At 29.3% G+C, this 71,558-nt stretch overlaps 6 protein-coding genes and 2 long non-coding RNA genes across 16 annotated transcripts; 3 read left to right on the forward strand and 5 right to left on the reverse strand.

Annotated features, from left to right (window-relative positions):
• Window positions 1–3,037: 3,037 nt before the first annotated feature.
• LOC131181720 (uncharacterized) lies at window positions 3,038–4,169 on the reverse strand. The gene is made up of 2 exons (XR_009150198.1): window positions 4,016–4,169; window positions 3,038–3,571 (listed from the first exon to the last, which is right to left on the reverse strand). It is a non-coding gene; the product is annotated as an uncharacterized LOC131181720 (long non-coding RNA).
• A 9,783-nt stretch (window positions 4,170–13,952) lies between these two features.
• Window positions 13,953–15,375, reverse strand: LOC131181721 (uncharacterized). 2 transcript variants are annotated; one of them, XR_009150200.1, is made up of 4 exons: window positions 15,259–15,375; window positions 15,021–15,176; window positions 14,503–14,559; window positions 13,953–14,337 (listed from the first exon to the last, which is right to left on the reverse strand). It is a non-coding gene; the product is annotated as an uncharacterized LOC131181721 (long non-coding RNA). The 2 variants fall into 2 exon arrangements; XR_009150199.1 differs by lacking the exon at window positions 14,503–14,559 and having other exon boundaries at window positions 13,953–14,334.
• Window positions 15,376–21,192: 5,817 nt separating this feature from the next.
• LOC110650710 (uncharacterized) lies at window positions 21,193–24,840 on the forward strand. The gene is made up of 5 exons (XM_021805813.2): window positions 21,193–21,692; window positions 22,801–23,302; window positions 23,379–23,580; window positions 23,739–24,233; window positions 24,385–24,840. The coding sequence occupies exons 1-5, from the start codon at window positions 21,368–21,370 to the stop codon at window positions 24,763–24,765; spliced, it is 1,905 nt and encodes a 634-aa protein (XP_021661505.2). The 5' UTR covers window positions 21,193–21,367; the 3' UTR covers window positions 24,766–24,840.
• A 1,005-nt stretch (window positions 24,841–25,845) lies between these two features.
• LOC110650711 (O-fucosyltransferase 38) lies at window positions 25,846–33,403 on the reverse strand. 3 transcript variants are annotated; one of them, XM_058150436.1, is made up of 12 exons: window positions 33,263–33,397; window positions 33,089–33,164; window positions 31,745–31,823; window positions 31,336–31,403; window positions 30,317–30,405; window positions 30,001–30,178; window positions 29,011–29,139; window positions 28,583–28,719; window positions 27,764–27,977; window positions 27,485–27,669; window positions 26,746–26,841; window positions 25,846–26,378 (listed from the first exon to the last, which is right to left on the reverse strand). In XM_058150436.1, the coding sequence occupies exons 3-12, from the start codon at window positions 31,821–31,823 to the stop codon at window positions 26,243–26,245; spliced, it is 1,311 nt and encodes a 436-aa protein (XP_058006419.1). In that variant the 5' UTR covers window positions 33,089–33,164; window positions 33,263–33,397; the 3' UTR covers window positions 25,846–26,242. The 3 variants fall into 3 exon arrangements, 2 of the variants coding, with proteins under 2 accessions (XP_058006419.1, XP_058006418.1); XM_058150435.1 differs by having other exon boundaries at window positions 33,089–33,400; XR_009150136.1 differs by having other exon boundaries at window positions 26,236–26,378; window positions 26,746–26,836; window positions 33,089–33,403.
• Window positions 33,404–34,186: 783 nt separating this feature from the next.
• LOC110650709 (chitinase 2-like) lies at window positions 34,187–35,420 on the forward strand. Its single transcript, XM_021805812.2, has 2 exons — window positions 34,187–34,259; window positions 34,421–35,420. Exons 1-2 carry the CDS (start codon window positions 34,187–34,189, stop codon window positions 35,242–35,244), a joined length of 897 nt encoding a protein of 298 aa, XP_021661504.2. The 3' UTR covers window positions 35,245–35,420.
• A 106-nt stretch (window positions 35,421–35,526) lies between these two features.
• Window positions 35,527–53,559, reverse strand: LOC110650712 (phosphatidylinositol 4-kinase beta 1). Of its 3 annotated transcripts, XM_021805816.2 has the most exons (16): window positions 51,588–53,559; window positions 46,686–46,877; window positions 46,420–46,468; window positions 44,823–44,955; window positions 44,219–44,669; window positions 44,057–44,137; window positions 43,856–43,975; window positions 43,411–43,480; window positions 42,531–42,628; window positions 42,347–42,451; window positions 38,959–39,012; window positions 38,401–38,544; window positions 38,173–38,226; window positions 38,008–38,082; window positions 36,706–36,789; window positions 35,527–36,626 (listed from the first exon to the last, which is right to left on the reverse strand). In XM_021805816.2, exons 1-16 carry the CDS (start codon window positions 53,019–53,021, stop codon window positions 36,525–36,527), a joined length of 3,246 nt encoding a protein of 1,081 aa, XP_021661508.2. In that variant the 5' UTR covers window positions 53,022–53,559; the 3' UTR covers window positions 35,527–36,524. The 3 variants fall into 3 exon arrangements, with proteins under 3 accessions (XP_021661508.2, XP_058006420.1, XP_058006421.1); XM_058150437.1 differs by having other exon boundaries at window positions 35,527–36,789; window positions 51,588–53,553; XM_058150438.1 differs by lacking the exons at window positions 35,527–36,626; window positions 36,706–36,789 and adding an exon at window positions 36,798–36,919 and having other exon boundaries at window positions 51,588–53,553.
• Window positions 53,560–61,288: 7,729 nt separating this feature from the next.
• LOC110665141 (NAC domain-containing protein 82) lies at window positions 61,289–64,349 on the forward strand. Of its 3 annotated transcripts, none has more exons than XM_021825145.2 (3): window positions 61,289–61,442; window positions 62,039–63,344; window positions 63,700–64,349. In XM_021825145.2, the coding sequence occupies exons 2-3, from the start codon at window positions 62,370–62,372 to the stop codon at window positions 64,069–64,071; spliced, it is 1,347 nt and encodes a 448-aa protein (XP_021680837.2). In that variant the 5' UTR covers window positions 61,289–61,442; window positions 62,039–62,369; the 3' UTR covers window positions 64,072–64,349. The 3 variants fall into 3 exon arrangements, with proteins under 3 accessions (XP_021680837.2, XP_021680839.2, XP_021680838.2); XM_021825147.2 differs by having other exon boundaries at window positions 63,703–64,349; XM_021825146.2 differs by having other exon boundaries at window positions 61,322–61,469.
• Window positions 64,350–64,384: 35 nt separating this feature from the next.
• LOC131181604 (uncharacterized) lies at window positions 64,385–67,293 on the reverse strand. Of its 2 annotated transcripts, none has more exons than XM_058150440.1 (3): window positions 67,123–67,293; window positions 66,893–66,980; window positions 64,385–64,865 (listed from the first exon to the last, which is right to left on the reverse strand). In XM_058150440.1, exons 1-3 carry the CDS (start codon window positions 67,216–67,218, stop codon window positions 64,744–64,746), a joined length of 306 nt encoding a protein of 101 aa, XP_058006423.1. In that variant the 5' UTR covers window positions 67,219–67,293; the 3' UTR covers window positions 64,385–64,743. The 2 variants fall into 2 exon arrangements, with proteins under 2 accessions (XP_058006423.1, XP_058006424.1); XM_058150441.1 differs by lacking the exon at window positions 64,385–64,865 and adding an exon at window positions 64,967–65,245 and having other exon boundaries at window positions 66,893–66,955.
• Window positions 67,294–71,558: the final 4,265 nt, after the last annotated feature.

The following is a 71,558-nucleotide window of genomic DNA, read 5'->3' on the forward strand; positions in this document are numbered from 1 at the left end:
TATTAAATTAATTATTTGGATATTTGTTAAAATTCATATTACTTATTTTAATTGATTGCGTTTATATAATAATAAAAAGTTATGTATATAAATATATTCATAAATTTGAAAACCATCTATAATTAATAAATTATATGATTTAATAAAAAAAATATAAATTATATTATTTGATAAAAGTGCAATTTGTAAATTTTTATTAATTATAATAATTGTATAATTTTCAAGTTTTGACTCTTCAACATTTAATCCTGAGTCCAGTCATGCCTATAAAAATCTTAAATGCTTGGATCAACTCCATAAAAATTAAATTATTAATTTTGAAAAAATATAATATATATATATATTAAATTAAAAATTATCATAAATTTTGTAGTTGATAATAAAAGAAAGTATTTTACACTCTTGATATAAAAATATTATATATAAATTTATTAAAAAGTCCTTTAAAAAAGTCTTATCAATTCACATTATTGTTAAGCACATTTTATTTGCTTGTGAAATTTATTTGAAATAAAGTTAATGCTTCCCTTCTTAATTGATTAGTTGTCCATATATTATTTAATATAGCAATAATTTTAAATTTTAGATAATTTATATTTGGTATGAGACATGATAGAATTTAGTAATTCTATTTTTAGGAAAAAATAAATTAGTTCTCGTGTTATGTTTTCATTAATAAAATAGTCATTTCATTAAAATTTATTGATAACTACAAATTAAAGCAACAAAATCAATTAAATTTTATAAATATTAAAATTACAAAAAATAAAAATATTATAAAAAATGAAAAATGTAATGGCCTAAATTATTATAATTATCACCTCATTAATAATAAATTTTAATAAAATGAGTATTCTATTACAAAACAAGATAAATTATAATTTAACAAGATAAATTATAAAACACACTTCAAATAATATTCTTTCACTTACATAAGTATAAAAATTATTCCCTGGTGGGCCCACGTGTGTCTCAAATTTTCTTCTCTAAAATATGATAATAATAATTTTATCAAATTTAATATTTAAAATTAATTTTATTACTAATTATGAAAATAAATTAGATATTATAGCTAAAAAATTTAATTTTTTATGGCATAAAAATTTGATATTACTAATTATTTTTTTAACATTAAGTCTTAAGATTACATAGTATATTTATTAATAATAAAATTGTTTATGAATTAGAAAATTTATTAGTGTTTTTTGAAATAAAATAAAAAATTTAATATATCATTACTATTTATTATAAATTAAATATTATAAAAATAACTTGATTATTCGTATTTAATTATTAATTAATTAATTATTTGAAAAGAATACAAAATTATAAACCTAAAAATTAGTTAATGATATGAATTTTATAATTTATTATTATTATTATTATTATTATTATTATTATTATTATTATTATTATTATTATTATTCCATATAATATAAATCAATAAATCTAATAAATTGAAATTTTTATAATAAAAGTATATATTGTGAATATATTGATGGAAAATTAAGTTATATAATTTTAAAATACAATGTTATAATTCCATATTATATAATAAATTTATTCTTTAATATAATTTTAAATATTAATATATTTAAATAATTAAATAAAAATATTAAAATTATTTAAATAGATTAAATTTCAAATAAATAAACATTTAAATTTGATATTATGATATTTTATTATATTTAATATAAAATTAAAATTTATTTTTTATTTAAATAATTATCCAAATAAAATATAAATGATTTTTATAAATAGTATTTTTTTTTAATTTTTAATAAATTTACAAATTAAAATATTTTTTTAAAAAATAAAATTTATTTAAAAATAGAACTAATTTGTAAAAGCTCTAAGCACCTTTTCAACTTTCTTATTTAAAGTTTTATTTGATTAATTTTATCAAGATTGTAAAATTAATTTTAATTTTATTATGCTTAATTTCATGTCTATTTTATTATGGTTAATAAAATAGATGCCATTGAGTAAAACTAAAATTTCACACCGATTTGAAATAAATATAATTTTTATTTAATTGAATATTTAATTTTTAATAATAATTTTATCTTTATGTTAAGATGTATTTGTCTATCCTATTATTCCCTCTCATCTCCACATGCTTATATAATTATAAAATTATTATTAAAAATAAATAAATTTTTTTTATAAAAATTTTGTTAGTGACATTTTTATAAAAAATATAAACAATGAGAGATATTTTTAAATTAATAAACCCAATTACACAATAATATATTATGTATTATATAGATAATTAATTTATTAGTCTCTTAATATATTCTTATTTAATATATATCAAAAATTCATTTTTTTAAGAATAATTCAATAATATGAACTATTTGATTTTTAATGCATTAATAAACCAATTACTCAATTATAACCATTTAAAATTTGAATGATTAATGCAAGTGAATTTTTTTAGTAGAAAAATTATACATCCAATAAAAAATATTGTACCTTTAATTCACACTTATATATGTCACGACTCAACGTATGGGCCGGACCGGTACTAGTACCTGGGCCAACCTAAAGTCCCCGAGGCCCGTAGTATGCCTAACTATTCCTCAACCCATAACCAAGCCCACAATTTAGGCCCAATATGCATATAAAAATAATTTTAATTAAACTGTTATAATTTTATTTCGGACTAACTTAGCCCAGAAATTATCAGAAACTAAAATTAGGGGAGCTCAGCTCAACCCTGTTACATCATTTACAAACTATTTAAAACTCATAAAAAAATTTTCATTTATTAACACAAAAACTTAAATTCATGCAGTTCCTGACAGGATTAATGCTACTACTAGTACATGCGGAGTTCTAAATTACAAATTTAGACAATAATAATACCGTTAAGTAATTTCTCCTCATAACCTGCGAGGAAAGGAACATGTTATTTCGAAGAAGGTCTCTTGTAGCCTCGAAAAATAGGTAAACAGGAGTGAGCTTTCGACTCAGAGAGTAAAATATCAATTTTAACCATAATCTCTATAGTTATTTAAAGCTAATGCACCCTGTGAAGTGAAATGCAACATCATCATAAATTTCATACAAATCACATCAAAAAGGCAATTTGGAGCACTCACACACCCAACACTGTCAAACAATACATATATGGGAGTTGATCCCCTATACAGCCCTCTTAATCCAACCTGTGCCAGTGAAGAACTCAAGACGGACTTTCGCTTAATAAACCAAATCGGGGTCCTAGCGAAGAACTCAAGCCGTGTCTACCCCGAAGGACCAGGTCCTAGTGAAGATCTCAAGCCGTGTCTACCCGTCCTGTCCATAACCAACACCATACCACACGCACGCCAACTCACGCACATTGCTTCAAATTACCACAACAACATCCATGGCATTTTAACAATTATGAATGCAACATAAAAACGTGCCTAGTATTTAACTACATAAATACATATTTATAAGTGATGCATGGGCATGCTTGAACATATAATAATATCGAAATTACAATTAAAATTAATATTTTACTCACAGTACATCGATGATTATTATGGCTGTTGGATGCAGAAAAATAGTTGACATCGATCACCTAATAATTAAATTATAATTTATTAGTACTAAGTCAAAATAAAACTCTAAAGAGGCAACAGACAGCCTAATTCATGCCGAAAATCCGGTAGAATTTTCCCTATACCTAAGACCTACCCAACCTGCAAAAGACTTCAAAATACCCTTCTATATTTGCCAATCACACAATCACAACTCAATCATATCATAAGGATCCTCCTGAGCCCACCCCAAACAGTCAACAATCACAATTCAAAAAATTACAATTTAGTCCTTATAACTAGCCCTTTTGCAAAAACTATCCAAACGAGCTCTAAAAATTCTAAAATTTTGCCCCGCGGTCCTTAATAATATTATAAGGCTATTGCAAAAGCAATTATAATTTTTTGATCATCCACGAATATTTTATGAATTTTATTCTATGTCGATATTAGTTGAAAATGAGCAACTTAGAGTTCGGGTTTACCTATGTCAATTTTGACACCTGGAACGTGTCCAGAATGTCTGAAAATGCTAGGATTGACTATAATATCGATCACGTTCTGAGACGGGCCGTCAGGCAGCCGGATCTGGCTGAAAATACGGTCCCTACGCTGGTGAGCTATCATCAATCCGATTGCACCTAAATTAAGTCCAAATTGTGTTAATAATTATTATAAAATTATTTTTAAATTTTGGAAATCAAAAAAGTTTGAAAATCTCACCAAACGATTTAGACCGTCCGATTATCGCCATTTTCAAATGGTGTCCGATCGGAGCGGGACCGGTCCTATCTCGAAGATCTCATCGTCCTGAGTTCATCAGTGGCCTCGTATTTCCGATCCGATGGTGGGATCGCCAGAAAAGTGATCGGAACCGAGAAACTCATATGATTTTTTTCAACTTTCTCTTGCCGGTTCTCCTTCCTCCAGCCACCAAACGGGGTGCCACTAGTCTCATCTGAAAGTTCATCATCTTGGGAGTCCGTGGCACTTGAAATCACCAAGAATGGCCGTCAGAGTCAGTCGGGGTGACGCCGCAAAGTCGAGCCCCCGGTCGCACGTGCTCTCCCTCTCTCCTCTCTTTCCTCTCTCCTTCTCTCTCTTTCTGCTGTCTCCTGCTTGCTGCTACCACCGCCTGGTGATTGTTCCGGCATAAGGGAAGGCCGGCGGTACCTCACCGGCATTGATGCTGGCCGGCTGGACGAAAATGGGAGGGAGAAAGTAAGGGGGAAGAGTGGAGTCGGGGAGAGAAAAATTGGGGGGGAGGGAGGGGGGGGTGCGCTGCTGCGTTTTAAGTTTCTGCATTTTTTTTTTCTTTTAAGTTGTTACATTCTTCCCCCCATAAGAAAAATTTGTCCTCGAATTTTCGAATAAACTGGGAATAAAGAAAAGAAGGATATTGGGATAGATGCAGGCATTTACTCCTCTAGCTATGCATAAATGGTAGAAACATTTTATTCTTCAAACTCTTCGTATACTATAGATCACATTTCTTCTTATTTTCATCTTCAACATGTTTGATAAAATACTTCAATAAATTTATGCTTTTATATGCGTCAATTCATAAGCAATTAATTGACAATATTTTTTTATAATATATAGTAGGATATTGATCAATAAAGTATAATTAATCTAGTATTTAAATGATTATACTGCAAAAAATTTTTAATTTAAGATAAATGCACTCGTAAATTTAAGTGATAACTCTTAAATGCTTAGGTAATGATTTATTTATATGAATATTATTAAATTTATATTATTTAAATATTTTTATTAAATTAATTATTTGGATATTTGTTAAAATTCATATCACTTATTTTAATTGATTGCGTTTATATAATAATATAAAGTTATGTATATAAATATATTCATAAATTTGAAAACCATCTATAATTAATAAAGTATATGATTTATTAAGAAAATATAAATTATATTATTTGATAAAAGTGCAATTTGTAAATTTTTATTAATTATAATAATTGTATAATTTTTAAATTTTGACTCTTCAACATTTAATCCTGTCTCCGCTCCTGCCTATAAAAATCTTAAATGCTTGGATCAACTCCATAAAAATTAAATTATTAATTTTAAAACAATATAATATATATATTAAATAAAAAATTATCATAAATTTTGTAGTTGATAATAAAAGAAAGTAGGTTATTTTACACTCTTGATATAAAAATATTATATATAAATTTATTAAAAATTCCTTTTAAAAAGTCTTATCAATTCACATTATTTTTAAGCACATTTTATTTGCTTGTGAAATTTATTTGAAATAAAGTTAATGTTTCCCTTCTTAATTGATTAGTTGTCCATATATTATTTAATATAGCAATAATTTTAAATTTTAGATAATTTATATTTGGTATGAGACATGATAGAATTTAGTAATTCTATTTTTAGGAAAAAATAAATTAGTTCTCGTGTTATGTTTTCATTAATAAAATAGTCATTTCATTAAAATTTATTGATAACTACAAATTAAAGCAACAAAATCAATTAAATTTTATAAATATTAAAATTACAAAAAATAAAAATATTATAAAAAATGAAAAATGTAATGGCCTAAATTATTATAATTATCACCTCATTAATAATAAATTTTAATAAAATGAGTATTCTATTACAAAACAAGATAAATTATAATTTAACAAGATAAATTATAAAACACACTTCAAATAATATTCTTTCACTTACATAAGTATAAAAATTATTCCCTGGTGGGCCCACGTGTGTCTCAAATTTTCTTCTCTAAAATATGATAATAATAATTTTATCAAATTTAATATCTATATGCACACTTACACTTTTAAAGTCTATATTTAGTTTTTTTTTTTTATATATATATACTTTAGCTCTTTAATAATGTGTTTAACTCTCAATTTCTTAAATAATAAGTTCAATTATCATGCGATAAAATTATCTATTTTTATTTCAATTTTAGACCCAAAGTAAATGCATCATTCATAATTGATGACAATTGCCAAGTGAAAATAAAATTTTCTCTAACTGAAATTAAATTTTGGCCTAAATTTATTTTTTTAACATTAAGTCTTAAGATTACATAGTATATTTATTAATAATAAAATTGTTTATGAATTAGAAAATTTATTAGTGTTTTTTGAAATAAAATTAAAAATTTAATATATCATTACTATTTATTATAAATTAAATATTATAAAAATAACTTGATTATTCGTATTTAATTATTAATTAATTAATTATTTGAAAAAAATACAAAATTATAAACCTAAAAGTTAGTTAATGATATGAATTTTATAATTTATTATTATTATTATTATTATTATTATTATTATAATAAAAATCAATAAATCTAATAAATTGAAATTTTTATAATAAAAGTATATATTGTGAATATATTGATGGAAAATTAAGTTATATAATTTTAAAATACAATGTTATAATTCCATATTATATAATAAATTTATTCTTTAATATAATTTTAAATATTAATATATTTAAATAATTAAATAAAAATATTAAAGTTATTTAAATAGATTAAATTTCAAATAAATAAACATTTAAATTTGATATTATGATATTTTATTATATTTAATATAAAATTAAAATTTATTTTTTATTTAAATAATTATCCAAATAAAATATAAATGATTTTTATAAATAGTATTTTTTAATTTTAATAAATTTACAAATTAAAATATTTTATTAAAAAATAAAATTTATTTAAAAATAGAACTAATTTGTAAAAGCTCTAAGCACCTTTTCAACTTTCTTATTTAAAGTTTTATTTGATTAATTTTATCAAGATTGTAAAATTAATTTTAATTTTATTATGCTTAATTTCATGACTATTTTATTATGGTTAATAAAATAGATGCCATTGAGTAAAACTAAAATTTCACACCGATTTGAAATAAATATAATTTTTATTTAATTGAATATTTAATTTTTAATAATAATTTTATCTTTATGTTAAGATGTATTTGTCTATCCTATTATTCCCTCTCATCTCCACATGCTTATATAATTATAAAATTATTATTAAAAATAAATAAAAATTTTTTATAAAAATTTTGTTAGTGACATTTTTATAAAAAATATAAACAATGAGAGATATTTTTAAATTAATAAACCCAATTACACAATAATATATTATGTATTATATAGATAATTAATTTATTAGTCTCTTAATATATTCTTATTTAATATATATCAAAAATTCATTTTTTTAAGAATAATTCAATAATATGAACTATTTGATTTTTAATGCATTAATAAACCAATTACTCAATTATAACCATTTAAAATTTGAATGATTAATGCAAGTGAATTTTTTTAGTAGAAAAATTATACATCCAATAAAAAATATTGTACCTTTAATTCACACTTATATATGTCACGACCCAAAGTATGGGCCGGACCGGTACTAGTACCTGGGCCAGCCTAAAGCGCCCGAGGCTCATAGTAAGTCTAACTATTCTTCAACCCATAACCAAACCCACAATTTAGGCCCAATATGCATATAAAAATAATTTAAATTAAACTGTTATAATTTTATTTCGGACCAACTTAGCCCAGAAATTATCAGAAACTAAAATTAGGGAAGCCCAGCTCAACCCTGTTACATCATTTACAAACTATTTAAAACTCATAAAAAAAATTTCATTTATTAACACAAAAACTTAAATTCATGCAGTCCCTGACAGGATTAATGCTACTACTAGTACATGCGGAGTTCTAAATTATAAATTTAGACAATAATAATACCGTTAAGTAATTTTTCTCCATAACCTGCGAGGAAAGGAACATGTTATTTCGAAGAAGGTCTCCTGTAGCCTGGAAAAATAGGTGAACAGGAGTGAGCGTTCGACTCAGAGAGTAAAATATCAATTTTAACCATAATCTCTATAGCTATTTAAAGCTAATGCACCCTGTGAAGTGAAATGCAACATCGTCATAAATTTCATACAAATCACATCAAAAAGGCAATTTGGAGCACTCACACACCCAACACTGTCAAACAATACATATATGGGAGTTGATCCCCTATACAGCCCTCTTAATCCAACCTGTGCCAGCGAAGAACTCAAGCCGGACTTTCGCTTAATAAACCAAATCGGGGTCCCAGCGAAGAACTCAAGCCGTGTCTACCCCGAAGGACCGGGTCCCAGCGAAGATCTCAAGCCGTGTCTACCCGTCCTGTCCATAGCCAACACCATACCACACGCACGCCAACTCACGCACATTGCTCCAAATTACCACAACAACATCCATGGCATTTTAACAATTATGAATGCAACATAAAAACGTGCCTAGTATTTAACTACATAAATACATATTTATAAGTGATGCATGGGCATGCTTGAACATATAATAATATCGAAATTACAATTAAAATTAATATTTTACTCACAGTACACTGATGATTATTGTGGCTGTTGGATGCAGAAAAATAGCTGTCATCAATCACCTAATAATTAAATTATAATTTATTAGTACTAAGTCAAAATAAAACTCTAAAGAGGCAACAGACAGCCTAATTCATGCCGAAAATCCGACAAAATTTCCCCTGTATCTAGGACCTACCCAACCTGCAAAAGACTTCAAAATACCCTTCTATATTTGCCAATCACACAATCACAACTCAATCATATCATAAGGCCCCTCCTGGGCCCACCCCAAACAGTCAACAACCACAATTCAAAAAATTACAATTTAGCCCCTATAACTAGCCCTTTTGCAAAAACTATCCAAACGAGCTCTAAAAATTCTAAAATTTTGCCTCCGGTCCTTAATAATATTATAAGGCTATTGCAAAAGGAATTATAATTTTTTGATCATCCACGAATATTCTATGAATTTTATTCTAAATCGATATTAGCTGAAAATGAGCAACTTAGAGTTCGGGTTTACCTATGTCAATTTTGACACCTGGAACGTGTCCAGAATGTCTGAAAATGCTAGGATTGACTATAATATCGACCACGTTACTATAATATCGACCACGTTCTGAGACGGGCCGTCAGGCAGCCGGATCTAGCTGAAAATGCGGTCCCTACGCTGGTGAGCTATCATCGATCCGATTGCACCTAAATTAAGTCTAAATTGTGTTAATAATTATTGTAAAATTATTTTTAAATTTTGAAAATCGAAAATGTTTGAAAATCTCACCAAACGATTTGGACCGTCCGATTATCACCTTTTTCAAATGATGTCCGATCGGAGCGGGACCGGTCCTATCTCGAAGATCTCGTCGTCCTGAGTCCATCGATGGCTTCGGATTTCCGATCCGACTGTCGGATCGCCGGAAAAGTGATCGGAACCGAGAAACCCATATGATTTTCTTCAAACTTTCTCTTGCCGGTTCTCCTTCCTCCGGCCACCAAACGGGGTGCCACTAGTCTCATCTGAAAGTTCATCATCTTGGGAGTCCGTGGCACTTGAAATCACCAAGAATGGCCGTCAGAGTCGGTCGGGGTGACGCTGCAAAGTCGGGCCCCCGGTCGCGCGCGCTCTCCCTCTCTCCTCTCTTTCCTCTCTCCTTCTCTCTCTTTCTGCTGTCACCTGCTCGCTGCTGCCACCGCCTGGTGATTGTTCCGGCATGGGGTAAGGCCGGCGGTACCTCACCGACACTGATGTTGGCCGGCTGGACGAAAATGGGAGGGAGAAAGTGAGGGGGAAGAGTGGAGTCGGGGAGAGAGAAATTGGGGGGGGGGGTGCTGCGTTTTAAGTTTCTGCATTTTTTTGTCTTTTAAGTTGTTACATTCTTCCCCCCTTAAGAAAAATTCATCCTCGAATTTTCGAATAAACTAGGGATAAAGAAAAGAAGGATATTGGGATAGATGCAGGCATTTACTCCTCCAGCTATGCAGAGATGGTAGAAACATTTTATTATTCAAACTCTTCGTATACTATAGATCACATTTCTTCTTATTTTCATCTTCAACATGTTTTATAAAATACCTCAATAAATTTATGCTTTTATATGCTTCAGTTCATAAGCAATTAATTGACAATATTTTTTATAATATATAGTAGGATATTGATCAATAAAGTATAATTAATCAAGCATTCAAATGATTATACTGCGAAAAATTTTTAATTTAAGATAAATGCACCCGTAAATTTAAGTGATAACTCTTAAATGCTTAGGTAATGATTTATTTATATGAATATTATTAAATTTATATTATTTAAATATTTTTATTAAATTAATTATATGGATATTTGTTAAAATTCATATTACTTATTTTAATTGATTGCGTTTATATAATAATAAAAAGTTATGTATATAAATATATTCATAAATTTGAAAACCATCTATAATTAATAAAGTGTATGATTTATTAAAAAAAATATAAATTATATTATTTGATAAAAGTGCAATTTGCAAATTTTTATTAATTATAATAATTGTATAATTTTTAAATTTTGACGCTTCAACATTTAATCCTGCGTTCGGTCCTGCTTATAAAAATCTTAAATGCTTCGATCAACTCCATAAAAATTAAATTATTAATTTTGAAACAATACAATATATATATTAAATTAAAAATTATCATAAATTTTGTAGTTGATAATAAAAGAAAGTAGGTTATTTTACACTCTTGATATAAAAATATTATATATAAATTTATTAAAAATTCCTTTAAAAAAAGTCTTATCAATTCAAATTATTGTTAAGCACATTTTATTTGCTTGTGAAATTTATTTGAAATAAAGTTAATGTTTCCCTTCTTAATTGATTAGTTGTCCATATATTATTTAATATAGCAATAATTTAAAATTTTAGATAATTTATATTTGGTATGAGACATGATAGAATTTAGTAATTCTATTTTTAGGAAAAAATAAATTAGTTCTCGTGTCATGTTTTCATTAATAAAATAGTCATTCCATTAAAATTTATTGATAACTAAAAATTAAAGCAACAAAATCAATTAAATTTTATAAATATTAAAATTACAAAAAATAAAAATATTATAAAAAATGAAAAATGTAATGGCCTAAATTATTATAATTATCACCTCATTAATAATAAATTTTAATAAAATGAGTATTCTATTACAAAACAAGATAAATTATAATTTAACAAGATAAATTATAAAACACACTTCAAATAATATCCTGTCACTTACATAAGTATAAAAATTATTCCCTGGTGGGGCCACGTGTGTCTCAAATTTTCTTCTCTAAAATATGATAATAATAATTTTATCAAATTTAATATTTAAAATTAATTTTATTACTAATTATGAAAATAAATTAGATATTATAGCTAAAAAATTTAATTTTTTATGGCATAAAAATTTGTATCTATTTATTTAATTCCTATAGAGTTAAAATTTTTAATTATTATTTATTATAATAATTATAAATCATTATTTTAAAATAACAATTTATTTAAAAATATCTATATACACACTTACACTTTTAAAGTCTAAATTTAGTTTTTTTTTTTATTTTATACTTTAGCTCTTTAATAAAGCATCATTTTAAAATTGACATTTTTAATGTTGTATTCAATAATGTGTTTAACTCTCAATTTGTTAAATAATAAGTTCAATTATCATGCGATAAAATTATCTATTAATAATAAAATTGTTTATGAATTAGAAAATTTATTAGTGTTTTTTGAAATAAAATTAAAAATTTAATATATCATTACTATTTATTATCAATTAAATATTATAAAAATAACTTGATTATTCGTATTTAATTATTTATTAATTAATTATTTGAAAAGAATACAAAATTATAAACCTAAAAATTAGTTAATGATGTGAATTTTATAATTTATTATTATTATTATTATTATTATTATTATTATTATTATTATTATTATTATTACTATTCCATATAAAATAAATCAACAAATCTAATAAATTGAAATTTTTATAATAAAAGTATATATTGTGAATATATTGATGGAAACTTAAGTTATATAATTTTAAAATACAATGTTATAATTCCATGTTATATAATAAATTTATTCTTTAATATAATTTTAAATATTTATATATTTAAATAATTAAATAAAAATATTAAAATTATTTAAATAGATTAAATTTCAAATAAATAAACATTTAAATTTGATATTATGATATTTTATTATATTTAATATAAAATTAAAATTTATTTTTTATTTAAATAATTATCCAAATAAAATCTAAATGATTTTTATAAATAGTATTTTTTAATTTTTAATAAATTTACAAATTAAAATATTTTATTAAAAAATAAAATTTATTTAAAAATAGAACTAATTTGTAAAAGCTCTAAGCACCTTTTCAACTTTCTTATTTAAAGTTTTATTTGATTAATTTTATCAAGATTGTAAAATTAATTTTAATTTTATTATGTTTAATTTCATGTCTATTTTATTATGGTTAATAAAATAGATGCCATTGAGTAAAACTAAAATTTCACACCTATTTGAAATAAATATAATATTTATTTAATTGAATATTTAATTTTTAATAATAATTTTATAATTATATTACTTAAATAGTTAATTTTTTAATAATAATTTTATCTTTATGTTAAGATGTATTTGCCTATCCTATTATTCCCTCTCATCTCCACATGCTTATATAATTATAAAATTATTATTAAAAATAAATAAAAAATTTTTATAAAAATTTTGTTAGTGACATTTTTATAAATAATATAAACAATGAGAGATATTTTTAAATTAATAAACCCAATTACACAATAGTATATTATGTATTATATAGATAATTAATTTATTAGTCTCTTAATATATTCTTATTTAATATATATCAAAAATTCATATTTTTAAGAATAATTCAATAATATGAACTATTTGATTTTTAATGCATTAATAAACCAATTACTCAATTATAACCATTTAAAATTTGAATGATTAATGCGAGTAAATTTTTTTAGTAGAAAAATTATACATCCAATAAAAAATATTGTACTTTTAATTCACACTTATATATGTCACGATCCAACCTATGGGCCGGACAGGCACTAGTGCCTGGGCCAGCCTAAAGCCCCCGAGGCCCGTAATAAGCCTAATTATTCCTCAACCCATAACCAAGCTCACAATTTAGGCCTAATATACATATAAAAATAATTTAAATTAAACTGTTATAATTTTATTTCAGACCAACTTAGCCCAGAAATTATCAGAAATTAAAATTAGGGAAGCCCAGCTCAACCCTGTTACATCATTTATAAACTATTTAAAACTCATAAAAAAAAATTTTATTTATTAACACAAAAACTTAAATTCATGCAGTCCCTGACAGGATTAATGCTACTAATAGTACATGCGGAGTTCTAAATTTCAAATTTAGACAATAATAATACCGTTAAGTAATTTTTCTCCATAGCCTGCGAGGAAATGAACATGTTATTACGAAAAAGATTTCCTGTAGCCTGGAAAAATAGGTGAACAGGAGTGAGCGTTCGACTCAGAGAGTAAAATATCAATTTTAATCATAATCTCTATAGCTATCTAAAGCTAATGTACCCTGTGAAGTGAAATGCAACATCGTCATAAATTTTATACAAATCACATCAAAAAGGCAATTTGGAGCACTCACACACCCAACACTGTCAAACAATACATATATGGGAGCTGATCTCCTATACATCCCTCTTAATCTAACCTGTGCCAGCGAAGAACTCAAGCCGGACTTTCACTTAATAAACCAAATCGGGGTCCCAGCGAAGAACTCAAGCCGTGTCTACCCCGAAGGACCGGGTCCCAGCGAAGATCTCAAGCCGTGTCTACCCGTCCTGTCCATAGCCAACACCATACCACACGCACGCCAACTCACGCACACTGCTCCAAATTACCACAACAACATCCATGGCATTTTAACAATTATGAATGCAACATAAAAATGTGCTTAGTGTTTAACTACATAAATATATATTTATAAGTGATGCATGGGCATGCTTGAACATATAATAATATCGAAATTATAATTAAAATTAATATTTTACTCACAGTACACCGATGATTATTGTGGCTGCTGGATGCAGGAAAATAGCTAACATCGATCACCTAATAATTAAATTATAATTTATTAGTACTAATTTAAAATAAAACTCTAAAGAGGCAACAAACAGCCTAATTCATGCCAAAAATCCGGCAGAGTTTCCCCTATACCTAGGACCTACCCAACCTGCAAAAGACTTAAAAATACCCTTCTATATCTGCTAATCACACAATCACAACTCAATCATATCATAAGGCCTCTCTTGGGCCCACCCCAAACAGTCAACAACCACAATTCAAAAAATTACAATTTAGCCCCTATAAGTAGCCCTTTTGCAAAAACTATCCAAACGAGCTCTAAAAATTCTAAAATTTTACCCCGCGGTCCTTAATAATATTATAAGGCTATTGCAAAAGGAATTATAATGCAAAAGGAATTATAATTTTTCGATCATCCACGAATATTTTATGAATTTTATTCTAAATCGATATTAGCCGAAAATGATTAACTTGGAGTTCGGGTTTACCTATGTCAATTCTGACACCTGAAACACATCCAGAATGTCTGAAAATGCTAGGATTGACTATAATATCGACCACGTTCTGAGACGGGCCGTCGGGCAGTCGGATCTGGCTGAAAATGCGGTCCCTACGCTGGTGAGTTATCCTCGATCCGATTGCACCTAAATTAAGTCCAAATTGTGTTAATAATTATTATAAAATTATTTTTAAATTTTAGAAATCGAAAAAGTTTGAAAATCTCACAAAACGATTTGGCTCGTCTGATTATCGCCTTTTTCAAATGGTGTCCGATCAGAGCGAGACCGGTCCTATCTCGAAGATCTCGTCGTCCTGAGTCCATCAGTAGCCTTGGATTTCTGATTCGACAGTCGGATCACCGGAAAAGTGACCGGAACCGAGAAACCCATATGATTTTCTTCCAACTTTCTCTTGCCGGTTCTCCTTCCTCCGGTCGCCAAACGGGGTGCCACTAGTCTCATCTAAAAGTTCATCATTTTTGGAGTCCATGGCACTTGAAATCACTGGGAATGGCCGTCGGAGTCGGCCGAGGTGACGCTGCAAAGTCGGGCCCCCGGTCGCACGTGCTCTCCCTCTCTCCTCTTTTTCCTCTCTCCTTCTCTCTCTTTTTTGCTATCTCCTGCTCACTGCTGCCGCTGCTTGGTGATTGTTCCTGCACGGGGGAAGGCCAGCGGTACCTCACTGGCACTGATGCTGGGCAGCTGGACGAAAATGGGAGGGAGAAAGTGAGGGGGAAGAGTGGAGTCGAGGAGAGAGAAATTGGGGGGGGGGCGCTGCTGCATTTTTTTTTTTTTAAGTTGTTACAGTCTTCCTCCCTTAAGAAAAATTCGTCCTCGAATTTTCGAATAAACTGGGGATAAACAAAAGAAGGATATTGGGATAGATGCAGGCATTTTCTCCTCCAGCTATGTAGAGATGGTAGAAACATTTTATTCTTCAAACTCTTCATATACTATAGATCACATTTCTTGTTATTTTCATCTTCAACATGTTTGATAAAATACCTCAATAAATTTATGCTTTTATATGCGTCAATTCATAAGCAATTAATTGACAATATTTTTTATAATATATAGTAGGATATTGATCAATAAAGTATAATTAATCTAGTATTTAAATGATTATACTGCAAAAAATTTTTAATTTAAGATAAATGCACCTGTAAATTTAAGTGATAACTCTTAAATGCTTAGGTAATGATTTATTTATATGAATATTATTAAATTTATATTATTTAAATATTTTTATTAAATTAATTATTTGGATATTTGTTAAAATTCATATCACTTATTTTAATTGATTGCGTTTATATAATAATAAAAAGTTATGTATATAAATATATTCATAAATTTGAAAACCATCTATAACTAATAAAGTATATGATTTATTAAAAAAATATAAATTATATTATTTGATAAAATTGAAATTTGTAAATTTTTATTAATTATAATAATTGTATAATTTTTAAATTTTGACTCTTCAACATTTAATCCTGTGTCCGGTCCTGCCTATAAAAATCTTAAATGCTTGGATCAACTCCATAAAAATTAAATTATTAATTTTGAAACAATACAATATATATATTAAATTAAAAATTATCATAAATTTTGTAGTTGATAATAAAAGAAAGTAGGTTATTTTACACTCTTGGATATAAAAATATTATATATAAATTTATTAAAAATTCCTTTAAAAAAGTCTTATCAATTCACATTATTGTTAAGCACATTTTATTTGCTTGTGAAATTTATTTGAAATAAAGTTAATGCTTCCCTTCTTAATTGATTAGTTGTCCATATATTATTTAATATAGCAATAATTTTAAATTTTAGATAATTTATATTTGGTATGAGACATGATAGAATTTAGTAATTCTATTTTTAGGAAAAAATAAATTAGTTCTCGTGTTATGTTTTCATTAATAAAATAGTCATTTCATTAAAATTTATTGATAACTACAAATTAAAGCAACAAAATCAATTAAATTTTACAAATATTAAAATTACAAAAAATAAAAATATTATAAAAAATGAAAAATATAATGGCCTAAATTATTATAATTATCACCTCATTAATAATAAATTTTAATAAAATGAGTATTCTATTACAAAACAAGATAAATTATAATTTAACAAGATAAATTATAAAACACACTTCAAATAATATTCTTTCACTTACATGAGTATAAAAATTATTCCCTGGTGGGCCCACGTGTGTCTCAAATTTTCTTCTCTAAAATATGATAATAATAATTTTATCAAATTTAATATTTAAAATTAATTTTATTACTAATTATGAAAATAAATTAGATATTATAGCTAAAAAATTTTAATTTTTTATGGCATAAAAATTTGATATTACTAATTATTTTTTTAACATTAAGTCTTAAGATTACATAGTATATTTATTAATAATAAAATTGTTTATGAATTAGAAAATTTATTAGTGTTTTTTGAAATAAAATTAAAAATTTAATATATCATTACTATTTATTATAAATTAAATATTATAAAAATAACTTGATTATTCGTATTTAATTATTAATTAATTAATTTTTTTGAAAAAATTACAAAATTATAAACCTAAAAATTAGTTAATGATATGAATTTTATAATTTATTATTATTATTATTATTATTATTATTATTATTATTATTATTATTATTATTATCATCATCATCATCATCATCATCATTATTATTATTATTATTCCATATAATATAAATCAATAAATCTAATAAATTGAAATTTTTATAATAAAAGTATATATTGTGAATATATTGATGGAAACTTAAGTTATATAATTTTAAAATACAATATTATAATTCGATATTATTTAATAAATTTATTCTTTAATATAATTTTAAATATTTATATATTTAAATAATTAAATAAAAATATTAAAATTATTTAAATAGATTAAATTTCAAATAAATAAACATTTAAATTTGATATTATGATATTTTATTATATTTAATATAAAATTAAAATTTATTTTTTATTTAAATAATTATCCAAATAAAATCTAAATGATTTTTATAAATAGTATTTTTTAATTTTTAATAAATTTACAAATTAAAATATTTTATTAAAAAATAAAATTTATTTAAAAATAGAACTAATTTGTAAAAGCTCTAAGCACCTTTTCAACTTTCTTATTTAAAGTTTTATTTGATTAATTTTATCAAGATTGTAAAATTAATTTTAATTTTATTATGTTTAATTTCATGTCTATTTTATTATGGTTAATAAAATAGATGCCATTGAGTAAAACTAAAATTTCACACCTATTTGAAATAAATATAATATTTATTTAATTGAATATTTAATTTTTAATAATAATTTTATAATTATATTACTTAAATAGTTAATTTTTTAATAATAATTTTATCTTTATGTTAAGATGTATTTGTCTATCCTATTATTCCCTCTCATCTCCACATGCTTATATAATTATAAAATTATTATTAAAAATAAATAAAATTTTTTTATAAAAATTTTGTTAGTGACATTTTTATAAATAATATAAACAATGAGAGATATTTTTAAATTAATAAACCCAATTACACAATAATATATTATGTATTATATAGATAATTAATTTATTAGTCTATTAATATATTCTTTTTTAATATACATCAAAAATTCATATTTTTAAGAATAATTCACTAGTATGAACTATTTGATTTTTAATGCATTAATAAACCAATTACTCAATTATAACTATTTAAAATTTGAATGCTTAATGCAAGTAAATTTTTTTAGTAGAAAAATTATACATCCAATGAAAAATATTGTACCTTTAATTCACACTTATATACATTTAAAAGAATTTTATTTACATCTACATGGAGACTAAAATTTAAGATATTTCAATTAATACGATTAATCAAGCATAAATAAATATATCGTTATACTAAGAGCCTATTTGGATGAGGGCGAGGGAGGGGTAAATAAAGGTAAGAAAAGGTAAGTAATTATTTTACTCATATTTGGAGCGAGATGAGTTAATAGAGGATAAAAGTAAGTAAGAGTAAACCTTACTCTCTCTTACCCCTACGGGTGAGCATTTGGTTCAAACCAAATCAAACCGAACCGAATCAAATAATGAAAACTAAATTATATATTTTAGAAACCGAACAGAATGAAAATGGATGAAAAATAGAATCGAACCTAATCACTTTATTTCGATTTGATTCGGTTCAAACCAATGAATTTTAATTTTTTATTATTTTTTAATTTAGATTGGATTTTCAAGTTATTTGATCTGGATTTTACCTTTGTTTGAACCTAATAACTATTAATCAATGAAATTAAATAATCAATGAAACAAAGTTAATTGAAATTTCCAAATTGATTGTCAGTCTTCAAATTGATTGAAGTCTCTAAGTTAATTAAAGGTTGAAAACTTGAAATCTTCAAGTTGATTGTTAAAGCCAACAAGTTGATTGAAATTTACAAGACATGTTAAGAATCAATAAGGAAAAGGTGACATTAAAGAAATAATTAAAAAAGAAAAAAATTTATGAAAAAATAAAAATTGAAAAGAAAATAGAAAATTTTAAAAAAAGGAAAAAAAATCACCAAAGAAAATAAACGTGAGGAAATCACGTTAAAAAATGAAAAAATAACGAAATAAATAATCATTTGAGGAAGAGAGTCACTTAAATAAAATAATTGAAAGTTTAAAAAAATTAAATTAAGAAAAAAAAACAATGAAAACGTGAATGATAATCACGTTGAAGAAAAAGAATAAAATTAAAAAAATTAAAAAAAAGGGTTTCAATGTGGAAATTGAAAATTGATGTTCATCCGAGGATCTTTATTTTTTTTTTTTGTAATAAATTGATAAAAAAAATAAATTCTAAAAAGGAAAAGAAATACATTCATGTAAAAAGAAAAACACATAAATTAAAAAAAAAAATTATTACAATGATTGTTCAAATTTCAAAACATTGATTTAAGATAAGTCTGTTCGATCCTTGAATTGAATTGGTGTAAATTAAAAAAATATATATTTTGTAATATAAAAAGATTCAATATTACAGGGTGTGTTGGTTGAGCACAATAATGAGCTTGACGATCGTCACCTGTGCATGATCCGTATTATGGCCATGCAATTTCTATTAGAGAAAGAATTAATATTTTCACATAATTAGACTAAAAATTTATATTGAAAACTAAACTTCTAATGCCCTAGGGTTTAGAAGAACCTATAAATCTCATAATATAGCTGAAAATTCATAGCTATTATTGGGAGCTATTTTGGCCGTAGCTAGAAGCAAAATATTTGAGTGATTTATTAGTGCAAATTTGATTATAAGGTGATATCCTATCAAAGTATTATTTATTTTTTTTACTATTTCCTTAAAAATTCACCACAAGTAAAGTATATTAGACAATAAAATATGTATTTAATTCGTGAATAAAATATAAACTAAGTGATACAATGTTAGTCATGAGTTATATAAATTAGGACCATATTAATATTGAAATTTTAAATATAATATATCTATAAGTTTTATTAAATATAAATCTATACACTATTTTTATCTTTTGGGGGCACGAAATTTGTATGTACACACGATGATACATTCTATCAAAGCATATATTGTTAAAGGTTATTATAAATATAGAGAGTTGATGAGAATTAAGAATAAGAGCTTTTTTTTTAATCAAACATTGTTTAATTTTGTAAACAATAAAAGCCAATAGAATGTCTTGTAATCAGCAGGTGGAAAAGGGCTAGTGTTGCAGACTTGCCGTTGTTGACGTTGTTGCACGAATCTTACAACATTAGCAACGCAAGCCAGTTGAATTCCTTATTAATTTGTTGGGTTTTTTTTGTAATTTTATTTTTTAAACTATAATAAAAGTCAGATTTTTTTTTTTAAAAAAAAAAAAAGTAATTTTATGTATATTTACGTTAACAAAATAATTTTTTTTTTAAAAATTAATTATTATAATCAATCATAATTGAAATAATCAATTTAAAATTAATTTATTAAATAATTATAAATATTAAAATTATAAAAATTAAAATATTAAAAAAATAAAATACCATGAATTAAATGTCAATAGAAATATATCTCAAACGGTAACTTATTTTTTTATAAAAAGAATAGAGCCTAAAATATAATTTTGGTAATACTTTAAAATCTAAATCGTAAATTACCCTAATTATTCTCAACAAGCTACTGCTTGGCTGTTACGTTCGCCGCCCTTCCAGTCAACTCGGACCACATAAACTCCTTTAAATACACACGGCAGTCTCATCCATTTCCTCACCTCTCCTCCTCTCTGAACTGAAAGTACCCGTTTACGGAATTGTAAGAATGGAGTTAGAAAAATCCATCCCAAGAGAAGAAACCCCAGTTACATCAGTTGCAGGAAGCTCAAGCTCTCCATCCTTATCATCTTCATCCAACTATGATCTTTGTCATCGCGCCAAATCTTTTCCTACCCTGGAGATGGGTGTGCTGAAGAGTAGTTCTTCTGAAAACAGACTCGCTTGGTTGCGCTCTCAAATCATTGGTGACGATGTAGAATTTGATTCTCCCTTTGGAAAACGAAGACTCACCTATGCTGATCATACTGCCTCCGGCCAGTCTCTTCGCTTTGTTGAAAATTTCATCATTAACAATGTTCTTCCCTCTTATGGTAATTTTCTTTTTACTTTTTTTTTTTAATTTTTTATTTTCCAATAAAATTTTAAAATATAATTATTGTAAAATGATTAGATATAATCCATTTAAAAAATTCAGCCCACATAGAATTTAATACACTCCCTCACATCAAAGTTAAAATTTTAGCCTAGTCTACTTCAACTTACTCAATAATGAGAGTATTTATTTTAACCATTGACAATAACTGATAGAGATTTGAATAGCTGAATTAAGTTATTTGAATAAATTTTTTAAAAAGACAATTGATAATTAATTCAAGACATTGATAATTGATCGAATATTTATTAACTATTTTTTTATCGGCTTTACAATATAAATTATTTATGAATTGCAGCATTTATTTTATTATTTTGATAAAAATAACTATAAACACAATATTCTCTTTTATTTCCTTTCTTCGAAACAACAATATTATAAAAATGTTGAAACAATGCAAAGTTCTATGATCTTTCAATAACTCTTAAATAAAACATATATATATATATATATATATATATATATATATATATATATATATATATATATAATTACATTCTTTAACATTCCTTTAATTTTCAATTTCTTACAAAATTTTATATTTGATATTATTAAAATTTATTCTTCCTATTTTTTAATTTATTACTCTAATTTTACTTTTTTTTCAATATTCATTTTTTTATTTTCTTTTAAGTTATTAAATTTATATTCTTTAGAGTATTTATTTTTTATTTACTATTTTAATAATAAAAAATAATATAATAAATTAATAATTATATATTAATTTATTTTATTAATAAAATAAATTATAAAATATACTTTATACGTTAATAACAGTGGCCTTAATATTAAAATGGTGAGTTTCAAGTTATATATTTAATTGTAAGAATTTTATTTTTAATATAATCGGCTCTAATTGAGAATCAAAATTTAGACTTCACAACTTTTTGAGACCGAATGCAGTATCAATGAAGCTAAAGCTAATTGGTTGAATTGTAAGAGTTGATTGACAGTAAATACACGGTTGCGTATTCAAAAACCTGACATCAGCTGTCTTCCCCAAAAGGAAAAGAAAATTTTCGACTAACAAAAGTGTGCTTAAATAGGGAACACTCACACTTGCGACAGTTACGTGGGGCAGAGAACAACCAAAATGGTACAAGAAGCAACTCAATACATAAAGAAGAGCTTAGGTGGTGGACAAGAGGATGCAATCATGTTCTGTGGCTCAGGCACCACAGCAGCTATTAAACGTCTACAAGAGGTAATGGCCATAGCTGTGCCCTCCACTCTGAGAGAGAGGATAATTAAATGCATTACAAATGAGGAAAGATGGGTAGTTTTCGTTGGACCTTATGAGCACCACTCCAACCTCCTTTCATGGAGACAAAGCTTAGCTGAAGTTATAGAAATTGGCATGGATAATGATGGCTTGATAGACATGGAAGCTCTGGAAAAACTTCTGGACACTTACAGAAAGGCCAATCGTCCAATATTAGGGTCATTTTCAGCTTGTAGTAATGTGACTGGGATTTATTCGGATACTCGAGGAATTGCTCAGCTTCTTCATCGCTATGGAGGTTTTGTTTGTTTTGATTTTGCAGCCAGGTATGAACTCATATAACCTTATGGCTTTAGGGTTCTTTCGTGTTTAACATTTGTTGCGGATTATTTATGTATGCAGTGGACCCTACGTGGAGATTGACATGAGATCTGGGGTAATTGATGGGTATGATGCAATTTTTCTTAGCCCACATAAGTTTCTTGGTGGGCCTGGATCTCCTGGAATTCTTCTGATGAGTAAAGCTCTGTATCAGCTGAGATCTTCTCCACCATCTACTTGCGGAGGTGGAACTGTTTGTTATGTCAGTGGCTTCAATGAAAAGGTAGGTCTATTCGAAATAATTGTATAATTTTAGCATTGGTTGGATAGTGAAAAATATAATAATAATTTTTTTTTTATTGATTTAGCTTTGAGAAATTCAAATTCGAGACTTTACAATTATTGATAAAGAAGAGAAAATGCAATAAATTTTTTTTGCAGGATACATTATATTTGGAAGAGATAGAAGAGAGAGAAAATGGAGGGACTCCACAAATAATCCAAACAATTAGAGCAGCATTGGCTTTCTGGGTTAAAGAATACATTGGCTACCAAATGATAGAAAAACAAGAAACCTATTACATAAACAATGCATTAAAGAGGCTTATGTCCAACGAGAACATATGGGTATTAGGAAACACAAGTGTAAAGAGAAAAGCTATATTGTCCTTCCTTGTATATTCTACTACCAACTCTTCCTCAAATGGAATTGAAGATAGTGAACGTAGAGAGGGAAAGGAAGGAGATCTTTACATGTGGACAGAGAGAGGGAACAAGAGAGATAAGCCTCTACATGGACCTTTCGTTGCAGCTTTGCTGAATGACTTGTTTGGGATTCAATCTAGGGGTGGGTGTGCTTGTGCTGGACCTTATGGTCATGTTTTGCTTAACATCAATGAGACTTTCTCCCTTGATTTTAGATCTGCCATACAACAGGTAAATTTATATATAGCCCTTCCATGTTTTTGTTTTATAATATTTGATCTAATGGTTATAAAATTCCTTCTCATGTGGGGGTCAAGTTTATATAGATTTTTTATGACTAGAAAATCTTTCGTACGATATAACAGACTATGATAATATGCAGGGATATCATGGAGTAAAGCCAGGATGGACAAGAATTAGCTTCCCATACTACACGTCCAATGAGGAATTTGAGTTCATTCTTGCAGCTCTGGAATTTATAGCTATTTATGGCCAGAGATTTCTTCCATTGTATGGCTTCGATTTCAAAACTGGAAGCTGGTCTTTGAAGAAAAAGGCATTTAAGGACTTAGTTGTAGGAAACCAGAAACATGACAACGACTCGCCGTTTGCTGGTTTTAATGATGATGGGAATGGGATTATCAATAAGCATAAATTATATTTAGAAACTGCTAAGCAAATTGCTAATTTGCTTCCCAAATTCCCTTGTCACCGTAAGCTTCCGGAACATTTAGATTATAATCTCCTATATTTTCGAGTTTAATTCTTAATCTATTCATTTCTTTGTATTATTTTTCATCTCTATTTTATAAAAAATTATGTGAAATTCTCCTATCAATTTATATTCAAAAGAATGAAATCAGAATAAGAATGATAGATAGACATGAATTTATTAGATCTAATTATATATTTCATGATTTAAATTTATTATGGATTGAATTTATAAAAAATTATTCGTAAAATGAAATTTTCTTGCATTATAAATTAAAAATAAGTAAATAAATTTTATATTTAGAATTATTAGTTACACTCAATGTTTATATATTTTCTCTCACATAACACATGAGACTCACCTTCTAAAATAAATAAATAAATATATATATATATATATATATATATATATATATATATATATTTCTTTTCTATGAATTAATGCTGTCGGTGTATTTTAGAATCTTACTTATATCTATGACCAAGTTATTACAACGTTTCCAATATATGGGTGGGTTTATGACTACTAGGTGCCTAATTAATGTGTTACGCGTCTAGCCGAAGATTAGGTTTTTTCGTTGAATAAGATCCCAAGAGTAGTTGGACTAAGCTAAACAGAAAATGTTTGGTATATGATGCCCAATGGTACATGATATGGACAACCAATGAGTAACAATAAAAGCTACCTAGCGTGCTATTAAACAATTACCACCACCCATGTGGTGTGGTGGCAAGGGGCCTCATCCATCGGCTTCATTTCAACTCACTCTCTCACTTATTTGGTGAATTTCATCAAGTTTATGGGCCATATATATATCACGAACGAACTGAGTTTAAACTTGAATATTAAAAATTGAATTGAGCTCAAATCAAAAAATAAAATATAACAAGTCAAGTTTAAACTATTTAAAACTTGACTTTTTACACTCTTATTTACGATAAGTTGGGCACAATTATGAGGGTTGAAAAATTGTTTGAGGGAGAGGTAATAATGAAAAAGTAGTGAATTTTATTAATAAAATTCAGAAAATATTACGCTTAAACAAAACCCAAATCCGCAAATTCGCCGGCTTCTTCAATATATCAACTTAGAATTCAAAATGTTAAATGAAAAAATCTGAAACAATATTAATAATCCAAAACAAATAAATAATTTTTTCTAAATTACTTTTCTTTAACATATAAAATAATACTTTTTGAAAAGGCAACTGTTTGACCTCCTAAAGTCCTAACCACAATCCCATTTGAACTCCCTGAATCCTCAAATGTTCTCATCATTTCATGAGAAATAATACTCTAGCAATCCAGATGAATTTAATATTGACTAATATTACATTATTTTCCTCCTATTCCTCTCTCCTGGCCACTTGAGTACCACCTAACTAATCTACTAACTGGGTTGCTGCTGCTTTGGCTCACTCAGTTTTGGCTTATGTAACCTGCAAGCTCGTGTTAATGTTGGTCATCATAGCACACAAAAGGGACCCCTCACATCAGATAATTCTTCAAATTGCAAGCCAGTGTAATGATCATTTCAAATTTGCTCTTTTTGATCTGCAGATACACTCAGGATATGGATTTTCATAAAAAGATTCTTCAGTCCTGAAACGCGCTCGGCCTTTTACTCCTGGCAATGGACCCCTTCTTTTCCTTGGAGCTCCTTGCCTGTAATTTTGATCAAAACTCAAAGTCAGTTCTAACTCTTGTTCGTCTAAGTTTATACAGGACTGTATTGTTCGTTAAACAGAATCCAGGTAAATGAGTTGCCTCAATTTCTCATTATTTTTAGTAACAAAAAGTCAACAACCCGCATGTCACAATCAATTCATACAAGTCAATGTAAAACAAAATGGAAAAATTTCAATCCTTCAAATAAATACCAAAATTTCTATTAAAGTAAATGGGAAGAAAGAATTTACTATAAGCTCAAAAAGGATTGCAACTCTAGTACAAAGGAAGAACACAAGAAATACACCAAAAATTAAGAATGAAAGCTATTGGATAAACTATAGGAACCTGCAACAAAAATTACCTGTTCTTGTGCATCTCCTGGACAATATGTGAAAATGAAGACCCTCCCTTGAGCTGTCCACTTTGTAGCTTATCAAATAGCTTGACAAGTTCTTTTCTACATCAATAATAATAATAAAATTATGGAAGACAAAAAGAGGCAAGGGGAAAGAAAAACTAATCAATCCCTCCCTCCACTTTCCCAAAGTCACCATTTATGCAGTAGGAATGGCTTCAAAGAAGACAACCAAATCATGTACTTCCCAAAATACTGCACTATAAGTGATGAAACTATAACACTGAAAATTGAATATACTAATCTCATAACCTTGCATTGTAAGGCAATAGTTCCCAATAAAACAGGCAGCCATTATAGGGATCTAATCACCAACATTAAAAGATTGAATAGCAGAACTGTTTGCCATAAAATGATTTCAATGAAAAAACCAGAGCCCAAGAAATCCATCCATCAAAGTAACTTCCAAGGTAGCAAAACTCAATTATTACCAATATCACAAATTATCAACCAAGGGCCTTGGGCTTCCATAAATTAAAAAAAAAAACGCTGCAGATCTTTAGGCTGAATGCAGAAAGCCAATGATGCTTGGTAGTTAGTACAATTCCATATTTGGATTTCATGCAGATAGTTGCCAAGGCCCAAGGTGGCCATCTCCCACTAAAGTGGTCTATAATTGGTGGTCTTGTCTTCAGTTCTTATGCTAATCAGTAAATCTTATAAAATCTTGATTGGATCTATATACCTGTCTGGGGTGATAGTCTTGCGATGCCCTAAGAATCTCCGGTGGCCCTCAACAGCTCTGGCCATATTACCTGAATATGATGGAATAAAGACATCACTCTCTGTAGAAATAATGTAATCAATTGCTGCTGTCTGAGAAGCATGCTTAGAAAATGCTTTTAACTCCTCTGGTGTAGCCAATGTTTCCTGAAATTAATTCAACAAATTTGCATTAACTCTATTGGCAGCTGACATCACCAAATCATTTGCCAAATAAATTATGCTCCAATTATAGGCCAACCTTGAAAACAATATTTGGGAACCGAGATGTCAGCTCTACAAGGTGAGATTTACCACCATAAATTTCGCCAGCTGCAATGTAAATCACTGTTGATGGAGAATAACCAAGAGCTTGAAGAAATATCGCAGCCTCTTTAGGAGTTAGAGGACAAAATCCTTCCTCCCTCTGCTCTGTTGAATTTATCTTTTTAACCTTCCAATGGTTGGTATTCTCCCTGAAAACAAAATGAATAAACAAGTTGATAAATATTAGCTGTTGAAAAACAAAATTATCTCACCTAACCTTGAAATGCTGATTTAAGATGACAGAATAAAAATGAATAATATGCTAAACCTAATCTACTGAACCTGTCTGCAGTCTGCACCAAAGATAATCCTAATTATCAGGCCATAGGCATTTCTGGCCAACCAAATCAAACATGTTAAAAACCCAAGATTAGTTTTCTAAATTTCAGATATTTAGACAATTAGTTTTCTAGTCCAACATTTCAACAAATTTAATAAATTAAAGGTCTTATTAATATCTTATACAGGATCAACAATTGACCCAACAAAGAGTAACCTAAAATGGCATTAAGAATGGGTCAACAAGAGAGATCACAGTATCACACATTGACCCCAAACATATTCCTAACAGCATAGCAGTAGAGGAAAACCACAAAATAGTAGGTATTAGGCATGCAGTAGCAAGGTCACCCTTCTCATCTGAACAACCAGTCAAGTACATATGAACCGTATGTGTCTGTAATACTCATACATCGCCGATGCACACAATGCATTCAGGCAAGAGGGGGAGAGAGAGATGCCCATCTATGCTCACCTCATTAGCCGCAGCTCTTCAGATTCTGCCTGAGTCAGACCATAAGTGCAGCCAGTAAAAGAAAGCATGTCCTTCTCATATCTTAGATGAAGAGCAATGTATCCTCCCCCACGTGATCTCAGCCGCTCCACCAGCTTCTGTGGTGTCATCGTCATGCATTCTCAGAACCTAATTTAACAGGAATCCCCATAGGAGACCTCAATGCATTGATACTGAAAATGAGTGTAAATCTGGGATCATGCACGTTGTTTTACATAATAATACATGTATTATGAGGTTCTAAACAAATAAATTTTGAATTTTTCACTGATTTCAACCAAAGTTTAATTAGATACTCTATTAGTCAATTACAAACTTGAGGCCAAAACCAGTTTTACTTTTGGACAATTGCTGCTTGGAATGTCAACAAAAGGACACGAATTCCAGACCTTCCCTAGGCTTTCAATTAGGGGAGAGAAGCGAAGAGCATGATACAGTGTACGGCATCTTAACCTCTGGATATCAAGAGGCAAATCATTGTTTGCAAGACGAGAATCTGACTTTGCAACATGAATCACCTACAGAGATCAATTGATAAGTAGACATCACAAATTATAACATAAAAAGGGACCCAGGGACTAATGAACAGCAATCACACAAATACAAAGAATTAACCCGAAAGGCCAAGTGGGTTGAATCCATGAAGATAATAAGAGGAAGTATCTATAAAGAAATAATAATAGTTAAAAAAAAGAATATGCCAAAGTTTTTATTCATAGATTCAAAAGGCTCAACCAATTTCGTTGAAAGGTAACAAATCAATAAATGTTTAGGACACATCTAATTGTTGAAAAATGAAAATAGAAGTTTTATGTTTAAATGCAACGTCTTTCCAGTTTTCAGGAAACAGTTTTCCAAATCTAAACCAATGTTAGAAAATAGAACAGTCTCCTATTCTCCTTTATCAAACTCCACTACTCTTCTATTAGTTTTCCAATGATCAACCAATAATCACCATTAACCATCTCCAAAACCATTGCCACCCTAGTCATTGTCCACCTTAGCTACATAATCACTGCTTCCAAAAACCATCATCTCACTACGACCACCAGTACTACATTAAGTGAATCATTAACTGGATACATCTTTCAATACAGCTACAATATGTTGTTAAGTAATAAAAAGTATTGAAGCATAGAGAAGAAAAATAAACACATTTTTCAAGTTTACTATGGAAAATAGAAAAATATTTTTTGCAAGTAACCAACTCCTTCAACTCTTGGGTGACCCAACCCTCAGACTTACCATACCAAACTTCTTAAGCAACTAATAAGTGTCACTCAACAACTTCTACCAAATCAAGCCCCAAGAAAACACACAAAAACAGTATATTTGAGAACTGGGGCAACATTCGAACTAAGCAAAATTGTTTACAGTACCTGAAATTCCTCCCATAACCGTTTCATATCTTCATAGTAACCCATGCCAGACCAGGAGGTGAAGTGTTTCCTGGCCCGAGGAAGAGATTCCAATTCTCTGGGTAGCTCCTTGATAATTCTCACATCATTTTGTAAGCTTGTGATGAAATGAAGCTCATCAAATATATCTGAAAATGTACTGCACATGGAAACCATGAAAAGTGACCAATAGCAACTTAAGGATTATGAATATGAAAAGAGAAGTTAAAAAGAAACTACATATAGGATGCAAATAATCCAAAAACACTATATATGAGGTGGAAATGCTCTAGAATACCTTGTGTCTTGCCAAAATGAACGTTTATCTAATTGGGGAATCACTAATGTTGCATTCATGATGTGTGCAACAGCCACCATGTCCGAAATCTGCAGCAAAAGCACATTTATTGAGTTTGCATAGACAAATTTTTGTAGCAAATTGAGATGCAACCCAGAAGAAATGCAGAAGTCCCATTCACATGACAATCAATTACCAGACATACATAGCACTTCCTTCCAGATTCAGTTATATGTTCATCTTTATACTGATCAAAGACGTCCTGGATGCATAGAACAGTTTGTGCACTTCATGCATCATGTACAACACTTTTATCAAGTTAGCTATTCATAAAAATTCTCTTCTTAAGGTACTTATCATTAAGATAACTGCAATAAGAACATGAGAGCCAAGTAACTGCATAAGAGCTATTTCAAAAGTTCATGAAAGCCACCAATGCAGATTTTTTTAATCATTTAAAATAATGGCTGAATTTATTGTAATAAACAGAAGCTAAAGACAACAAAGAAAATACAATATGGATCAAATTGATGTTAAGGCCTTATTTATGAGAACAAAAGCATGTCAATAAAATTAGCATGGAATGGATGAGAACTCAAAAACAAATGTAAAATAAAAGACATTGAACATATAAGGAAAAAGTGCCTTGATAAAAAGGTGTAAGTGGCAATCATTGAAAATAAGTTGAGTGGGCTGAATGAGATTTTCTTGGCACGTCCAAACTAGATCAGTAAATGCACTTGTACAATAGTTAGAGATATCCAAATTTCATGAGTAAGAAAGACAACAGGTAGAGTTAGGTGACTTAGTGATAAAAGATTTAACAACATCTTTCTATAAATGTAATGTGAAAGTGAGCAGAGTGGAGCAAAATGCTCTATACAGCCATCCCTAAATAGGTAGGGATTAAAACTATGTTGACGTGGCCCTTATCTGAAAAAATAGATCACAACATAGAGATAGCATAGACCATCAAGTCAAAAAAGGCAAAAGCCAGTAAACATGCATTGTTAACTTACACCAGTGCGCATTTGATTTAGTCCTCCATTGCTTTTCACAGTTATATAGCGGTCCCATCCTTGGGCAGCTGAGATTTCAAAGTGGAATTAGGTATAGGGTAAATATACATACATATGAGTGCAGGAACAACTGTTTGTCTATTACATATTCATATTGAGAGAGAGAGAGAGAGAGAGAGAGAGTGTGTGTGTGTGTGTGTGTGTGTGAGAGAGAGAGAGAGAGAGAGCTGTCCCCTTAAACTAGATTATGCTTGATGATACTTAACAAAACAAACTACTACAAAAAATAAAAAATAAAAAAATAAATCAAATTGATCCAGAGCTCCGACATTCTGTAGTCAATTCAGTTCCTAGTACTTTAAAAGACAAGTGGATAAAAAGAACCTATATAGATGTATATTATTTTAACCTTTATATTTAGCAGTAGGGCTGGCACAAGCGCGTAAACCATAGTTGAGAGGAGTATCCCACAGTTTTTCATTGGACATCTGCAAAATTAGAAGCACAGCAGCCTTATATCCTTTTTTCTATATTAAAATCTTTTTAAATTTGCAAAAGAATAATTCATAAAGCTTATAGAGAATAGAAAAATGATAGCTTGTATTGCATTCCAGAAATTTAAGGGAAATAAGAAGCTTGAGATATGGTTAGACAAATCACTACACAAGAAACACTCTTCAGTGTCTAATATGCAAGCGTAAACCAGAACCCATAAATTTTAACATTGGCATGATGTAGGTCAATCATATAGTAATCATCTCACTTGAATACCTTTCAATAATTCTCCAAAACGGTGCAACAATTGATTATAATTTATAGCGTTCTGCCTGGCCCCAATAATACAACTAAAATGAAAATAAAAGGATGCCCCCTCTATGTTTCTAATTTGACATTCTATGGTGTACTGCTTTTTCAAACACAGTTCTTGCTCATTATCTCCAATTTCAACAAGTCCATGACTTTATGTTCATGAGTGTGTTTGTGTGTTTCTTTCAGCTAGCAGCCTAAAATTGAAGAATAAAGTGAAATTTGAGTCGCATCAAAGAAATTCTCAGGGGAAGAACATGTAACTTCCTGTCAGGTGAGCCAAAAAGGTTTAGGCAGATAGGTGCAGTGTCCAAATAACTTCTTTAATAGAACTGTAAATGATTTGTGTTTACATACGAAACAACGCTTGCACGCTTCCTGCTTCCCCAAGATCTAATCAGCAAAATCAGTAATGCAAAATCCAAAACACATACCATGACCCTACCGTAAAATACTACCAACAAACACTGCACCAAAAGCAATACTCAACTCTCCCAGTACCAAAAACTGAAGATCCCTCACTTCAATTATTGAACTGAACTCATCTGAGCCACAGTCCCATAAACTGAATATTCCTTCAACACAGGCAACTCACGAATTCACACAAAATAACTAACACAATATTCAAAGACACAAACCCGGATCAGAAAGTTGCAAAAATAAAGCAATATATGATCACATTCTCTCCTGAAAAAAACACCAATCAAAAACTCAACCACTCAAAAGAGTTACCCAAATCACCAAATTACAAAACTTGAATATCCCTGAAATCATTAAATCAAAGAGAAATAAATGGCCTACTTGCCCAACCCACCCAAATCAGCAAATCTCTTCTACAAAAAAAAAAAATAATAATAATAATAATAAATAAATAAATAAAATAAAAGAATCTCAAACTTATCTAACAAACATAAATTAAAATCTTAAAATAGAAAAAGTAACAAACCTGCACAGATTGAGATTGATTCTGAGAAAGAGACTCTTCAGAGAAGCGAGATTTATGCTCATTATCCAATATGTCTCTTGCGTTAAAAACAAATATGAAGAGTGAAAAGGCAAAGAGAAGGATCATGTAAACAGTAATAGCTGAAGGAGACGGTCTTCTTGAGAGAAATCTGACCACTGATGATCTTTTCACCTGTGAATACCCTCTGCTGTTTACCATTTCTCGTACCGTTGTCTTCTTCCTCACTGTATTCCAGCTGCTGCAGCTGGCGATTCTTATATACCGTTGCCTGGTCGTGGGAACTGGGAAGAAGTAGTACTTCGCCCACTTTTCAGCTGGGATCGAGCCTAATCAAGGCTCGTAGTTTTTTTTATCACAGCCCATCCCAGGCCCAGGTCCACATTTACCATTAATTTATGAATATTTTATTTTTATAAAAATATTAATATTGAATTTTTATAATGTAAAATATTTTAGATATTATTAATATTTTATTTTTATATTTATAATATAATTTTTACTTAAATAGTAATATTTTAAAAATAAATATTTTAATATCTTTAATTTTTTTAATAAACTACTAATATCTTTTCACCTACTGAATTAGCCTTAATTTGCTAGCACAGAGAGATCAGAAAAGCGATCCACTCGCGGATTTAGTGTCATTAATTTTAATTATATAAAAATATATAATAAATATTTTTAATTAATAAAAGAAATTTTTATCTTAATTTTAAATATTATTGATTGGGCACTAGTTGAAATTTAAAATCACAATCTATTGACTCAAATGCCATTAACATTGAATACAAATATAAAAATTTTACTTTGCCATGAGAAAGAAAAAGAAAATAATTTCGGCCATGAAAGATTCTTGATTTTTTTCTCGAGGAAATGTGAATCTTTGATAGTATCACAGAAGGACTCGTTAATGACGATATGAACTGTGAAGTTACTCTTTTCGGCTAATTGGAATCTAGTAAGTGATTTTAAGAGGCTTAGGCCGACTTTGGTTTTCTGCTAATCAATTGGAATTATCTATAAATTAATATTTCTTCTCTGGTCCTGTCATTAAATCATACAAATTAACCCTACAAAATGATGAGATTCATCGACTGTCATCTCTTTCTCCTCTTCTATGCTGCAGTCCTTCCTCAGCATTTCACAGCGGGTATGTAAAATTAATGGACCTATGAATTTATTTTCATTTGTTAGTTATTAAAGACAGAAAAATAGTGGTATTGTTTAGTTCTTATTGACATTGGAATCCATATTCTCAAAATTTTAAAGATGATTTCTACAATAATTAAGGTATTTTAATGATATATTCAGATGGGAAGGTGATGATGGAGTACATTGGAGCCACAGGAATTCCTGTAACATTCGATCCTGTTCCAGTTGAAGACAAAATCGACTTTCATTTCATACTTGGTTTTGCAATTGATGCAGACCCATCAGGCAATGCTCAAAATGGTATATTTTCACCATATTGGGCTAATACATTAACTCCAGAATCTGTTTTAGCCATGAAGAATAATCATCCAAATGCAAAAGCCTTAGCTAGTCTTTCTGGCTGGAGTTTAGCGAACAAAGTCCTTCGCTGGTACAACCCAAAAGACCCTAAACTTTGGATATCAAATGCCTTCTCTTCCCTCAAATCCATAGCCCAAAACTATCATCTTGATGGTATAGATATTGACTATGAGAATTTCCCAAAGAATAGTAATGCTAGTTTTGCTTACTGCATTGGGGAACTCACTTCCCTTCTGAAGAATCAAAGTGTGATCTCAGTAGCCACAATTGCACCCTTTCATACCACTGTTTTACCTTATATTGAGCTCTTTAATGGCTATGGAAATGTCATTGATTATGTTAATCACCAATTCTATACTGATAAGGTTAGGACCCCAGAAGCTTTTTTGAGAGCATTTCAGCTTAGAGCCATGCAATTCAACAAAGATAAATTGTTGCCTAGCTATGAAGTCAATGGAAGAGGTATTCAAGGGGATGCATTTTTTGATGCTTTAGCTTTGCTGGAGAATAATGGATTCGATGTTAATGGAGTTATGATATTCTCCGCTGATGCTTCTTCCTCCAATGACTACTACTATGAGAGGAAATCTCAAGCTTTCTTGCTCAATTGTACAAAAGTATGAAGATACCTTTATTTTATTATGCATCTTAGGCAATAAATTATAATAAATTGGTTATTTTTATGCAAATGTTAATTGTACCTAAAGCTAACGTATTCATTATCATATGGAATTAGTAGATTAACAGATGATGAACCATTAGCCAGAAAATTAACTTCTCCATTGTAATCTTATTAAATTATCCATGGTCATATGCAACTTTATCATGAAATAAATCATATAATTTCATATTATAAAAATGAAAATAGAAGGGAAGCCAGAGTGAATTCATAGGTGCAGAACATATGAATAAACAAATCACATCTCATCACAGGAATTGCTCAGTAAAATTTCCAACTGTACCAGGAGATAAAAACCAAGCCTTTACAGAAAGTTGCTTTATCATATTTTACATGAATGATCCTATAGTTGACGAATCAAGACAGGAGTAAACAGCCTAAAAAATTTCTATTACTGACCCACAAAACCTACCATGCCCATGTCCATCAAATACACAAATTGGAACAGAATTCTATGCCCCACCAAAGACTATGATATATGACTAAGATTTCAATAAACAAATTTTTTCACTTTCAAAGAAAACAGGACTGATCTCACATGATGTATTCATTTATTGCTTTAAAGAATTTTGTAAGCACAACTTTTCTGGGAAACAAACATTGAGAAATTATACCCGCGAAGACTCACCATCAAATATTTGACATCAGAACTGACAGACAGACACCAATATGATGTTGTCTGACATGCTTCTATCTGAAGAATATAGCAACTTCTAATGGCAAAATGGCAGGTAATCAGGAGTTTGGTACTTGTGTTGCTTCTGATGACTACCAAGTGTGAAATTCGATCAGCAATTGTGCCCTTGCAGCCTTTTCATATCTGGCCAGTCATCTTCATAGAAATGAATCTATACATGCTGTATGAAGAGGGTGAAAATGCATGCCTCCTTTTTGAATAATTAAATTCCCCGAACACAAGCAGACTTCCATATTAAATGACAAGGGGAAACAGTGAAAAGAAGACGACTCCACAGAAGAAAATTTAGCCTGCTGGACTTCCTAAAAGTATTTCAGCCGATACAATTACAAATTCCTCTCACCGAGAGAAAACAGGCCACAATCTGTTATTAGTATTTGATACATCTTCAACAAAATCTCCGGAGTCACACAATGCAGCAAACCAATTGCCCTTGTACAGTGATTTACATCAAACTCATCAAAATGCTTCACTGGACTGGCAATTGTCAAAGGGAGCAAAGAATGTTGTACCGTGCAAACCTAACCTCACAATATTCCATTCAAAACTCTCTGATAATAGTCATACTGCCGTGTCCGCCAAGCATCTAGACTGCTACTGATAAGAGAAAGCACCAAGGAGACACATTGCTGCTAGAAAGCAACAGATTATGTCACGTAAAATCTTGTGCAGAATGGCATGGATACAGATAAAGAAACTATATCTTACCTCTTCAGTCAAACTTAGATGGAATCGTTTTCTTAGGTTCTGTATTGTCCGTGGACCACCTTTAAAGCAAGGGAAACCAGAGTCCTGATTCAAGAGATTTCACAAGTACAGTTAGCAATACAGAAAGCACATTTGGCAATGCTTAAAGCTTCAAATTCAACTGAAGGGCACTTAATTGCTACAGCTCGGTATTTCACAACCAGCGGCTCCATGACTCCAAGTACAATTAACATACAAAAAAGAGTATGCATATCAAAAAGAAAGTTTTCAAATTGATTTTCAAGTCTTAAGATTTCAGCATTTAGTAGGATAAAAATGAGCAAATCTAATCAGCCTTTTCATGTAAAAAGAAGAAAAGGAACTATCATATTCAAGCAAGTCATACAAATAAGCAAATTATTCTAATGTTTGTCAAAAAGAGGATTTAATAATTAAATTTAAGAGGGGTCAGTTCGAACAAGTGCGTGTTTGTGTGTGGAACTTCTTACATGGTTTTAAATAATGGCCATTACATTATGTTACGTAATGGCTGTTATTTAAAGGAAAATAAGCTCAACGTTACCATTACAACCGTTATATAACGAAATTTTATAACGGCCCTCACCAGCCATTATGTAAAGGCCCTTTTTTTTCTTTGGCGGAGAACCCTTGGCATTTTTTTTTATTAATACTAATGATGTCAAAGCTTGGTGGATTTAATGTCTTTACTTGATACATTTATACTTATTATTTAGTTGTATATCTTAGTTTTAATTATATCTTCAAATATCTATTTATTTAATGAACTTTGCAAATTTTTCAAAAAAATTGCGTAACGATAGGCCATTACCGTTATGTTATGACTATTTCAGGCCTGTTTTACTTGTGACCACGGCCACGATTTAAAACCATGTTTCTTAATAAAACCAATGCTGCTTAAGCTTTTGCGATAAAGTAAAAAGAAAAAGGGTTAGATCAAGATTTCCCATTTGCACCACTTTCCATCCAATCTAAGAGGTAACCAATTACAGTAAGGTCAATGCCATTCCTAAAGAAAACCATAGGCCATTTACTGTCACCAAATCATTTATATGCCACGTATTTGATTTTTCAAGTAACTAAAGATGATAATCCATGGCATAGCATTGAAAGTTCCCATCAAAGAACTTCAACAGCTCATGATGTTAACCCTCAGGGCCAGAAACAGGTTCACAACAAATGCAAGGAAATATTACATATTATTAATGCGAGAGGAAGAAAGGAAATGCACACTCCATGAGTGTGTTTGTGTATGCAGTTAAAGCTGAGTTGTAGTAGTGTTACCAGCAACATCTCGACAAGAAGAATAATACGCTCTGCATGCTTACGACACGTTAAGAAGCCTTGAATGCATAAAACCTAGATTTTAGAGACAAAAACCATAAGAAATGATAATTCCCCAAACAATGAAGACAAAAAAGATTCAATAAAATAGAATATTATAAGTACTTTAAAATAGTCAAAGAACTCGCTTGGAACTCCCTCAGCGTCAGAATCCATAACCTAGAACAATCACCAGTGTTCCCATTACTATACAATCCAAAGCAAAATAGAATATCAACTCAAAATACTTGAATATCAACACATGATGAGGTTGTAGAATGACACTGGAAGTGGAAAAAATTCAAAGGAAAAAAAAACCTGCACAATAAACATAGCACAAATCGTAAACATTACCTCAAGAAGCTCTCGGGTTAATTTGAAGGGTGCACTCTCAAAATTAACACCACCAGGTGAATTGGAGAGCATGAATCCGAAATCAATATGTATAATGTGACCATCTTCATCCAATAACAGGTTTCCATTGTGCCTATCCTTCACCTAAATAACAGGTTAATAAAATTTTCATGAGTTTGCCCAGCTGGCTGGAAGTATCAAATAGAAGACTAGAGGCTATTAAACAACATGTGTCATTTTAAAGAAGACAAATGTGTAAAACAGAAGCTGAAGTTAATATCTTTCCCGTCACACAAGTTGTTACTTGAGTTTAGCGGCACAACTTTATAAATGGATAAAGCCATATTTATGCAGTTAATTGACGTTATATCTGAGAAACAAATAGTTGAAATGCTGCTGCTTTTTAAATGAAAGGTAATTCTTACAGGACATACACAACGCAGACCAATTTACAAGCAAATCTGAAATGACTCTTCTCATGTCTTGACTAGGTATTAATTGAGGTTTATTCCCAGTAACTAAATTAAATGAAAGAGTGAGAAAGAGAGAGCGCCACACCTGTAGCAGATAGCACACTAGAGAATATCCGGCCATACTTTCAACAAAGTTCCTCTGAAGAAAAACAAATAAATCAAATAATTAATAAAGCACCTACTCTGAATCAGAAAGAAAATCTTCACGTGGAAAGCAAAACATAGACAAAAAATTAGAATCAAACTTACATCACTTTTTTCCTTATAAATAATATTTTGAAAAAGCAGATAAAGATAAATGCAAAAATACTGTCATAGACCATTTATTTGACCTTTTCAAGGATAAGCAAAGAAACCAGCCATAAGCAGTTTATGGAAAAGAATACACAACCCAACCATGCATTCTGTAGAAACTAAGCTGTATATATTCAATGTTCTCTTTTAATATATTCCTATTTTATATTACTACTAGACTATATCTTCTGATATTTGTAATGATTCAGTAAATTTTTCAATATATACACTAACATCTACTTTTTTAAATTCCACATTAATCATTTATTCCATTCAAGAGATTTAGACCAAGTCATGGAAAATTTACTTCTGTTTCTCATAACTTAATAATATAAATGGCATCATTTGTGCTATTTCTTTAGTGCACGATTATGATTCACAAATTTATTGGACTTAAACAAATAGCCGTAACTAAGACAATTTAATTAAAGAGAGGGGGAAAAAGGCTTAAGGAGGAAGGGAAGGGGGGAAGAACAAAAGAAATGGGAAATGTGCACTAGCCCCAACTTGACCCAAAGCTGATAATGAAATTTGAGCTACGCTAGGGCTGAAGATCCTAATTTTCAATCAGGCTGAGCCAGCAGGCACTTAAGCCAAATAAACCTGACTCATTGATAGTCCTAGTCTCCTAGACATTAGGTACTGAACCAATTAACAACTAAACTGACCAACCACCCCCCACCACCAAAAGAGGATCCTCCAAGATGAGATTACATTAATTAAGTCATCACTCGATACCTTCCCAATAAAGAAGAAAAATATGACGATTCACACAACAGAAAATGCTGCAGAGATAGATGTCCCATTACTATACAACATTCGTCAACTTCTTATCTTACAGTCCTTTAGTTAAAGTCCATATCATGGAATTTGGCTGAGGTTCTCTATGAGCAAAAACGTGTATAGGATGGTTTCAACTTTCAAAAAGGAACAATTCTTAAAAACACTTCAGAACTTAAGAATAAGTGACCTTACCTACCATCCTTGCTCCAGTGTAAAGGACATTTTCATTTCAGCCCACGACAGGGATTCAAACTTAATGTTGAACAAAAGCACAATAATGCACTTCAATTCCAAAGCTTTTTGGGGTACTCATATAAAGCATCAACTCCAAAGAAGGAAAACAACAATAAAACCAGATAATACAAATACCAACAGCTACCTTAAACAAGCAAGGAAAGTTAAATTCAAAGCCCTTTCCCTCCCCCATTCACCAGATATCATCTTAGAACACCTAGTAACTTATATAACAAGTAAAAGATACTATTAAAAAGAAAAATTATCAGTGAAGTCAAAGGCTTTTATGTCATATGTAATTCCTGCCCAAGTGAGACTACAGAATTTTCAGACTCAAGCACAGAGCAAAAGCTTCATTGACATATTCTAATCTCTAAGTGATTGATGCAAGACCACATCACTATTACTTATCACCTCAACTGGATACACGCACAAGCAGTTATTAAAGGCGCATTATGGCACAACGTGGTAAGCCCAGGCCTAACATGCAGGCATGCGCTTGGGTAGGTGAGGTGAAAAAAAAAATCCTATATAAGACAACTAAACATGGTAATAACACAAAACATATGGATTTCTAGCAATAATGTTATTGAAATCCAAGAGACAGGAGATGAGTATATAAAAGTTCATCACAGACAGATTTTTTTTTAAATGCAGGCCATAATACCATTCATATTAAAAACAAAGGGACTGACACTAGGAAACTAGGAATAAAGAAAAGGAGGAAGGAGAAGGGCAAGGTGCTGGAACTAAAGGAGGGGAAAAAGGATAGAAGCAGGAATAAAATTTTAAAAATAAAAACATTTAAAAAAAAAAAAACAGATAGGAAAAATTTTTGAGGCATGCCTTTTATGCACCTTGTGCCAGGCCTAAGGTTTGTGTTTGAGTGATATCACCTGCCTTTAGCAGGTGAAGGAGCTCAGGGTTGCACCTTAGGCGCCCGGCGCCCCTTTGTAATAACCATGTAGATGTATAAAACAGATCCAGCTACTAAATATTTCATCATGCTTCTCACATAGAACCAGTACTTGGGAACAAAAGTTTAATGACATGAATAAACCAACACAAAAGAGAAATTAAAGCAAACTTTAAAAACTATCAAACAAAAGAAGCTTTTCATATTTATCTAATTTTATAGACTCCTTAATCATATCGCGAGTGAGCCAACATTATTTCCCTTTTTTAAGAATTAATATTGTTAATTTAACATCATGAATAGAACTTCAAACTAGGAAGTGTACATATATATATGTGTGTGTGTGTGTGTGTGTGTGTGTGTGTGTTAACTAGGGTTGTGCACGATTTCTAGGGTTCCGAACTGCACCGAAACCGAAAAAGAACTATTACTACAAGAACCGAACCAAACTTATATTTATTATTTTGGTTTAGTTTTGGTTCTTCAACAAGAACCGAACCAAAACTGTGCTTAAAAACTGATTTTATACATAAGTTTTTTTTATGTTTTTTAGATATATTTTATAATTTGAATGAAATTATGTATATTTATATGTAATTAAGATTGTAATATATATATATATATATATATATATATATATATATAAGTGCATATAATTTATTATTATCTTTTATTTTTCTAACTTTTTAAAATAAGTTTAGTCTTAAATACATTAAATCATTTTATAATCCTTAATTATATGACTAAATCACATGTTAGCCATATAATGTACTTTTCAATTCTTAATTATATATATATTTTTTTGTTAAAGGCCACATAATTAAGAAATATATAAAAGATAATATAATATTCTTATTAAGGAATATATTTTTGATATTAATATTATTATTCTAATGTTAGTATTGTTATTTTTATTGTTGTTTTCATGTTAAAAATTTAAGATTGTATGTTTTATTTTAAAATAAACACAAGAATTTTGTAGTTTTCGGTGTAAAAATTAAGATTTGAAATAAAATTAGAGACAAATTTGAAACGAAATTAAAATCAAAACTAGAACTGGAACAGTATCAAAATTACTTAAAACCAAATCGAAACTAGAACCGAAGTTTGGTTCCTAAAAGTCAAAGAACCGAAGGTATGGTTTTGGGCTAGAACCGTACCAAAACCGGAACCAAACACCCTTACTGTTAACTATAAAACCAATGATCTGGTGACATTTCACACCAGTAATACTGCAGTCCATTACCTGTGCAAGCTTAAAACTTGGGGAGTTCTCCTCATACTTAGCAACAAAGAAGTCACGCAAACTTGGGATGTTGGGATATCTACTCTTGATAGAATGAAGTGAGGCCTGTAAAAAGGATCACTATCACTGAGATAACCACAAAGTTTTAATTGTTGATTAACTCAAAGAGCACTACTACACATACAGTATCAGGAATCGTCTCAATGAGAGCTGTATAAGATGAAGTGACCAGAACTTCAAAAGGACGTAACCAGAGAGGGAGACCAGCTTCTTGGAATATATCTGGCATTGAAAAAAAATTATCATAAGCTTTCATGTCCTGTTAAGAAAGGAAACAAAATGCAACTTCGCAAAATAATCCATCATAAAGTTTTAACATTATGAGATTCAATTGAATGTGCCACAACATATTGATTCAACAATTACCGACCGTGGCCAGCTTGTTGATTACATTAGTAGAAGAGAATTTGAGCCTCCTTTTTCTCAAAATAAAAAGTGATGAATTTAATTATACAAGAAAAAAAAAATCTTTTAGACAGATCCTGCCACAAACAAAAGTGATGCAGTATAATAAGATAGAATTTAGGAATTTTATTTATTGTAGAATTAGGAAATTTAAAGAGTTTCATTAGGTTTAGAATTCTATCACTATTAGGTTTATGATTTCCTAGTTTTCTTTTTTATTTAGTATTCCTAATTAGATATGAATTAGGGTTTCTAAAAATTCTACTAATAGTTCCAGGTTTTTTATTATCAGTAACTTGATTATGATTACAATTGAGATTCAATAAAGTTTATTTGAGAATTAGTTTCTCCTTATTCCTGAGAATTTGTTTCTCATTGTTCTCTAGAGAATTTGTTTCTCTTTTTCAAGGAATTTGTTTCCTTTGATATCTAATTTCCTGGTTCTACATCAACAAGTTCCTCGCATTTCCCCAAGAACACACAATATTGCAATTCTTGCACAATTTAGCAGTAAAGGATGCAGCAAAACAATGGCAACTTTCAGACTGAAAGTATTGATCAATTAGCCATGAAGACCAATATTATCTACAAGCACCTACCATAAAAATGAGAAATAAGTTGCACAGCAAGATGCTCCTGCCTGCAATCATCACCACTCTTCACAATAACCTACATGAGAAACAAGCAAAAAAATAGATAGATAAATTCATCAGTATTAGAATCACAATCATGTGCAAATACAAAAGATAACAGAATATTTAAGAAAAAAAAAACTTAGTTGCCTAGATACTAAATCAAACCCGCTAGCATTTTTGGAATCTTAGGAATATAACCACAAGCCAGATTAAGAATCTACCATATTCATTGACCAAATCATCAATAAGTTAATCGTGTTTCAATTTTCAAGAAACATCAGATTTATGAGCATATCCTTCTAATTATCAGAATAAACTTTTGAAGGAAAAAAACACCATTTGACTTGCAGTTCTTTTTTTTTTTTTTTTTTTCTTTTTTTTTTCATGCAGTTCAATATGCAGAACTTACTGAGCGCAAGTCCCAACCAGGTACTTTTCCATATACTGAAGCTTTACGAATCCTCTCTTTCTTTGCTTCCCATAGTTCACCAGATAGAGCATCACTGGCCTTAGGGATGCCACCATTAACCTATTGGAAAGTTAAAATTTTTTTTTGTTCAGCATTCTTCACTAAGAACAACTTGAAATTCTGTATTTATGAATGTTTTACCTGTGGTTGTGCATCTGATGAATCTTGGCCAGCCCCCTTTAGAGGAAGTCCAGGAGGTGCTTCACCTTTGGCTGCAGCAGCCTGCATAAACAGTTAAAATGATATAACACCATTAAAAACCAAAAACTAATATCTTTAACCTTACTCCATTTAGAGGCCAACCTTCACTTCTTCTATGGCTATTGTACTGGGAACACGACGATGCTCCCTGCGACGAGGTGGTCCTCGATCCCCAATGTCTTCCATTCGGACTCCAGGATCTGCTGTGAGCACCACCCTCACCCATTCAAATTCCCCACCATTAGTTGCTCTTTGATGCAGACCACTGCGATTAATGCCAGGGTGGATATCATGTGTCTGGCGAGGCAATTGCTTCACCACAGAGAGGCTCACATTAACAAATTTCAATCTTGCCTCCAAACTATGGGACATTGCCTGGTCAATGGCTTGAGCTGTAGATCTTGACATCCTATCACTACTATTCCGATACACTTCCTGGGCAGTCCACAAAGGATAGGCCCATGGAGGAGGCTTTGGCAAAAATGCATCTCCATTTGCTAGAGGAATGCCTCCTCTGGAAAGTTTTTGATCACCAAATGTACCCTTGGTATTGCTGAAAAGGTTTTCAAAAAAGAGTTTTTTTTTAAAAGAAAAAAACAAAATTCATATATATGCGGCAGTTAAATCACTTTCAGAAACAAATGTTCTATAACATGGTCAGATTGGGATCTTTGATATTCGTAACCACAATTAACTCCATAATTACCTTGGCATTTCACATTTCAAAACTTCAACACAAATCAGATATGGTGCCTTTTCCCTAGAATTCAAAAGAACGGCTTCATCTTCAGGTATATGAACTACACGGTACATTCCCTTTCCCATTGGAAAGCAAACTCCTAACAATATAAACAGCAATATTCAGATTAGCGCATGCAGATAAACATGCAAGAAACAGCAGAATGCATATGACCAAAAGATTTGCAGTCTAACTAAACATGATCCTTTTCAGCACCTCAAATTGCTAATCAGTAAAAGAATCTTCATTTCTTGATACTGAACTTCCATATCTAAAACTCAAAACCTGACAGACAAGATCAATGAACCTTGAACATTACTTACTAAAGCCAGATCCTTTATTATTAAGCCTTCGTTCATAACAAATTGGCATCATTGGCCCAGTTAAAAAAGCATTGACAACACTATTCACATTGGTACTTAAATCTGAAGCATTTGATTTTTGAGTTATAAAAGTATAGTCAGTATATGTAGATTCTGCATCTGTCAAAACTTGAGGTGTTTTTTAAAAAAGAGACCAGCAGAACTGTTGGAAAGGATGGGAAATGGAGAAAACAATGGAAGGCATTAATAGCAAAAATAATTAACCCAAAAAACTGCAAAGCAAACCACACCCAGCACCAAATATCATCCCAAGAATGAATCATTACTTTTCAAAAGACAGCATATTTACAAAATGATATTTATAGAACACCTTAAAAATAACCACCCTAAAAATCTACAGAGTTGCATAAATTCAGTCTCAACATCTTTGAAATAAACATGATAGGTCAAAAAGAAATTAAAAAAAAAAAAAGAAAGAAAAATGAGCCAAAAATATCCAAATCTTTGCACATTTTTTTCAATTTTTACAATCATTTAATTTTATGAATTAATACCTAAATTTCTAAAGTTGATTTCAGATTTAGCAATCAAACTTAAAGTAATAAAAATATTATTGTATCCTTTAATGAAATTAAATATCATTATTTTAATTATTTAAAATAACTCTCTCTCTCTCTCTCTCTCTCTCTCTCTCTCCCCCCCCCCCCTTTCCCCCCCTTCTTACAGGTCCAAAAAAGTCTTTTCCCCCTCTCCCTGTCCATCCCATCACAGACTTCAAGCCTATGGAAGAATCCACCAATTCATGTAAAAGAATGGATGTGATTGAAATTACTTTTTTTCTTTATAATAAAAAAGGTAACACGCCCTCTTAGTCATTGCAAAAAAACAATTGGGAACTGCCTTTTAGCTATTCTGGAGTTTTATGACCAGAATATGTCACACGTAACTCAAAAGCCACCTCATCTTAATCTTGCCTTACATTTCAATGCCTACACTCTATATTGACTTGCCTTCAAATGGGCTTTCCTCAAAAGCAACTATAATAGCAATACTATATAGACCTTAACTTTTCTATGTTAAAACTTGAAGTCTTATAAGAATTAGCATTATTTTGTCACCTTTTGAGACCACTTTAGACAATAAATGGATGCTCTAAATACCTACATAACAGAATAATTAAACACATACTGACTTTAGAGGGCAATCTTTCAACTAAAATATACAATAAATATAGTAAGTACCTCCACTATTTTGAGCTTCAGCTAAATGCAAATTGATCTCTGCAAGTGACTGAAGAAGTAACAAACGTGTCAGAAAAAAATTCAAGTAAAATGTTTTGTTCAGTTACATAACATCTACATCCACAGATAAACATATGGGTGGAGGTCTGTGCACATCATTGTGAGCAAGCAAGTTTACATGCATATGCACTTTTATAACCAACAGATGGCGCCAAAAAAAAAAAAGAATAAGACAAGACAGAAAGCATAAAAAAGCATTGGACAACCTCACGAAGAGCACTTTTGCGATCTTCAACAGGAAATACGTCTACTAAGCCATAAGAAGTCTCACATAGTGACATCACAAATTCCAGTGATTCATGATAAGCCCCTTTTCTGAAATGTGATGCAGTATTATTAGGAAGTGGAGGCTTCATGTTTGACTTGTCATTCTGTTGCTTTGGTGAACCTGGACGCTTCTGTCGAATAAAGAGTGCAGGAAAATTAAATTAGGGAATTATAAGACTTATGCAGCTATATACCTCTAGTAAAAGGATTTTCCAACACAATGCAAATACAAGATAGGCAATACAGCATGTTAAACAACCTTGGTTAGTATACTAGTTCATCCTCCAAGAAAAGGAAATGAGTACTATGCATCTATCAGTGATGTCACCAAGCACCCAAGCAATGCCTAGGCGCTCAGACGAGGCGAACTCCAGGCACATCGCTTGGGAAGCCTCCAGGCAAGGCGACTTCAACTAGGGACTGCCTGGGTGCCCAAGCGAGGAAAGGCAAGAAAAGGCAAGAAAAATGCAAGAAACTTCAAAAAAAAAAAAAAAAAGCTGATCATGGCCACCTCTCCTCTTTGTTTCTTTTTTTCATTTTTGGTTAAACATGTCCATTATTTTTCATCATTCTTCTCTTCTATCCCTTCTCAGAATCTGAAATTCTTTTTTAACTCTCACTTTTTTCCTAAACCAGTATATTATTTGAAATTTTGCATGTATTTATATTTTTTTTGTCTAAAATTTTGTCACATTTTTGTTATTTCAGCTGAGTATGTTTATTATTCCTTTTCTTGTTCTCATTACTCATTATTAGAAGTGTTCTGGAGTTCTTTGGATTTCATTGTTCTTATACTCAGTCAGTGGAAATAAAAGAATATTTTCATTCTTCTCCTTCATTGATCTATGATTTAAATTTCTAACTCCATCAAATACACTATCCATCCCGAATATTTTTATCCCTCTTGAATATTATTCTTTAAGAAAATATTCAATACATGCAATGAATATTATTTTTCTAAAATTCTATTGCGTTACACTCTACAATTTATTTAAGTACTTTATTACAATAATTTAGTCTATTCTTTTTTACTCTCACTTTTTTATTAAACCAGTATATTATTTGAAATTCTACATGTATTTAAATTTTTTTGTCTAAAATTTTGTCACATTTTTGTTATTTCAGCTGAGTATGTTTATTGTTCCTTTTCTTGTTCTTATTACTCCTTATTAGAAGTGTTGTGGAGTTCTTTGGATTTCATTATTCTTATACTCGGTCAGTGGAAATAAAAGAATATTTTAATTCTTCTCCTTCATTGATCTATGATTTAAATTTCTAACTCCATCAAATACACTGCCCATCCCAAATATTTTTATCCCTCTTGAATATTATTCTTTAAGAAAATATTGAATACATGCAATGAATATTATTTTTCTAAAATTCTATTGCGTTACACACTACAATCTAAGTACTTTATTACAATAATTTAGTCTATTCTATTATTTACATGTTAATATTCTAATATATTCTAGTGTTCTTAATTCTTATGATGGAAAATTTTTTATTTTTTATTTGGTTAGGATCAAAACAAATGACTGAAAAATTTATAGCATCATCACACAAACAATAAAAAGGATCTAGCATGAAGACATAGAAGAATGCTTTTGATCTTGAAGCTTAAAACATATAATATATTATGAAACATGAATATGAAATTTGACAATTTATTGATTGTGTAATATATTAGAGTTTTTTACATTATATATTTAATTATTTATTATTTTAAAATAAATTAGCGCCTCACTTCACTCGGACGAACACCTAGGCAAGTGCCTAGCGCCTCCGGCGATGGAGGACCTTCTCGCCTTAAGGGCACCCAGCGCTTTTGACAACACTGGCGTCTATGCCCATTAATTAATTTCTACTTATGCTAGATACCTTTTTCCCCAGCTATGCACTAAGTTTAAACATATGTCCATTAACTAATTTAATTTCAAAAGAAACAAATGCTTTATGAGCAAAATTTCACAATCAACTTTCTATTAATTGAGAATTGATGTAGCCGCATGTTCAATAGAAATTGCCATTTTAAAAGGTTTATCTGTCAAAATGCTCACTGCTGGAATATCCCGGTTTTATTCTAAACCATGTGGAACAAATAAATTTATTTACAAGTTCACGATCAAATTTTGATAAAATATAAGTTAGTACTTAAAGTGCTTCCACATGCCCTCCAATCATAGCTTCGCAAACAGGTTTCTTCATTATATTTCCCATTAACAAAAGTGTTCCTATTCTTAATCATGCACTTCTATTCATCATTTTATAACAAATGATAATGCATGCTTGATGCTTCAATTTTATTGGTAGTTGCAAAGTTCTAATCAGTCTGGGCTCCCTAAACCATGAATTGTTTACAACAATGACCTGTTAATTGAACTTCAGGAAAAAGTAGCAAATGACCTTAATGCAAAGGGCACACCAACTATCCACAACAAACCAACCCAATCATCATCTCTGCTGCCCATTGCAACCACCAGATAACCAATTTAGCCACAACAATCACGCCAATATGAAAATCAATCCAAGCCACCACAAGACATTATCATAAGCAGAGCACATTGAAGCCCATCCTCATAGCCAAATCTGACATTCCAAATTTTGGAGTTATTTGAATTGAAAAATTTTACTTGGCCCATTTGTGCTGCAATTAAACAAATCCTTTTGGTTTAATCCTCTACTGGATAAATGACTGCTGAAATGGATTGGTTATGTAATGCCAGTTCATTTTTCAAATTTAACATGTTGATTTGACGGTTTTAAAGAAGTGGAATTTGTGACCAGGATGTTGGTAGGAAAAAGACTGCTGGTGGTGATAGTAACTATTGTGGTTTGAGCCATTTTTTCGCATGTTGATTTGAGAAGTAGATGAATTTGGTGGTTGTGATAGGAAGCACCGAGGGGTTGAGGCAAATTAACATTAAGGTAAGTAATGAAGGGCAGGGAAAAAGGAAATAAATGGTTAAAGAGGGATGGACCATGCAGCAATATTGCCTTTGTCGGCAAGAGTTAATAAATCCTTAGCCATATCACTGCTTAGCCAGTCAATTTGGACTCAATTCAAGGAAAACTAAACAGTTGAGGTTCAATTAAAATAAAAAGGCCATGAGGGCTCAGCATTTCATGATAGTTTGAGGGCTTATTGATGCATTTGGCAAGTTGGAACAATGCTATACCTTAAACATTTTCAAAACCAGACATACATGAATTCATCTTAACTAACACATGTTGGAACAATCATCACCATGTTCTAACTTGATATGCAAAGTTTTTTAACGCTCAAGATTTCATTTATCCCCTCCCCCCCCCCCCAAAAACCAACCCAAAAAAGAAAAGAAAAGAAAGAACAGAATATTGAAAATAAACATAATAAAAGAATAGGTTCATTGTTATCTACCTTAAAAATAAGAAGGTAGCCCCCAAAATATGATAGATTGGAGCATCAATAAACTACAGGAATAAAGAAGCTGAATAAATTGATGAGACTCACAAATTAATGAGAAAAGCTTCTTTAAACACTGATTGCTATCCATTATGCTATTGCTATCTACGCATAAAGTGGGACTGCCCAGTCAGGATTTTAGGACTACATACTTTAGCAAATAGTTTATTTTGGTTACTTTGGGTATTTTAATCATTTAGGGTATCTTTGGTATTTGACAATGTTTTTAGGATTAAGGTCTATTTCTGGTAGCTATACAAGTATTCTTAATAACAATTTCACATTAAGTTGTTTTCCATCATTAAAGATTGAAATTGAAATACAGATCATCATTTCTTTACCTTTTTATTTTCATTATGTGTGTTGTGGTTCTACATCAATCAATGTGAGAACAAAAATTTTGAGACTGAAGCTGTGCATTAGACGATGAATTCGTTGCCTCACCTAAACTTAGTTTTCAAAGATACCTTGCAAAGTGGTGTGGTCATCCTGATTTCAAAGCTACAAGGATATCTAGAGAAGAGTTTCACACTTTGGATTCTATTCACTTGAATTATTAATCGCAGCTGAACTCTCCAAAGTCAGCTTCTGTTAATCAAGGGAAATGATGTGGAAACCCTGATAGGAGTTTTAATACTACGTTTTTAGAAAGAAATATAGAAAATAGTACATTTTCGTTAGTCTGGATATTATAATTATTTAGGACATAGCATTAAGCATTGTGGTTCTACATCAAAAAGATTAACACCACATAGCCAATGATCTAATTTAGACTACCTGAAAAAAAAAGGGCAAAGAATAGTAGTAGAATACAAAACTATAGTACTCTAGAATCATAATGAGATGTTAAGAGAAACAAAAGCTTCAACGCTTCAACCCTATCAAATCTTTTACTCAATCTATGCAGAGGCATCGCACTGCCCATAATTGCAATAGCTTAAATTTTCCAAATTCCATACCAACAATTCCCCCCTCCCCACCCCACCCAAAACATCATAATATCATGCTAGAAGAATATTTACGACCCTCATCACCATTCAATGTTGAAAGCAATACATTTTGAGGAAAACCCTAACCTCTGATCCATTTCCAAAAACTCATCCCGTGAGCTAAAATTCATTGACCAACTTCAATGAATATTAATCTTCCAAATATTTCACAACACACTTGGTAAAATTACCTTACCAATTAAAATAAATACTAATATGAGGTCAACCTACGTAACAGAAAATTTCGTCAAATGTTTACATCACAGTTTGACAACTTGGAGAATCCTTTCATGCTCATCAAGGGAACATCCATCACTTTAAAGTGATACTATGCATAAACATATATGTACTGCAAAGTGAATCTATTTTCAATGCTTCCAAGCATGACATAAAATTGATTATCATCGTACCTCTTTGTTCTTCTTTGAACCAAACAACTCTGATTCTTCAACTGAACGATCACGATCTCTAAATAATTTGCGGAAAAAATTCTCAGTTCCAGGACTGCTCTCAAACAAACCACCATTGTTGCTATTCTCTTTCAATGCAGTACTCTTGGCATCCTCAGGATGCACCCGAAACAATCTTCGAAACAATGAAAATTCAGAAGTTTCTTCTTCCTCAACATTGGCATTTCCCTCATCAATTTTACCATTTCCATCTTTCTTGTCCTCAAACTTTTCCTTAAATAATTTGCGGAAGAACCCCTCTTTTTCTTCATCCTCTGCAGATTTTGAACATTTCTCTTCAGAGCTCACCCTTTCTTCATGCTCATCCTTCTTGTCCTTAAAAAATTTCCTAAAGAAACCCTCCTTTTCATCATCTTCCACTGATTTAGAAACAGATTTGTCGTCGTCATCACTCTTGCTATCACGAAACAACCTCTTGAAAAATCCTTCCGAGCTAGACGTCAACTCCTCATCCTCACCTTTACTACTATCCCTCAAAAGCCTCTTAAAAAAGCCATCTGAGGTTGATGTCAACTCCTCATCGTCTCCTCTACTGCTATCTCTCAAAAGCCTCTTGAAAAACCCATCTGAATTCGATGCCGCCTCCTCAGCCTCACCTCTACTACTATCTCGCAAAAGTCTCTTAAAAAATCCATCTTTCTCACTCTCTTCCTCCTCTTTCTCCACTGACTTCCTAAACAACAATGCATCTCTAACTTTTGGACCTGGAATAAGCTTCTTAAAAATGTTGTTCTCATCTGGTGATAACAAATTTCCATCCTCAAGTAAACTATTCCCCGATGGGGGTGAAAAAGACAGAGACTTATTAGCAGGTGGTGAAGATGTCAGTGACAAAAACTTCTGTTTTGATGACAAGATTTTATTCAGGACTGGGTTCTTACCCCCGGGGCTGGAAGACCCACTTGGTGGCCGCACAAGTGGGGGCCATTCTCCCATCAAAGTGGCTGCAATCTGACACTTCTCCTGAATCCTACTAATCCCTTCATTATCATCAGAATCCTCAATCTCAGCCAACAAAAACCAATGCACCTTCAGAGCTATCAATAGTGACTTAGAGCATATATCAATGACAAACTTATCCAAAGATGGGCTCGGCTTGTGTATTAACATGTAACAAATTTGGAACAAGTAACTTTCGATACCTGATAAAGGCAACGTATACATTCTGTTACATAGATAGTCACGTACACCAGCATGATCATGCTTGTATAGGTAGCTCACTGCGATCCACTCACAGAAAAAGGCCGAGTCGAAGAACCTGATTAGCCACCCGCTTTCCCCTGACTCACTTATTAGATTAGTTCGCGAGGTTATTTCCCTGGGTGACTCGTCTGATTCTCCACGACTCAGTCCCAGAAGCCGCACCATTGTCATTCTACCATCATAAACCCTAACTTCGCGTTCCAAAATCAGATCGACAGAATCTTGATTACAATCGAATTGGATTTAGAAGACCAAATCAGAACTCTCCTCTTGGATATTAAACCCTAAAACCCCTAAAACATTTATGGAAACCCTGATTCTGACACCAGGACCAACTTCCAATCTTCTCAGTTAGTCAATTCAAATGATCACAAACAAGCACATTAAATCTGCATATACACCAGAAACCCTAATTCTCTCGAAAGGTAGACCAGAGATTGCAATCTTCTGTTTGTTTCTTGGTAAAATTAGAAGATGAATAAGAAGAAGATACTGTAGGGAAATGATCGAGAGATATTCTGAAGTCAAACGGAGAGCTCTTTTCAGTTGATGAGATGAGAGAATCCGGAATTTACTTGCAGAGAGAAAGTTCGAATTTTAAATATTTGAGAAATACTAAGACTTGTGAGCAGATCTCGTGAATCTGCTACGTACAGAACGACGCCGTAGGCGGTGGCGAGGAGTCGCGGTGGCGGTGGCGGTGGTGTTGTCTTCTATGCTGTGAGAGAGAGAGAGAGAGAGAGGGGGAGAGAGAGAGAGAGAGAGAGAGGAGGATGAGGTAATTATTGTTTACATTAGAAATTTATTTTTATTTATTTAATATAATTATTAAATGAGCTAAAAAATGTTGGGTTTTGCTCATGTGCGCAACAGAGTATGCGCAGCTTTGGGAGAGGAATCTCATCTCCTTTTTCCCTCCAAGTTAATTCAAGCATTTATTTATTTTTTATTTTTGAAATTAGCATTGAATTTTTATTAATTGATCATTTTAAAATGGTTTCTATTTTTTAAAATGATTTATTTTTTAATTAACAAAATGAAATCATTCAATTCATTAACTGCCAAGAATTTATCATTTGTGTCCCTCAGAGTAACACAATGAATTGAACATTTATTAATTTATCAATTTTAACATAATTTTTATTTTTTAAAAAATAATGTTTAAGTTAAGAATTAAATCATTGCATCCATCCACTTTTAATAATTTATCAAATAAAATTTAATTGATTAATTTATATTTTTTTAAATATAAATTAAAAAAATAAAAACTCAATTTACTAATGAGTAATATATCTTTAGTCATCGAATAAAATTATATTAGATAATTAATTTATATTTATTAATTCTCGAACACAAGTATTTTATTAAGATAAACATTTTTTTAAATATTTGTCTAAGTTAACAAAAATAGCTAAAGTAAAAAAATTATAGTTTATATTATGAATTAGACTTATTTTTAAGTTGTGATATCTCACGTAGAGTCTCAATTTAAATTATTTATGCCAAAAAAAATTATGATTTCAAATTCACTTAAATTTTATTATTTTATAGTAAAAAAGAAAAATGCTATTTTTTTTGGTATAGATTATAGTTATTATTAGATTTTTATTAAATTTAAAAAAATTAAACAAAAAATTTAAAGAACATAAAAGTCAATTATTTTATGTAGGAAAAATTATTTTTTATATGTATATCTTAGCAAAATTTGATCTTTTATTTTGAAAATATATTATTTAGTTCATTTGTTTACTTTCGTAAAATTATTTAATTTTTTTATCAACTTTTTCATTAGTCAATGTCAGTCAAATTACTATTTAGTCTCTTTATTTTAAATAAATTAATTAATTCATGTATTTATTTAATTTATTTATTTTAGTAAAATTAATTAGTTGATTTATATATTTTAAAAAATATATTCTCTTATGAAAATGAAAATTTTGCTACGCAGAGACTAAATATGAATTTATATCTTTTTTTTTAATTGTTCAAGTATATTCATTTAATTTATTGAAATTTATTTTTGTATTTTCTTTATTGATAAATAATTTTCCTTAGTTATTTAAAAATTTAGGGAAATTTATTAATCTTTTTGATATAAACATTTTGTACTATTTTTATTAAAAGATAAAAACAGAAAGATAGCGTGGGAAAAAAAGTATGGTAATAGAGAATAAAAAATACGAGAAAAGAGAAATAAAGTATAGGTAAGAGAAAAATGAGGAAGATGATTATGATAATTTATGTATAAAAAAATAATTATAAGATTAAATTATTAATGAAACCAAATTATATGATTAACTAATGTATTTTTCAAAATGTAGGGATTGATTAATGAGTTTAACTATAATAGGAAGACTAAATAATAGTTTGATTGTCATTACTAGTGAAAAAAATTAATAAAGAGACTAAATAATTTTACGAAAAAAAAATATAAAAATCAAATAATATTTTTTTAAACTATAAAAATCAAATAAATATTTTTTTAAATATAATAAATAAATAATAATTTTCCTTTTTTATATAAGTTAAATGTCAAAATAAATTTAATTTTATAGGTTCTAACTCATATTAAATTCATATTTTAGCTACTGTAATTATTTTCTAATAAATTTTTAGGTTTATCTTCTTAAATTAGTGTATATTGGAAATAATTTTAAAATTTTATCCCAAATATTGGGATGTTACTCTCTTATTATTGGGCCCTATATTCTCTTAGTGGAATTTTATTTTGTTTTTATTTTTTTTATTTTTAGTATTTGATGGGTGCGTTTTGGCAATATGAATTGTTAACTTTTTTTTAATTGGAGATTGTTGATCCTCAAATAAGAGTAATGACAAGCATTTTAAAACCCGCGCAATGCTGCGGATGTTACTTTTTTTTTTTTTTTTTAAGTATATACATTTATTATATTAATATAATTAATAAAAAATATATTTTTTTTAAATACATCTAATTTTATTTTAAAAATATATAAAAAATTATGTTGCATATTATTCATGTGTAGATCATAATCCAAGAATTTTAATCATTCATTATATTATATTAGTTATGTGTATATAGTTTAATTTAAAATAAATTAGTATTAATAATATTATATTTATTATTTATTTGTTATAATACATAGAATAAACATATAATTTTAAAAGAAACAAATTTAATTATAGAGTATAGTTATAAAAGAAAATAATATTAATAATTGTTTAGAAAAAGTAATAAAAAAAGGTGTCTAATATCATTCTTAAGGTAATAGGTTTAGCATATAAAAATAATGTATATGTACATTGTTTTAAAATATTTTTAATTATTAAAAAATAAATTAAATATATTATAACTTATATTAAAATTTAAAAGCAAAGTAAATTTCTTTATTTATTATTTATAATTACACATTTACCCTTTGTTTGGGAGTAGGTTTTTTAAAATAATGGCAGGTCTTTTAACTTTAAAAACTTTGAATTTGTGTTTGAAAAAGTGAAATATTTTTTAAAATATGGTTTGGAAGACATCAAAAAATCTTCATTTTCTAATCCATTAAGATTTTCTCTTTAAAACCTCTAAATATTTTAAAAGACTTTTTTGTCTTCCTAATCACTAAAAAATTAAAAAAGTTTAAAAATTATGAAAATTTTTATTTAAAAAAACTTTGCTTTATAAAACCTTATTTTACTTTACCTCTTTCCAAACGGAGTGTTAATAGACTAATAACTCTAAATAGATATTATAAAGAGTTTAAATATTAAAATAAATGAATAAATAAAAATTTAAAAATTAAAATAATAAAATAAATACATATATAAAATTTTAAAAGGGATTCAAGCATTCATTTTAATTCAAGAAATTTAATTAATTAAAAAATAGATTGTAATGAGTTATGGATTTAAGATATATCATGTAAAAATTAAAAAGAAAATATTCATTTTTAATAATATAATAAAAAATTAAAAATAAAGAAATGCAATAGGGAAAATTATCACAACATTATTGTTGCTAAACAATAAATTTTAAAATTATTTTAATAATAATAATAACTAAATAATTTGAAACAATTAAAATGAAAGTATAAATTGAAATGAGAAAAAATAATTTGAATTGATATATATATATATATATATATATATATATATATATATATATATATATATATATATATATTATTTGTTATTATAAAAATTAGCTTTTTATTAACATTGAAAAACATAATCTCATTAATTAATCTATAGATTAGGATTTAGAAATTTTTTTTTTTATAAATTTTATTTAAAAGAAGATAATTGATATATGAACATTGATTGTTATGCAGCAATTATAATTAAAAATTATAGAAACAATAAGACCTCTAACTCTTCATCTCTTGACAGTCAACATATGTCATATATAACAGAAAAAAAAAAAAAAAAAAAGGGTAGAGGGGACCTTTCACTGTTCTTAAGAACAGTAAAAGGTTGCTTTTCTTTAGTATACAGTAATAATGATATTACATCATATAAAACCTAATAATCTGACGTGTTCATCCATTAAAGTATAATAAATTAAAATTTTCTATAAATCGCAGAGATGGCAACTTACTAGTTTTATTAAATAAAAAAAAACAAATGGGATAGTTAAATTAAACAATTTTTAACTTTTAAATTAATTTAAAATTTTTAATTTAAGATCAATTTAATGTAAAAATTAAAAGTTCTAATGTAATTTTTTTGATTTCTTTATTTCAATCAAATATCAAGAAGTGTAATTTCTTATTTTTAACTAATTTTTTTTATTTAGCTTAAGAATTGAAAATTTTAATTTTTTTATTCTTTTAATTTTTGTACTAAATTGAATATTAAGCTAATATGAAAAATAGACTATGATGGGTAGGGCTTATCAGAAAATCGGATTCACCGTTCGAACCAAGTCAATTTGTCACAACTCCAATTGTTGTCATCAAATTTTTTTTATTTTGTATATTTTATATTAAATATAAAATTCATTTTAAATGAAATAAATTTTATATTTGAAATAAAATAAAATAATATATAATGATAATATCATTTTATTACTTAAAATATACATGATTTTAAGTTTAAAATTTATTTATAAATTTTATCAATTTTAATAAAATTTAATTTAATTAATGAAATTTATTATTAAGAATTTCAAATGAATTTTCATTTAAACAAAATACTCAAATTTTATATTTACAAATAAATTTCACAAAATTTTATGAAATTTATTTATACTAAATAAATAGTCTAAACTTTCAATTGTAATATTTTAATATTAGCATTGCCTTTCCACTTATTATTATTCTATATTAATGCGAAGGCTGAGAATCTTTTTTTTTTTTTACAAATTTTTCAAATTTTATATTAAATAAATGAGAAAATGAAAAATAATTATCCGAGATAAAATTATGAAAAGCTAGTGAGTGTGTGTGTATATATACATATAATATTAAAAAAATAAAAAAAATATTAATAAACTTATTTCAACAATTTAAAATTAAATGATTTAAATTTTAATATATTTGTCAAATACAAAATTGTATTAAATATTATGTTGTTAAATTATTATAAAAAATAATTTAGAGGAAAATAATTAATAATTATTTAAGAAATAAAAATTTAATTTGATTTTGATAGGTATATAACTATTCAAAATTATAAATTTTATTTAAATTAAATTAAATATAATTAATTAAAATTACATATATATTATTTCTTATTAAAACTATAAGATATTATTTTACTATATTCTTATAAAGAAATATTTAGAGAAAAATAATTAATAATTATTTAAGAAATAAACATTTAATTTTGTTTTGATAGCTTATAAAAGACTTAATTTAATATAATTAAAAAAACCTTAATCAAATATAAAATTACATAAATTGCTATTAAAAATATAAAACATTATTTTGCTACATTCTCATAGATAAATATTTTTAAAGAAAAAATAATTAATAATTATTCAAAGAATAAGAATTTAGTTTAATGTTGATAGCCAAAACTTAATATAACATAAAAAAAAAAGCCTCGTCAAATACAAAATTACATCAATTGCTATAATAAAATATAATATACTATATAATAATTTAAAATTTTAATATAAATTTAAATTATATTTAACATAATTAATTAAAATTTTTAACAATAAAAAATTATAATATGATGAGAGAGAGAGAGAGAGAGAGAGAGAGAAGGCGGATTTGTGATGGACAAATCTGGTGGCTTAAAATGGTCGAACAATAACTTCCTAAATCGTCAAAGTTTCCAACTAGGACCCACACGGGAATGGTGTTTTATATTCTTAAATGACGTCACAACATTGGAAAAAAAGCGCACTCCATTAGAATTTGTTATAGAAACCAATCATTTGCAGGACACCTACCAAAGCACTACTCTCTGTAGGGTGCAGAGACAAACTGGAATGAAGATTCTTAATAATTAAGAATCAGGCTCAGTTTCTTGGAGGTTGAAGCCTTTGGATGGAAATATAATTATAGGCAAAGGAAAATGAATGTAATTAAGAAATAATAAATTTGTAAATTATAAAGGTAACTCATTAAATAAAAAATAAATAAAAATAGAAATAAGATTTTTTTTCTTCAAAGGGTGTGATAAGGAGTGACAAAATCCATGACTGAAGTGGCAAAATCTAAAACCTTCGGATTGAATTGACAACTGATACAAAATGTCTAAACTTTGTGAAGTAATGGGATCAATCAAAAGCCAATGACTCCTTTAAAAGCTTAGAATAGGAAGTAGCATGTCCGAGTGTTGTACAAATTGAGTTATTAATAATTTAATTTAATTTTTTTTTATATATAAAAATAATTTTATTGTTAATGATATCTTTATATGTTTTAGATATTATATCAACCGTAAAAAAATTTAAATATTATGAAATTAGTGAAATGAGTAACTAAATTATTATTAAATATTTATAATTTTTTTATTAAGTTAAATAAAATTAAGTTTTTTGGTTTCTTCCTTTTATTAATTTTATTAAATGAGAAAATAAATAAAAAAATATGAAAAAAAAAGAGAATGATGGATAGGGCTGTTAAAAAATGGCGTTCACTCAACCAAACTGAGTTAGATTATTTTTTCAGATTTTATATGAAATAAAAATAGAAAAAAAAATTCCAAGACAATATTATGAAAAGTTGGTGCGAACAAAATATCTAAGAGATTTGACGTGTAGGCACATGTAAAGCAGTAGAGGGCATTCACTCGGGTGGCCCACCATCCGATTTTTACGAGTTTGAAATAAAAATGCAGGATCTTGTGGTATTATTTTTAATTTAATTTGATTTAAACAAAATTTTATAATTAATTTTTTTTTAAAATAATTCAATCTTAGTTTAGACTGTATATCTCAATTTTAATTTAATTTTAAAATGATGAAAATAAAAATAATTTAATTATAATTGATTTTAAATTTAAATTAAATTAAATCAATTTTAATATAATTTTTAAATTAAATTGAACCATTTCAAATTGACTCCAGTTTGGCAATAGGAATCTTATAATTTAAAAGAAATATTCCTTTTTAAAAAATTGATATTATATATAATAAATAATTAAGAATAATTTTTTTGAAAAGAAATAGGAACAAAATTTTAAAAACTTAAAAATTAATTAACTTTTTTTAGAAAAAATTTAGCATTTTAATAATACAGTATAATATTTTTGTAAAAGAAAATATAAATATAAATAATTAAAATATTTTATTTAAAAATAATATAAATAAAGTAGGATAATCTTTTTAGTAATAAATGATTATTTCCTATTTTAAAAGAATAAAAAAAATCTGTAATACTCTCTTTCGAAAATTTATTACTTTTATGATTTGTAAAAAATATTAAATTATTAAATTAAACATCAATAAAAAAATAAGTCACATTATTAAACTCCATTAATAAAAAAAAATTACTCTTATTTTGTTTTATAAAAAATATTTTTTTAAAAAATATTTTATATATTTTTTATTTTTTAAACATTTAAAAAAATTAATTAATAAAAATATTTTTTTATTAAAAAAGAAATTAAGTTATTATTAAAAAAATAACTTTTATTTAAAAAAAATTATTTTTTATTTTATAAATTCTAATAATTTTATTAAAATATAAATATATTTATATATAATATATATTATTAATTTAATATTATAATTAAATAATAAAAATATATATAAAAAAATATATTTTAATATTTTTTATATATAAATTATTATGAGGCCTCCATCAAAAGAAATTAACTAATATTTTTACCCATGTCTTAAATGGCAGAAGGACAAGGAGTGCCACAATCCAGAAATGGCTTGGCAAAATCTCCAAGCGAATACCAAAAAGTCAAATTTATGAAGTAATCGGACCAATTAAAAACCAAGGATTCCTACGGAAGCTTATCATCCAATAGATGAGCCAAAATTTGGGGAAAAATGTTTTTTTTTTTTAAAAAGAAGAAAAATCGTTTTTTTCCTTTTCAGTCTATATTAAAGAAAGGTAGCAGCTGTCTCATTTCGCTCTTCGCTCTAACTGGTGGCTTGAGCTCTGCTTCTCTTTTCGGCGCTCTCTCCTCTCCCTTGGCGTCCTATTCCTCTTCTTGGTACGATTTTCCTGCATCCTCTCCTTGGTATGATTAGGGTTTCTTTCTCTTTGTGATTCTTTTATTTGGGTTTTCTTTTTTTGTTGGTTTTTTTTTAATTTTTTTTTGTGGGAAAAATTTGTGTTTTATCTTAGTCTATGTTTTTATTCTTTTTCTTTTGTTTTCGATGTTTCATATTTAAATAGTGTATGGTTTCTTTCTTTGATTCTGAAATTTTTCCTGCAGTTTCTTTGTGTGAAATTTAAATTTTTAATTATTGTGTTCAGATTCTTCATCTTTCGAGTTCTCAAAATTGATGTACTATTTTCTTTGACGACATATTTTGGCTTATATTTGATGATTTTGTTGAAATTTAAATTTCTAATTAATTTGTTCAAATGCTTTATCTTTCGATTTCTCAACTTTGATTGCCAGTGTTGTTTTGACGACATATCTTTGCTTATGTTTGATGATTTTGGGAAAATATTGGGTTTCAGTTTTTTTCTCTTCGGTCGATTTCTTTCCTGTGTGTCGTGTTTACAATAGAATCTGTCTAGGATCCTTGTATTGTTTATGTTCTGTAATGTACTTTTTGAGCCTAATAATGTTTAAAACAGGGTTTATATTGCACATCAAATGTCTTTTGATTTCTGCAAGAAAAATTGGGCATATCTTTGGTGTGACTTTGGGTTTATGAGCCGGGGGAGACTGTGGTGTTCGCAGAAGATAGTGTTTCGCCATTGGACTTGATGCTTTGTTTCCTGTTTTACTTCTGTTTAAAAGTTAGACATCTCGTTTAATCTTCTTTGCAAGAGGCAAAACTGCTTTGTAGGATTTAGGGATTTGGTGATCTTCTGTACAACCACTATTTTGATTGCGCCTTGAAGTAACACCGTATATTGGATTTAATAACTTCTGTACACAGTGGGCTTTTTTAACGCTTGAATTATGGGGAAAAAATCATTGCCTCCAGGGTTCCGGTTTCATCCTACTGATGTTGAACTTGTGAAGTACTATTTGAAGAGAAAAGTGATGGGGAAGAAGCTTCATTTTGATGCCATTGCAGAGGTCGATATTTACAAGTTTGCTCCTTGGGATCTTCCGGATAAATCTTGTTTGCGGACTGGGGATCTGAAGTGGTATTTCTTTTGCCCACGAGAGAAGAAATATGCAAGTGGAACTAGAATGAACCGTGCTACTGATTTGGGGTATTGGAAAACCACAGGCAAGGATAGATGTGTTCATTACAATGATGAAGTTGTGGGGATGATAAAAACCTTGGTTTTTCACAGAGGTAAAGCACCTAAAGGGGACCGAACGGATTGGGTTATGCATGAATATAGACTTGAAGACAAGGGGGTGGATCTCAGAGGATTTGCTCAGGATGCTTATGTGATCTGTTCAGTATTTAAGAAGGACGGTCCTGGCCCAAAAAATGGTGCCCAATATGGAGCACCGTTTAAAGAGGAAGACTGGGATGATGATGATGATGACGAGGAGGAGGAGGAGGAGGAGGAGGTGAATTGTGTTGAGGTTGCTACTTCTGTTGGCGTGTCTGCACTGGTGCCAGTTTATCAAAATAGTAACATTGTTACAAGCTCACATTTAGAAGGTGACGATGAGGAGGAGGTGAATTGTGCTGAGGTTGCTACTTCTGCTGGCATGACTGCACCAATGCCAGTTTATCAAAATGGTAACATTGGGACCAGCTCACATTTGTCAGAAAGCACATGCGTAGAATCTACTGTATTACTTCCATCTGAGTTACCATCTGAATCAAATGCTGCTGCTGTAGTTGGTGATAGTTATTTTCCATCAGCTGAGCCTGCCCAAGTTGGAAGTGAGAATGATGGTATTTTTGCAATGTTGGCTAACTTCTTAGAGGAAAGCCCATCCATTCAAAGTGAAAATGACATGAATGAAGTATGTGAATTTCTCTACTCTTTTTAACTGAAATGAAATGCCTAGTGTTTTCACTACTTAATGGTTTTGTTCCTTGTCTAATATTAGTTAGGCATGCAGGCAGTTTTCATGTGACTATGTTTGTTTCTGATTTTAGCAGTTCTTGGGTCATCTGATGTAACATATCTGATCTGGAATTTTTTTTACTTGAAATATTGATTTTAAAATTTTTAAATACAATTTGTCAATCTCAGTTTTATAGTATAGAAATGCTAGATTTGTTTTGCCTTTCCTCTTTTTTTTTTTTTTTTTTTAAGTTTTATGGCTCTTATATTTTTATTATCTGTTGAAATTGATTGAGATTGTTGTTTTAAAGCAGGTTCATGATATCAATCATGGTGGAAACAATGCAGTTAATCCCAATTCAAATGGAATCGATATTTATGATGGTTTAGGAGATCTGGGCAACCTGACTAGAATTGATGACGGTGCATATAGTACACTTGATTATACAGGTCCAGCTATGGACCAAATGCTTGGGAGCGATGATATGCAATATTTGGAGCTGATGGATCTTGATGCGCCTTTGGATCGCTCTACTGAACCTGGTGGATATGAACAAGTCCAAACTGGTGGCTTGCATGTTGATGAGAATCAATTCTTTAATGCAGAAGATTTGCATTGCGTTGTTAATTCTTGCAACTCTGCAGAGCTTTTCCATGGAACAGTCGGACATCCCCAGAGATGAGAAATCAAATTTCTGAGAAATGCTGGTTATTGATTTATTACAGAAATTCTTGTGTGATCTAACCGATGGCTGATTGACACACAACAAATATTTTCATTTTCACAACAATATTTTTAGGACCAGCACTACCATATTTTTAAAGCCTTATCTGCTATATGCTCCTTTCTTAGAAATTTTTAGGACTTGCTTATAATTTTCTATGTTTATTGAGAATATTAATTTTCATTTTCCGTGGAGAACTTTTAAAACTTGTTTATTTAGTAAGTTATTTTGAAAAATATTCATTTTCCAATCGCAAACACTATAAAACATGTTCCTGAATGATTATTTTCTGATTAGTATAATCTAGCTCTGTTCTTGTGGCATGCTAAGTACATTAAGTAAATGAAAATGCAAGCAAGATCAACTGTAGTAGAAAGGTAGTGGGTACAGTATATGAGAGGAGGAGGAGCGGAAAGGAATAACAGCAAAATACTGACGCAGAGCACATAGCATATGAGAGAAGAAATAGAGCGCTTAGTTTTGCTGTCAAAGGGGCTGGGGACTTTTGCACATTGCAATTCAAAACAAAGCAATCATACAAAAGGGCTTGCTGGACATACCTTTATAGTGCTTGGTGCTAAGCTCCAAGGATCGGAGGATCTGTCATCCAACTTGATATGAAAAAAGACTTCATTGTGTATTACAACTCAACCCACTTGAAGCAGCCACATCAGAAACATCGTCAGAACTAAGTAAGTTCACAAATAGATTATCCTCCAAATAACCTTTCCTTAATGAATGATTAGCACCACCTAATTTTACATTATTGTCCTCATTAGGCATCAATACCCAATTCCACAATTTAAATAATAGCAAAAAGGATGAAGAAGACAGGTCAGACATAAACAAAGAATTGGTCAACATGATAAATGTATTGCAATCCAGCTGAACCTCTGCCTCAATAATTTCTTATAGGTACATTTTGATTGTTTTAATGTCTCTATCCACAAAAAAACCATGGAGCATTATGTACATTAGGAGACATTACAATGAAAGAGAGCTAAAATGGTGCTGATAATGCATCTCTTATTTCAGCTAGAAGGTGATAAAGAGCGTGTATGCATTTGATTTCTCCACCTAACTCCATTGCTTCATCTTCATTTTGTGCCGCACTCACCACTGGCTCTAAGCCCTGCAAAAACCCAATTAGACCTATTAATTCACTCTTCCTTACCTTTTTTTTTTTACCTTTTTTTTTTAAATATCTTTTTAAATTTATAATATATGATCAAATTTTAAATTAAACATAAAAATAATGAATTTAAAATTAAAATATAATACATATTTAATTTGTAAGAAAATATAGATAATGACCCAACATAATTGCTAAGATTCATTTTTTTTTTGTTTAACTTTGATTAAAATTTGAATTTAAAATTTTATAATTTTAATTATTACATTTCAAATTATATGATCAATCAATGAACACCACTTATTATATCTACAAAAATATAGCTACAGAAAATTCTTAATTAATGTATTGGTTATTTAATTTCTTCATTATTACAATTAATATTGTCCATATCTCATATCTGCTCTTTCATATCAGCCCAATAGGTGAGGAGTCCTCCCTTCCTTCCCTGATTTCTTCCTTTCGTGATCTGTATAAATTCATGTTCACTGTCCATCCCTTAAAGACCCAAGTGCCCGTTTCGATGACTTGCACGTTCAGACATTTTTATCTTGGGCCATACTCATGGTTGGGGCCATATTTTGACACAATTATGAGGGCGTTAGACTAGATTAGCTAGTAAGTTAATTTAAATTTATAAATATTTATATTTTTAATTAATTATATATTTAATTAAATTATTTATAAATAGTTGATAAATAATTAAAAATATAAATTATAAATATATTTATTTTTTAAAATTATTAGAAAAAATTAGCTTAAATAATATTAATAGTTTGAGCCATATTCGAACACAATTACGAGAGCATTCGATTTATTATAAATCAATTTAAATTTATATATATTTAAAATTTTAATTAATTTTATGTTTAATTAAATTATTTATAAGTAACTGATAAATATATTTATTGTTAAAATAATTAAAAAAAATATTAAATGAAATATAGAGTAAAATTTTAAAATTAAATGAGAATAATAAAATAAAATACTTGATTAAATTAATTTATAATTATAAAAATAAAAGTTAATTCCTATGTTTATTTTTTAATTTATAAATTGAGCTCATAAATTTAAAAAATATTATAAACAAAGATTTCATTTTTAAAACTTATAAACTGATAAGTTAATTGATTTTACAAGCTTCTAATTTAAGATAAACACTCTCTAATCTCTGTCATCTGAATGTATTCTTAACTTCACTTCAAAAGGCATAGCTTGGCCACCACAAGCCTCACCTAAAGGCTCAAGAGATTTGATCAAAACCCACCCTACAGCAAAAGGTACCTGAAAACTAAAAATTCTACATCTCACTAATCTCACCGTTAAGGAGATCACACATCTACTTCCAATAGCTCCAACAATTCTATGAAATGACCTATATAAAGAGCTATTCCTTCCAGTATCAAATACATTATCCATTTTCAGTGCTCTAGTCAATAAGAGACTATTCTCTATTTATTATACTAAACTTCAGCATTGAAGTAGTTACTCAAGCCAATCATTCACCTTGCTTTCAGGTTCTACCCACATTTAAACTCACAGCAACACCATATACATCAACCATGCACAACGATGGATTTTTTTGCATAATATATTACAAAATATCAAAAATCACACTAAAAAAAAGGTGTTTGTGCTGATACTTACCTCTGTGAATATGCTCATAGCTTCGTCTGCACTTCTCGTATTCACCACATATAGAGCTGCCTCCTGCACACAAAGTTTTTGCATTCGACTATCTATTTTATATTGTCAATTACATGTAAACCCAACCACAATTCTTATTTGAGGAAATTAAATCAGTACTTTCAACTCAAAATTGAATTGAAATCGATTGTGAACTCTTTAAATTGAAAAAAAAAAAGAAAAAAGAATACCTTTGCACATTGGATTTGATCAATAGTGAGAGTCCTTGGCTCGTTTTCTATAGATGATTTTCTTTCAATCCTTACACCTAATCGGCCACTCTCCATTATTTAGAGAGAGAACAAGAGATTTTTTTTTTTTTTAAAAAAAAGGTGCAATGGTTTGAATTGTGTCCACCACCATACGTGAAAATGCAAAGCCCTCTCTTCCCTTATATATACACGAGTGAGGTCACATGAGAGTTGAAGGCAAGCTGCTACACCACGTAAAAGAAACGTGGCCACCTATAACTACAAAATATTCACACACGTGGCCTACTGGGGTTCGTTGGCTGTGCACGTGTATGGTGATAGTAACATGGTCTCAATCGAAGCAACCGCCTTTCCAAAGAAGGAAAATTTGAGTAATTTTTTTCTCATAGTTACGTGTCCATGTATCCTCCTACCACCTATAGGAAAGTGACACGGATGAGGAGACCTAGACACGCATGTGATAGCGATCTTGTTGATCGGCGCTGTTGATGGTATCGAGGGGAGAGTTTAAACGAGCTTTTCAAAAGTTGAGTTTAAACTTAATTATTAAAATTTAAAAGTGTGAAATTATATTGAGTTAAAAAGTTGAAAGGGGGGCACGATAATTATAATAAAATTTTAAATTAGATGTTATTATAAATAGTGTGTAATTAATTTTAATAAAAAATTATTAAAAAAAATAATTTAAAAAAATTTAGATGCTGTAACTTTATTTTTCAATATTAATTGTTATATTTTATATTTTTAAATAAAATATAAATATTGTTTTAGTAAATGACAAGGAAAATAAAGGGAGGGCATTCATCTAGAGCTGCCACCTAGACGGATTGTGGTTGATAGCTCAAGGACAAAGCGACTTGCAGCAATGGATTGACGAAAATTGTCTCTTCCAATAACAATCAATGTAAGGAAAAGTGAAGCATCTATAGAAAGAATACGAGAGTGGAAGAAGCAAGAAAGAGGGGTAAGAGGGTCTTTTGTGCTTAATAACAGTAAAAGTGCATCTTTTTTAGTATAATATAATGTTATAATAATTGATATTTTATATCATAATATTTTTATTATAAAAATTATTTTTTAATTTAAAATTAAATTAAATAAAAAATTAAAATATAAAATGTTATTAATTTTGTTTTCATAATTACTTTTAAAAAATAATAAATTACTAAATATTAAATTAAATTTTAATATTATATATAACCTAAACTTATTTTATTAGAGTTAAGTTAAATCGATTACCCATAAATACTTAATCTGTTGCTATTCTTTATTAAAATTGATAATTGACATAAAAGTTTTCATTTTTTTTATCATTTAGCTTAAAATTAATTAAATATATAGTAAATAAAATTAATATTGACTAAACGCACACATTAATTGAGATAAACAAAGTTTTTAAAATTGATTCAACCATTGAATTGGTGAACGCAGAAGGTTTACGAGTTAAGATTTAACTCGAGTCGAATTTTGGTTAAATAAGTATTAATTATTTTATAAAATTATAGTTAGAAAATAATAATAATAATAATAATAATAATAATAATAATAATAATAATAATAATGCTTAATTATAATTAGTAATTAATTATTTTATTAAATAACTGTTTAAAAAAATTAACAAAATTTTATATTGTAACTTTTTATTTAATTTAAAATTTAATTAAATATTTAGTAATTTATTATTTTCTTAAAGTAATTATTAAACAAAATTAATAACATTTTATATTTTAATTTTATATTTAATTAAAATTTAATTTAATTTTCAATTAAAAAATAATTTTTTATAATGAAAATGTTATGGTCTGCAATATTAATTATTATAACATTATATGTTAAAATAATATTTACATTTTACTTAAAAATATAAAATAAAACAATTAATAAAAAAAATAAAATTAGCTATCATAAATAGTGTTCAACTTTATTTAATTTTTTAATTAAAATTAATTACACACTATTCATAATAGTGTCCAGCTTCAAACGCTATTATAATTAGCATATCACCCTTTAAACTTTTCAATTCAATGTAATTTTACTCTTTTTAGCAATTAATTTCAAACTCATTTTTTTTTTTATATATTATTTTTTTTATTACCCCCTTCTAGTAAAAAACTCAGTTCCAACACGGGCTGCCGGGGGGGGAGGTGGAAAGGGGGTTGCTGCTGCAGAATTGCAGGCTGTGCTGGGCTCATTTTATGGGATGACTAATGAGACGGAGTTTATAGTCTTCGCAGGAGAGACATGTATTGTCTGTGAACCTGTTGACAGTTGTTCTCTTTATTTTAAAATGGAATTACAGCCCTTTTTTTTTTTTTTTTTAAATAAAGAAATTTCATTAAACCGGATCAACCATCAGAGCATTACAAACAAAATCAGGAGCGATAGAAATCCACTCCTTATGACTAAACTAAGAATTACAAGTTGTAGCCAATAAATGGGCAACTGCTCTCGCTGATTGCCTTACAAAGCAATGCAACGACTCCTTGAGCAAATTTCTACAATTATTAACAACTAAGCCAAAATAAAATCCATTCACCGACCATGTCCTTAAAGCCTGCACCAACCCCAGTGAATCAGTCTCCAAAGCCATGTTAGAAATGCCTTTTTCCTTCAACCAGCTCAAGCTTCGCAGAAACTTAGAGCTTCTGCAACTTTAGGATCCATAGGTCCACTCATCACTACTTGGGATGTTGCTCTAAACTGACCCACATCATCACGAAGAACCCACCCCAAGCCTAAACAATCTTCCCTCCCTAGTAACGCTGCATCAGTGTTACATTTCAACTAACCCCTTGAAGGAGGACACCACATAGCTAACCCATCTCTACCTGACTGATCACTACCCACAACAGGCGTATCTCTGCACAACACTTATGCCTTAATCCACTTGAATAAAAATACAACAGCTTCATTGACAATTTGTTCTGATCCCTTCTTCACATTATTCCACAAACAATTATTCCGACTTCTCCACAATACCCATAGAATCATGCAACACAGTTGCAGCTGCTCCTTACCCAGGTGATTAAATACACCAATAAACCAATCCCAAAACGAAGGACATTGATCCTCTAACAAGTAAAATCAAACTGATCCCTCCAACACCCTTTTGCCACAGGACAGTGTAGAAAAACATTGTTATATTTGTGGCTTTGAAATTTTGATATATTTTTCATGGACTCGAATTGTGACCCGACCTGAAAGTTTTTACTCTGCGACTTGATCGGGATAAAAAGTGAGATCTGTGGTGGTAGTAGCCTATGCCCGAAGCCTACCATTGACTTCCTTGGGGGTGCGAGGGCAACGCCCCCGTGGTATGGATCAGTATAAATATTGTAATATTCTACCATTTGCGGCAGAGTTGTGAGATATTCGAGAAATATACTGGGGTTAGGATTTGAGAGTTCTAATTGATTGTATCTTGCTGTTTTTCATCATACACGGGAAATACACTGGAACTTTTTCTCTTGTCTTGCCCGTGGATGTAGACCTTATGGTTAAACCACGTTAAATCCTATATTATTCTTTTGCTCTTTTCAATACTGTGTGATTGTGCGATTTGTGTGTGTACTTTAGATTTGCGTGCTTGTTATAACAAACTGGTATCAGAGCTTTGTGCGCAAAACCTAGGATTTACAGATGACATCGTCTTCAACAAAGTATGAGATGGAGAAGTTTGATGGTGGATCGAGTTTCAATCTATGGAAGATTAAAATTAAATCTTTCTTGATCCTACAAGGTCTATGGAAAGCAATCGATGATAACTTTCTAGAAGGTATGAAAGAGGCGAAGAAGGCTAATCTAAAGGAGAGAGCCTTGAGTGCAATTTTCATGAGCGTAACTGATAATGTCCTATGCAAGATTGCTGGTGAAAGCTCAGCATCTACTGCATGGAAGAAATTAGAGGAGTTGTACTTTGCCAAATCGCTGACCAACTGCCTGTATCTGAAGAAAAGGCTTTACAATCTAAGAATGAGCGAAGGTACATCCATTAAAGAACATCTGGATAAATTCAATTCAATTATTATGGATCTGAAGAATATTAATATTAAGATTGATAGTGAGGATCAGGCCCTTATTGTGTTATGTTCTTTGCTACCCTCCTATGAAACTTTTGTTGATACTCTGTTGTATGGAAAAGACAGTATTTCACTAGACGATGTTAGTAATTCTCTAAAATCGAAGGAGTTGAAAAAGAATTTTTCAGATAATAGAGAAAGATTTGAGCGGGAAGGTTTGGTGAGCAGGGGAAGAACACATTCAAGGGAGAGTTCTTCCAGCAGGAAGAAATCTAAGGCCAGATCTAAGTCAAGAATGAAAAAGGCCAATTGTTTTGAGTGCGGGGAGCAAGTTCACTACAGGAGAGACTCTCCCAAGTTGAAAAATAAAAAGGGAAAGCAACCAGAAAGTTCTGC

Source organism: Hevea brasiliensis, chromosome 7 (assembly GCF_030052815.1).
Source record: "Hevea brasiliensis isolate MT/VB/25A 57/8 chromosome 7, ASM3005281v1, whole genome shotgun sequence".
Lineage (NCBI taxonomy): Eukaryota > Viridiplantae > Streptophyta > Magnoliopsida > Malpighiales > Euphorbiaceae > Hevea > Hevea brasiliensis.

What these genes read in the sequence shown, in the direction of transcription:
- LOC110650710 (XM_021805813.2), top strand. Translation starts at nt 21,368, where the DNA reads ATGGAGTTAGAAAAATCCATCCCAAGAGAAGAAACCCCAGTTACATCA. An exon ending in TCAGTGGCTTCAATGAAAAG is followed by an intron (nt 23,581 to 23,738) that starts GTAGGTCTATTC and finishes TTTTTTTTGCAG; the next exon opens with GATACATTATATTTGGAAGA. An exon ending in TTAGATCTGCCATACAACAG is followed by an intron (nt 24,234 to 24,384) that starts GTAAATTTATAT and finishes GATAATATGCAG; the next exon opens with GGATATCATGGAGTAAAGCC.
- LOC110650711 (XM_058150435.1), bottom strand. Translation starts at nt 33,307, where the DNA reads ATGGTAAACAGCAGAGGGTATTCACAGGTGAAAAGATCATCAGTGGTC. An exon ending in GGTTATGGGAGGAATTTCAG is followed by an intron (nt 29,140 to 30,000) that starts GTACTGTAAACA and finishes TGATCTCTGTAG; the next exon opens with GTGATTCATGTTGCAAAGTC. An exon ending in AAGACTATCACCCCAGACAG is followed by an intron (nt 26,842 to 27,484) that starts GTATATAGATCC and finishes TTATTGATGTAG; the next exon opens with AAAAGAACTTGTCAAGCTAT.
- LOC110650709 (XM_021805812.2), top strand. Translation starts at nt 34,187, where the DNA reads ATGATGAGATTCATCGACTGTCATCTCTTTCTCCTCTTCTATGCTGCA. An exon ending in TCCTCAGCATTTCACAGCGG is followed by an intron (nt 34,260 to 34,420) that starts GTATGTAAAATT and finishes TGATATATTCAG; the next exon opens with ATGGGAAGGTGATGATGGAG.
- LOC110650712 (XM_058150437.1), bottom strand. Translation starts at nt 53,021, where the DNA reads ATGACAATGGTGCGGCTTCTGGGACTGAGTCGTGGAGAATCAGACGAG. An exon ending in GCAAAAGTGCTCTTCGTGAG is followed by an intron (nt 46,469 to 46,685) that starts GTTGTCCAATGC and finishes TTACTTCTTCAG; the next exon opens with TCACTTGCAGAGATCAATTT. An exon ending in TTCTTGTCGAGATGTTGCTG is followed by an intron (nt 36,790 to 38,007) that starts GTAACACTACTA and finishes CTCTTGAATCAG; the next exon opens with GACTCTGGTTTCCCTTGCTT.
- LOC110665141 (XM_021825145.2), top strand. Translation starts at nt 62,370, where the DNA reads ATGGGGAAAAAATCATTGCCTCCAGGGTTCCGGTTTCATCCTACTGAT. An exon ending in GTGAAAATGACATGAATGAA is followed by an intron (nt 63,345 to 63,699) that starts GTATGTGAATTT and finishes GTTGTTTTAAAG; the next exon opens with CAGGTTCATGATATCAATCA.
- LOC131181604 (XM_058150440.1), bottom strand. Translation starts at nt 67,218, where the DNA reads ATGGAGAGTGGCCGATTAGGTGTAAGGATTGAAAGAAAATCATCTATA. An exon ending in ATCAAATCCAATGTGCAAAG is followed by an intron (nt 66,981 to 67,122) that starts GTATTCTTTTTT and finishes TAAAATAGATAG; the next exon opens with TCGAATGCAAAAACTTTGTG. An exon ending in CTATGAGCATATTCACAGAG is followed by an intron (nt 64,866 to 66,892) that starts GTAAGTATCAGC and finishes ATGTAAAATTAG; the next exon opens with GTGGTGCTAATCATTCATTA.